This window comes from Adiantum capillus-veneris, chromosome 4 (assembly GCF_014529385.1).
Source record: "Adiantum capillus-veneris isolate H3 chromosome 4, ASM1452938v2, whole genome shotgun sequence".
Taxonomy (NCBI): domain Eukaryota; kingdom Viridiplantae; phylum Streptophyta; class Polypodiopsida; order Polypodiales; family Pteridaceae; genus Adiantum; species Adiantum capillus-veneris.
In genome coordinates, this window is record NC_140934.1 from 98,073,505 (window position 1) to 98,145,593 (window position 72,089).

Genomic DNA, 72,089 nt, shown 5'->3' on the forward strand with positions numbered 1-72,089 from the left:
AAATGCTTTAAATGATTTCAAAGATAAAAACAACGGCAAAGCTTCATCTAAGCTTCCTTTGTCTGCAAAAGGTCCTCCTTGCTTGCTTCCTTTCTTGCTTCATTTGTCCTTAAGCTTTCCAAATCTCTTCTGTTCTTTGCTTTTGAGAACTTTCTAAGCTCTTTTCTTCGTCTCGTCCTTCCCCTTGATGGTGTTAAAGATGGCGGCAAAGTTTCTATGTCACACTTCACCACCACATTGGCTTCAAGATCTCATGTGTAGCCTTTGAATTTTGCCCCGAAAATCCGAGTTTGAGAGAGAGAGTTTGAGCTTCCGAGAGAGAGAGAGAGAGAGAGAGAGAGAGAGAGAGAGAGAGAGAGAGAGGAGGGGGGGGGGGGGGGGGGGGGGGGGGGGGGGGGGGGGGGGGGGAGAGACTTCTCCTCTGCTATCCCTTGTTAACCTACGGGCTTCAATTCCTCCCTTCCTTTGAGCCTCCTTTTTCTTCATGCCCTTGAGCCTCCTCTCCTTCATGCCCTCAAGCCTCCTCGCGTTGGTGCCCTTCCCTTCTTGCTCACAGAGAGAGAGAGAGAGAGAGAGAGAGAGAGAGAGAGAGAGAGAGAGAGAGAGAGAGAGAGAGAGAGAGAGAGAGAGCCCTTCGTTTACCTTCTTCTTCCTTTCATTTTTTCACTATGCTCCTCTCTTTTCTTTTCTATTCACACTATTTCCCCCATGTTTGACTCTATGGACAGCCATTGCTATGCATAGTGGGTGGCCACACCCCCTTTTCCCTTGGGCGGCTAGAATGTCAAACAGCCTTTGATTAGTGCTCAAGCCCTTATGGGCACACCATATTTGGCATATATATCAACCAAAGCTTTGCTCCGCACGATATTTGGCATGCACACTGACCAAAGCATTGCCAACCACATCGTTTTAGTCGGCTTCCACCTGCCATGTTGGACATTCTCTGCAATCAATGCTCTCCAAGTGATGAATTTTTAATTAATAAAACAAATTTTCAATAACTTAATCCGCTTTCATAAGGGCACCACATTTGACATACATATCAACCAAATTAATGTTGAGGCACCGTATAGGTCCGGACCTACTCCCAAGCCATCCAAAATTATCCTGCCATTGTCCTATGTAGGATTTGTGTCGACTAATCCAATGCCGAGCTCAATTATTGCCTACTGAGCATATCCAACTACCAATGCACTGCAAGTGATGACATTTTGGACAATATTCTCCTCGAGCACTTATTCTAATGCATTCCATGTTGGAATTAGGGTTGTAGAGAAACACACACAACTTGGAGAAGATGAAGGAAGCTCAAGGCACACAATAGAGAGTGTGTTACTTAGTGTGCAATGGAAAGATAGATAGCCCTAGAGTGATGGGCGTTGTCATGCTGTGACACGTACATAGTGGAAACGCATGCTACAAGAGTTATCTTGTAATTTTTTAGATACATAATTATCTTTCCTATAATGTACATATGCATATTTAAGTATAATAATAAGCCTTCTATCTCATCCTATTATTTTTCTCAAGGATAACATATCCTTACTTTACCATCAGAAAATACTATGGGAAAAGCATCAATAGCTCCGCCTCTTTAACTTGGGGCAAAAAGCATTGATTCTTTATTTCTACTATTTCATTATCATCTCACACCCTAGCTAGATCCTATATCTAGGGTAAACTCCAATATATATATATTCTATATATTTTTTATACTTTTCTTATATTTCTTTATAAATAGCTACTAGGAGAGAATCAAATCCTAGTGGGACACTAGGTGGCATGATTTCAAAGATACACTTATTTTAATGCATTATTGCAAGCATGATTACAAAACTTTGTCAAGGAGCAATGTCATGCTTTCATATGGCATGAGGTGTCCTTTGGAATTAAATGAAAGTCTAGGCTAAGGAGACCACATGAAGACTTTTGCTGCCATAAATGGACCCTATTTTGATGAATTTTTTACACAAGGTTCAAATCCGAATTGGAAAACGATTTTAGAATGAAAATCGTAGCTAATGAGCTGAAGTTTTTGCCCATATTTTTACTTTTTTATTTGGAGCCACGGTTGAGGAGATATGATCAAAATATTGGATCCCAGTCTGCCCACATCATGCAGGGGCAGCTCATTTCCAACTTTTCCAATTCCTGTTCACACTGGCTCCTCTCTTCTTGTGTAAACCCTTGGGGGTTCCCTTCACCTATAAAAGGGGACCTCTTCTTCCTTGGAAGGAACTCAAGCATTCAAGCCATTGATGAGAGGAATTCTTGAGGGAGTGAGTAGTAATGCCTAATTGTACTTAGCCATTAACATAAGCCCAAGCCTACACTTTCTCCTAGAGGGAGACTAGCCATTCTTGCAACAAGCTAACCTTGGAAGATCAACTCTAATCAAAGAAGGTCTTGCACTTGGTGTATCAATCACAGTGGAATTATCCACTCTTCTTCTCTCTCCCATCAATAATGGTGCCGAAGGGTTTCAAGTAAGATGTGTTCTACATTGATGTTTTCTTGATTTCTTGTTGTTTTCATTTTCATCTCTAATCCAACATATATATATATATATATATATATATATATATATATATATATATATATATATATGTATGTATCTAATCTCATCTCCTTAACCAAACCTATCTCTCTCATTCTTAGTAATTCATCCTCTCTAGGTTCTCTTGCTACAGGTACATCTCTCCCCGCAGTATCCTTATTGCCTACGGGCAAGAATAGGGCTTGGGAGGGAAACTTCTCATCTCTTCACTTCTCTCATATCTACATTTCTCACATACTATCCTAGATGAATAACCCACATGATGATCATTTCTATCGCTTTCACTCTGTACGATCTATTAGAATTAACGTATGGATTAGCCGTAAAATACACTTTCAACAACGTATAGTGTTTCTCTTCGGCCCTGAAAGGCTCAATGAAATACTTCTATCACCGGATCCCATCATACTACCTCTCATAGGATATAATTTTTCTTTTGATGTAAGCGTAGTTATCTTGCTATGAGCCAAGAGGATTTGTACACACAATTAATCCCAATCACTAAACAAAATATATATATTATGGTAAGCACAAAACTACAATTCCAAAGAACAATTCGTAGCCTATTTGGTCAGCCAAGATTGAATGCCATTAACTCATCCATTAACCCTTTCATATTACCCATGATACGATATGACCATAGCCTTGATGTTTTCATCTTCGTATTGTTTTGACATTCTCTTTTGCGTTCTTTCTTTGTGTGTGTGAATGCAAGAGAGAAAGAGTGAGTCTTCTTTGATTGCACTTCTTTCCAAACCCTAGTCTTCATGGCATCTATGGTTTAACTGCTTCATATAGTTTTTGTTGAGTTCTCTCACAAACTCTCATAGCCATAAGCCCGGTGCTTTCCTGGCAAGACCGCAAATTTCTCGACATATTTTTGGTGAACCCGACGCGAATCTGCTAGGGTGAGAGTTTGTGGGTAACCATGGGTGATCATGTTGAGCAACAGGGTATGCATTTTGACCCAGCAACAATGCAAATGTTTCAAGCATTTGCAATGTTCATGCAACAACAACATGCTACTGAAAGAAGGGAGATTTCAGCAACGAAGGCCATACAAGCGGTCGTCAACAGAATGGATCAGTTCAATGGCAAAGATGTCACCAAGTACTTACGCGAGTATATGAAAGAGATGGAGCTGCATCGCGTGTCAGAAGGTGAGATGATTCAAAGATTTGAGCTAGTTGTTGCTCCAGAAATTAGGGAGCATGTTAGGGCAATTAAAGATGGGCATGGGAGAAATTGGGAAGAACTCAAAGTAGCTTTAAAGGAGGAATATTTCATGGAGGACTCGGAGAGAGTGACCAAAAGGACATTCTTAAAATGGGTAGTCAAGCCAAAGCAAGGACTATCAATAACAGAGCTACTTAGGGAATTTGAGCGGCGCTATGCACAACTCACTAGGACAGAAAGGGCCACACTAGATGCAGAGAAGACAGATCTTTTCTTACAAGCTGCAGGTAAAGAGTTTCAAGAAAATTTGGAGCTTCTTCTTGAAGATAAAGATGTTGAGCAAGGACTAAAGACCGACTGGAATGAGTTTGAAGGTGCTGTCTCACTGCTTGCCAAACGACAAAGAAGAAGGGACAAGATGGTAGTAAACACTACAAGTCCTTCCACCTCAACTTCTGACAAAATGGTAAAGCTTACTTTTATCGCTCCTAAGTTTGATGAGTCCATGCTAGATGAGCTTGTGAAGGGAATGCGTGACTTGAAGGTGAATTTTGCAAAGCTTGAAGAAAAAGGCCAACCATTAGGGCCACTTCCTATGCAAAGACAACAGCCCAAAGAAGGGTTTGTTAATAGATGTATTTGGTGTGATAGTACAGACCATGTAAGAAGGGATTGTGATGATTTTAGTGATGCTTTGTCAAAAGATGTTGTCTTTTTTAAGGATGGTAAAATCCACTTAAGAGAGACAGGTCTACCCTTGAGAACTAACTTTGGGAAGGGGGGAATGCAAACCTTAGTTGAAGATATGGCAACCAAGCATGCCACCTCTTAAGTTGAGGCAGCTACTTATGGAGTAAAAATTGAACATTTTTGTGATGAAAAGGTGAGTGACCATCATGGTCAAATTTGGCCAAATGTCATGCAATTAGCTAAAAAGGGAAAGCTTACAAAAGAGATTCTACATGAAGCAGTTGATTGCATACGTCTAGAAACAGGATGGAATGATCCTGTGGACTCATTGTCAGTGCATGCCTACATTACAAAATGCCAACAAAATGAGGCAATTGTAGAAGAGAAGCGCAGACGTGAGAATGCTGATGAAGGACCATAAAAAAGAGCTTCTAGAAGTGGGGGAAGAAGCGACTCAATGCCTTCTCAAACACCCTCAACACAAGGAGCATCTCCACCTGAAGTACTCATGGAGGAGTCTACAACAGGAAAGAAGAAAGAGCCAACGAAAGGTAAGACAAAAGGCCCAACTTATAAACTACAATCTGATATTGAGGTTGCTACAGATTTAAAGAAAGTCTTGGAGGAAAGGATCTTGAATAGCAAGATTGAGTTTACTCTGGGAGAAGTTCTTGGCATTGCAAAGCGTGAATTCCATGAGGAGATCATTGACATCATCAAGAGAAAGAGGCAAACCCTTGTTGAAGTTTCTCGTCCACAGGTTGAAGGGGAAACCTCAAAGACACAAGGGATGCAACTGCAAAATAAGGAGAATGATGGAGCTGTGGTAGGATGCTACCAATCTAGTGGGAGAGTGAAGCAAGTGTATTTCTCAAATGATGATGAAGAAGTTGAAGATATTCCTAGGAGTTACTATTCACGAAGTCATTGGGCAAGGGCTACTACAGAAACTTTGGTCAAGGTAGGTGATCTTGAAGAGCCATTTGTTGCCTTGATTGACCATGGTTCAGAAATAAACATAATGTCAAAGAGTCTCTACAACAAGTGCAAATGGCCTATGGACACAAATCATGGTTGGATGGTAAAAGTGGCAAACAATTCATCCGGTGAATTGTATGCAGCATGTCCAGGTGTGAAGGTAACAATAGGTGATGTAAAGATTGACCAAAACTTCTTTGTACAGGATACATCTTCATATCATCTCATCCTTGGACAACCCTACATTGTGAGAGTTCGAATGGAAACAAAGGTAATGGACGATGGTTCAGCATATGCTAGAATACGTAGCAAAGATGGTAAACGAACTGTCCAATTTCTCACAGTCTGTGTAAACCATGAAAGAAATCGTGACAACCTCAGAGAACATCCTCTACCAAAGGCAAGCAAAGAGTTTCATGATCATAGAGAAATGATGGGTTTTGGCCAAGTACCATTGTAAAGCGGGATTGCAGTGGTACAGAAAGAACAAGGGTCTCGCTTGATCCAAAAATAGGTGAAACTTTCTCGATGAGCTCCTTGGTAACAAGGAATGGATCAATATGTTTTACAAAACTTGAATATTTGAAGAGATATGAGAGGCAATATGTGCATAATGTACAAATAGGCATGAAAAAGAGTGGGTTGCTAAAGCCTACTGAAAATGTTTTGGGTTTGTGTGAACAAGTTTCTTTTGTAGATACTATGGGTGAGCTTGATGCTATAATGAGGTCTAGTTTGCATCTTGAAAATGAAGTTGTGGAAGTTTGCTCTATGGAAATGTATCAAGTAATAGAAGCCTTTAAAGAAAGCCAAACAGTTGGCCCAGAAGTCCATGTTGAAACTAAATACAAGAGTGTAGCAAAGAAGGTGAAACCAGTAGCTTCACCCTTACCACCCAACAACAAGGAAAAGATTGAACAGGCTTCTTTACAACCAAGTTTGCGGAATCCTAAAAAGATCGGGCATACCTTCACAAAGGAGTCTTTCAAGAGTTGCAGATTGGTTGCGAGGAGTTTCTAACACAGGAGGAGACAAAGTGCTTCAAAGAAATGCTTTCAAAGCATGGTAAGGCTTTTGCATTTGAGCCACATGAGATAGGATGTGTTGATCCTTATATTGTAGCTCCTATGGTAATTTTCACAATACCTCATGTGCCTTGGAATCTGCGGCCTATTCCGGTTCCAAAGGCTCATTTGCCAAAGTTAGTAGAGCTACTGAATGAGAAAATCAAAATGGGAATCTTGGAGCCTTCTTGTGCTCCATACTCAAACAGGTGGTTCACAGTTCCAAAGAAGAATGGTTCTCTACGCTTCATCCAAGATATGCAACCAGTGAACAAGGTGACAATTAGAAATGTAGGAACAGGTCCAATTGTGGATGAATTTGCAGAGGCGTTTGCAGGGAGGGCAATCTACTCAATGGGGGATCTCTACTTAGGGTATGATCAATTTCAGCTTGCAATCGAAAGCAGAGACTTGACAACCATGAGGACACCTTTGGGTTTGGTAAGGATGTGTACCTTGCCACAGGGAGCAACCAATTCAGTTGCACATATGATGAATGGGATGAATAAGGTCTTACGTGACTTTATTCCTCAAATCACAATGCCTTTCATTGATGATTTGCCTATCAAAGGATGTGAAGAAAGTGACAAAGATGAAGCTTTGGATCTCAAGGGATGTCGCAGGTTTGTGGTAAATTACATAAATGATTGTGATAAAATTTTGTCTAGGTTGGAAGAAGTGAATCTTACATTGTCAAGGAAAAAGTCTATGTTTGGTGTCAAAGAAGTGCTCATTGTGGGGCACATGTGCGGGCCATATGGTAGGAAACCTTGTCCATCAAAGGTAGATGCCATCCAAAGAATGAAAGAAACATGCACTAGCATCACTGAGGTTAGAAGGTTTCTAGGAGCATGTGTCTTCTATGTTATTTGGATTCCACATTATGCACATGTAGCTGATCCTCTTTATCAGCTGCTTAGAAAGAATCAAAAGTTTAAATGGACAGAAGCACATGTAAAATCCATGAAAAAGCTAAAGGAGTTACTCCAGTCAGCAACGACTTTGAGAAAGGTAGACTATGAGTGTCAAAGGCCAGTGATTGTGACAGTAGATACCAGTCCTACAGGGATTGGATGGGCAATAGGGCAAGATGACAAAGAAGGACACAGGTATGTGGTAAGATTTGGAGCAAAGGTACTAAGTGCTCGCCAAAGAAACTATCCACAGATAAAGAGAGAGTTATGGGGTATGGTTACAGCCTTGAAAAGTGGGAAAGAGTACCTAATTGGTGCATGTGTGGTTGTAGAAACAGATTGTCTACCACTTCTTGGGATGATTACAAGCTGCTCAACACCAACATTGCTATGTTGCGGTGGATTGCCTACATTAAGTCCTTAAATCCCGAGTTTAAGCACATTGCAGGTAAAGACAATACAGTGGCAGATATGCTATCAAGGGCAAGGTATGAAGATGAGTCACAAATGATTGATGAGGGAGATGATGTAGGCACAAAATTCTATTCTATCTCTCATGTCAAAGGTAACAATGTCTGCATGACTAATTCACTTGAATTGTTCTTGAAAGATCTTTATGAAGGTGATTGGCTTTCTATTGGAAGGTACTTGAGTACTCTAACAAAACAGGATGATTGGTCTGAACAAGAATTCAAGAGGATACGCAGGAAAGCATATGGGTACTTTTTAAGGGATGGTTACTTGTGGAAGTATCCTAAACAAAAGGGTGCTACACCACAACGGGTTATATGTAAAAAAGAGACTCAAGTAAAGCTCATGCAAGAGTTTCATGAGAGTCTATGGGCTGGACACAGGGGTGTGTGGGCAACCTTTTCCAAGTTGAAAGAAAAATACTGGTGGAAGGGTATGTATAAAGATGTATCTCAGTTTGTAGAGTCATGTGTAACTTGTCAAATGTATTCAAATGTTCGACATCGTGATGGATTGCACCCTACATATCCACTAGCCATGCACTATAAATGGGTTGTGGATCTAGTCACGATGCCTTTAGGACTCTGGCAGATGAGATACTTGGTTCTTGCACGAGAGGACCTAACTAACCAGGTTGAAGGAAGAGCATTAAGAGCTAAGACCACAGAAGCTGTGTGCAAATTCCTTCTTGATGAGGTGATTTGCCATTATGGTTGTGTGGGAAAAATCACTGCAGATCGAGGTGAACTGGATGTCGAAGAAGCAAGGGAGTTCTTTTCTAGATTAGGGATCAAGCTTTCTCTTACTACAGCTTACAACCTTGAAGGCAATGGAAAGAGTGAAAGAGGGCATCCTCCTATCATCAAAGCTTTGGCCAAGGCTTGTGAAGGAAGAGTTGATGAGTGGCCAAAATTGTTACCATATGCTTTATGGGCTGATCGTACAACACATAGCTCAGTAACTGGCTACATGCCTGCGGAGCTAATGCATGGTCAAAAGCCAGTGATGCCGATTGAGGATACAATTCCCACATGGAATGTACTACCTTGGCAAGAGGGGCTTAGTAGGGAAGATCTCCTTGCACTGCGTATAAGGCAGCTAGAGAGACGACCTGGAGACATTGAAGCTGCAAAAGAACGACTCAAAAATGCAAGGTTGAAAAACAAGGACTATTTTGATAAGCGACATCGACTCAGGAGCAAAGCAATTGACAAAGGTGACTGGGTTTTAGTGTATGATAGTAGCCTTGATAACCAGCACACAGTCATGCGTAAGTTCTCAAAAAGATGGTTTGGACCGTATGTTGTAAAGCATGTGCATGAAAATGCTACTTACAGCTTGTCTGAACTAGATGGTACAGAAGTAAAGATTCCCATTGCAGAAAAAATGATTAAAATGTTTAAGACAAGAGGAGACAATGATCTAGAAGATATGGATGAGGAGGAAGAGAAAAACACAGGTGAAGATCAAAGTGAACATGAAGCTCTGGAATCATCCAGTGAAGAAGAAGACAAGGAAGATGTACAAGAGGTCTAATCTTACAAAGAGACAATGTGGCAAATACCGGAGGATGTGCAGGTTTAGAGGGGGTGGATGTCGTGCTGTGACACGTACATAGTGGGAACGCATGCTACAAGAGTTATCTTGTAATTTTTTAGATACATAATTATCTTTCCTATAATGTACATATGCATATTTAAGTATAATAATAAGCCTTCTATCTCATCCTATTATTTTTCTCAAGGATAACATATCCTTACTTTACCATCAGAAAATACTATGGGAAAAGCATCAATAGCTCCGCCTCTTTAACTTGGGGCAAAAAGCATTGATTCTTTATTTCTACTATTTCATTATCATCTCACACCCTAGCTAGATCCTATATCTAGGGTAAACTCCAATATATATATATTCTATATATTTTTTATACTTTTCTTATATTTCTTTATAAATAGCTACTAGGAGAGAATCAAATCCTAGTGGGACACTAGGTGGCATGATTTCAAAGATACACTTATTTTAATGCATTATTGCAAGCATGATTACAAAAATTTGTCAAGGAGCAATGTCATGCTTTCATATGGCATGAGGTGTCCTTTGGAATTAAATGAAAGTCTAGGCTAAGGAGACCACATGAAGACTTTTGCTGCCATAAATGGACCCTATTTTGATGAATTTTTTACACAAGGTTCCAATCCGAATTGGAAAACGATCTTAGAATGAAAATCGTAGCTAATGAGCTGAAGTTTTTGCTCATATTTTTACTTTTTATTTGGAGCCATGGTTGAGGAGATATGATCAAAATATTGGACCCCAGTCTGCCCACATCATGCAGGGGCAGCTCATTTCCAACTTTTCCAATTCCTGTTCACACTGACTCCTCTCTTCTTGTGTAAACCCTTGGGGGTTCCCTTCACCTATAAAAGGGGACCTCTTCTTCCTTGGAAGGAACTCAAGCATTCAAGCCATTGATGAGAGGAATTCTTGAGGGAGTGAGTAGTAATACCTAATTGTACTTAGCATTAACATAAGCCCAAGCCTACACTTTCTCCTAAAGGGAGACTAGCCATTCTTGCAACAAGCTAACCTTGGAAGATCAACTCTAATCAAAGAAGGTCTTGCACTTGGTGTATCAATCACAGTGGAATTATCCACTCTTCTTCTCTCTCCCATCAATAATGGTGCCGAAGGGTTTCAAGTAAGATGTGTTCTACATTGATGTTTTCTTGATTTCTTGTTGTTTTCATTTTCATCTCTAATCCAACATATATATATATATATATATATATATATATATATATATATATATATATATATATATATATATATATATATATATATATATATATATATGTATCTAATCTCATCTCCTTAACCAAACCTATCTCTCTCATTCTTAGTAATTCATCCTCTCTAGGTTCTCTTGCTACAGGTACATCTCTCCCCGCAGTATCCTTATTGCCTACGGGCAAGAATAGGGCTTGGGAGGGAAACTTCTCATCTCTTCACTTCTCTCATATCTACATTTCTCACATACTATCCTAGATGAATAACCCACATGATGATCATTTCTATCGCTTTCACTCTGTACGATCTATTAGAATTAACGTATGGATTAGCCGTAAAATACACTTTCAACAACGTATAGTGTTTCTCTTCGGCCCTGAAAGGCTCAATGAAATAATTCTATCACCGGATCCCATCATACTACCTCTCATAGACTATAATTTTTCTTTTGATGTAAGCGTAGTTATCTTGCTATGAGCCAAGAGGATTTGTACACACAATTAATCCCAATCACTAAACAAAATATATATATTATGGTAAGCACAAAACTACAATTCCAAAGAACAATTCGTAGCCTATTTGGTCAGCCAAGATTGAATGCCATTAACTCATCCATTAACCCTTTCATATTACCCATGATACGATATGACCATAGCCTTGATGTTTTCATCTTCGTATTGTTTTGACATTCTCTTTTGCGTTCTTTCTTTGTGTGTGTGAATGCAAGAGAGAAAGAGTGAGTCTTCTTTGATTGAACTTCTTTCCAAACCCTAGTCTTCATGGCATCTATGGTTTAACTCCTTCATATAGTTTTTGTTGAGTTCTCTCACAAACTCTCACAGCCATAAGCCCGGTGCTTTCCTGGCAAGACCGCAAATTTCTCGACAGCGTATATACAATGCACGGGGGAAAAAACCTCCTAAAGAGGGAAAAAATGCCCCGGCGGTCCTAGTGTGTTCACACACATCACTACCACACGTATATGGTAACAAATCCCCCCTGGAGTGATGCGGTGAACGAGAGCTGGCACATGAGTAAAGGGAAGTGCCATGCTCTAAGGACATGATCAGTCCACAAAGGGGAGTAAGCCCAAAGCTTTGCGGAAAGCTTCAAGCTTCTCATGAGACAATGCCTTTGTGAAAAGATCTACAAGGTTGTCCTGTGTTGGCACATAAGCCAAGCTGATCTCTCCTGCCGAGAGCCTCTCCCTGACATAGTGGTAATGCACCTCAATGTGCTTTGTGCGATCATGAAAAACTGGGTTCCTCACAACTACCAATGCGCTCAGACTGTCAGTGTAGATAGTGTTGGCAGTGTCCTGTCCAACACCCAAATCAGCCATAAGGCGTCTGAGCCATACACACTCAACTGTAGCTGTGAAGACTGCCCTGTACTCAGCCTCACAACTCGAAGTGGCCACAGTAGGTTGCTTCTTGCTCAACCATGATATACATGAACTGCCAAGCATGAAACAAAAACCACTTGTGGACACTCGCGTGTCAAAACAACCAGCCCAATCTGAGTCCGAAAAAGCATGTAAGTCTTGTGGCAATGATCCCCCCTTGGGATAAAACAAGCCAAGATGTAAAGTGCCACTAAGGTAGCGGAAAATCCTCTTGACAGCCTGCCAATGCTTAGACCCTGGGCTATGCATAAGTCTGTTGACTTGTGAGACTGCGAACTGAATATATGGCCTCGTGTTGCATACATAAATGAGGCAGCCAACAACAATTTGGTAAAGAGTGACATGAGCAGCATCGCCAGCATCATGTAGACTCAACTTCAAACCTGTTTCCACGGGAGTGGCAATAGGTTTGCAATCCTCAAGTCCAAACTTACATAGCAATGTCTCTATGTAACTTTTCTGACACAAGGCAATACCACCATCACACTGCTTAAACTGTATACCCAAGTAATGATGTAACAGCCCCAAATATTTCATCTTGAAAGTAGCATTCAAATCAGCCTTAAATTTAGCAATATGTCTCTCATTTGGTCCAGTGATAAGCAAATCATCGACATAAAGAACCACAATGAGAAGTACATCACCCTCACACTTTACATACAATGTGATTTCTGTTGGACTGTTACGAAAGCCTCGTTTAACCAAATGACTGTGAGCTTTCTCATACCAAGCGCGAGGAGATTGCTTCAACCCATACAAAGCCTTCTTACATCTGCACACTTTGTCCTCTTGTCCTTTTATGACAAAACTGCGAGGCTGCGTTACATAAACTTCCTCAAATATGTGCCCATTAAAGAAAGCAGTAACAATGTCTTATTGATGTACATCCCAACCAAAATGAGATGCCAATGCACATAGTGTTAAGTATGGAGCTTGATTTACCCTTGTAATTTTCTGTGGTAAAAGCGCACATTTGTAAGGCCCCCATTATGAGGAGAAGCCATCGTGCATGAAGGAAAATCACTCACCGGAAACCAAATTTTCACGGACAAGAATCAGGGCCAACTTTAAAGGCCTCGGGGACGGAGGCCCCCGAGACTTTTTTCCCGCCGGAATATTCTTTTTTGCCGGAATATTATGGCCGGACGGCGGCCGAAAAGTGGTCGGAAAATAACCGGTCGGTTGGCCGGTGGCCGGTAGTCAATGGCCGATGGCCGATGGTCGGAAGTCAATGGCCGGTGGCCGGTGGCCGAATTCAAAAGCGGACTTGTCTTCTCAAGGGCGGCCACACATGGGCGGATTGGAGGGTCCGATTTGGACTTATTCGCACAAGGGCGGCTACACATGGCTGTCTCTCATAAGAGAGGGCAGCCCTTTTGGCCTATAAAAGGAGGCCATTTCTACACACATTTCGTAGTGTGAAGTTGATGCAACAAGGTGAGTGTGAGGTGGTGAGAGTGAAGCAAGGCGGGAGCTCCATTAAGGGTATAATCCCTTTGTAAACTACTTCTTGTTTTGAAGTACTAAAGCCATTGAGTGGCTGCTTTCCCGTGGACGTAGCCCACATTGGGTGAACCACGTATATCGTGTGTATTCTCTCTCTCTCTCTCTACTCTATAATCTCGTGTATATAAATCTGTCTCTCTCCATTAAGTAATCTACTCAATTGTCTATTTAGCTACGTCTTATTTCCTAACAACTGGTATCAGAGCAAGGTTTGCTCGTAGCTAAATTATCTCAAGGAAAGGATTCCTTGAATTGAGTGGGAGTTATGGCGGAGGAAGGGAAGCTCAAGATTGAGAAGTTCAACGAAAAACTACCAACATTGGAAGATGCAGATTGAAGACTATCTCTACCAGAAGGACCTCTATTTGCCACTAGGCGGTCTTGCGAAGAAGCCCGCAACAATGGCAAATGAAGCATGGATTGTCCTTGATCGAAAGGCACTGGGAACAATCCGGTTAAGCTTGGCGTCAACGGTGGCCTTCAATGTTTCGGAGATGAAGACCACGGAGGACTTGATGAAGTCACTTGATGACTTCTACGAGAAACCATCGGCATCCAATAAGGTATTTCTTATGAAGCGCTTGTTCAATCTAAAGATGGCAGAGAATGGTTCAGTTGCAGAACACCTAAATGACTTTAACACAAATATAAGTCAACTTCGATCAGTGAAAATCAATTTCGATGACGAAGTGCGAGCTCTCCTTATACTATCATCTCTACCGGATAGTTAGGACAGCCTTGTGATGGCTGTAAGTAATTTTATCTCTGGCACGAATACTCTTAAGTTTGATGATGTTGTGGGTGTTCTCCTAAGCGAGGAAATGCGAAGGAGAAGCACAGGAGAATCATCAAGTGCTGCACTATCAGTGGAAAAAAGAGGATGGCCTAAGGAGAGGTTCAAAAACCAAAAGGGTCGTGATCGCTCAAGGCGGAGCAAGTCACGCACAAAGTCAGTTCTTGAATGTTGGAACTGCGGCAAGAAGGGCCACGTCAAGAAGGATTGCTGGTCCAAGAAGAAGAAGGAGACAGAGTCTCAAGACAACAAGCCAACATTGGAGGCCAATGTGGCAGGTAAAGTAGAGCAAGATGCTCTAATTCTCTCATTAGACAATGTGTCTAATTCCTGGATAGTAGATTCCAGGGCTTCATTCCATGCAACACCACACAAGCAACATTTCCAAGACTACACCAAAGGTAATTTTGGGTATGTATACTTGGGAGATGATGAAGCTTGTGAGATTGTCGGCAAAGGTACAGTTTCTGTCAAAACTGCTAATGGAAATGAATGGAATCTTAAAGATGTTAGGCATGTTCCTTCTCTTCGCAAAAATTTGATCTCTACAGGACAATTGGACGATGAAGGTCACAACATTGCATTCGGAAACAAACGGTGGAAGATCTCAAAGGGATCTTTGGTGGTTGCCAAGGGTGAAAAAGTCGGTACACTTTACTTGTGTACTGTTCGCACGCAACCTTCAGCTTGTGCAACAACTACAGAAGTTGACAATGCGGTGTGGCACTACCGACTTGGGCATATGAGTGCCAAAGGAATGCAAATCCTTCAAACAAAGAAGCTTCTACCAGGTTTGAAAGAAGTGGACTTAGAGTTCTGTGAAGATTGTGTTTATGGTAAACAAAAGAGGGTAAAATTTCAAAAATCAGGAAATGAAAGAAAAAATAAAAAACTTGAGTTGGTTCATTCTGACGTTTGGGGTCCTGCAAGTACACCATCACTTGGTGGCTCATTGTACTATGTAACATTCATAGACGATGCGACTAGAAAAACATGGGTTTATGTCATGAAGAATAAATCCGATGTATTTTCCATATTTCAAAGGTGGAAATCCTTTGTGGAGAATGAAACAGGTACCAAGGTTAAATGCCTCAGATCCGACAATGGAGGCGTATATTGCAGCCAAGCTTTTGAAAGCTTTTGTGCTAGCAATGGCATTCGGAGGCAAAGGACAACCCCAAGGACACCTCAACAAAATGGGATTTCGGAAAGGATGAACAGGACAATCATGGAACGAGCACGAAGCATGCGGCTACATGCAGGCGTACCGCTTGAGCTTTGGGCAGAAGCTGTAAGTACGTCTGTGTACTTAATCAATCAGTCACCCTCAACGGCATTGGATGGGGGAGTTCTAGAAGAGGCATGGACAGGTAAACCGGTGAATTATGCATTTCTCAAAGTGTTTGGGTGTGAGGCTTTCATGCACATGGATAGAAGCCTAAGATCAAAGTTAGATGCAAAGTCCAAAAAGTGTTTCTTCATTGGCTATGGAGAAGGAGACTTTGGGTATCGCCTATGGAATCCTGAAGATGGTAAAATATTAAGGAGTAGGGATGTAATTTTTAACGAACAAAATATGTACAAAGATTACTTGGAAAGAAAACAAACAAAAGAAACAGGTGATGAGTACATGGAGCTTGAGGACGGTGAAGACTCAAGGACTGCAAACGGTGACAATGTGCAACACGTCAACCAAATGAGGAGCCTCAACCTATTCCCCGAAGATCTACAAGAGCAAGTAGACCTCCAGAAAGGTTTGTTCCTTCCTTCAACCATCTCTTGATCTCAGATTCTGGAGAGCCGGAATCATATGAAGAAGCTATGCAACATGAATCCAAAGAAGAATGGATGAAGAGCATGCAAGTGGAGATGGACTCACTACATCGCAACCAAACATGGGAGTTGGTTGAGTTGCCTAAAGGTAAGCGGGCACTTCAAAACAAATGGGTGTACAAGCTAAAGGAAGAAGAAGGTGGGAAGAAAAGGTACAAGTCTAGGCTTGTGGTAAAAGGTTTTTCTCAAAAGAAAGGTATTGACTTCAATGAAATATTTTCTCCTGTTGTAAAAATGAATTCAATTAGGCTTGTCTTAAGCCTTGTGGCTGCTCATGATCTAAATCTCGAGCAAATGGATGTAAATACGGCATTCCCTCACGGTGACTTAGAGGAGGAAATCTACATGCTTCAACCAAAGGGGTATGAAGTAAAAGGTAAGGAGAAAATGGTTTCCAGATTAAAGAAGAGCTTGTATGGTTTAAAGCAAGCATCAAGACAATGGTACTTGAAGTTTGATCGATGGATGTTGGATCATGGATTCAGAAGATGCAACTCGGATCACTACGTCTACACGAAGAATTTGGGAGATGGGAAATTCATCATCCTAATGTTGTATGTTGATGACATGTTGATTGCAAGTGCTAACATGCAGGACATCAAAGACCTAAAAGAGGAGCTGTCCAAATCTTTTTCAATGAAAGATTTAGGTGTTGCAAAGAGGATACTTGGTATGAAAATATCAAGGGACAGGACGAAGAAGACAATAAAGCTATCTCAAGAAGATTACATCAAGAAGGTACTAGAAAGGTTTGCAATGCAAAATGCAAAACGAGTTTCTACACCTTTGGCTGGTCATTTTAAACTAACGAAGGATATGTGTCCAAAGACACAAGAGGAGATAGCCTATATGTCTAAAGTTCCATATGTTGCAGCGGTAGGTTCTCTAATGTATGCTATGGTCTGGACAAGGCCAAACATTGCACATGCAGTGGGAGTTGTGAGTAGGTTCATGAACAACCCAGGTAAAGAGCATTGGCAAGCTGTGAAGTGGATACTTAGGTATCTAAAAGGGACAACAACAAATGCTTTGTATTTTGGAGGAACTGATATTTTTCTAGAAGGGTATGCTGATGCAGATATGGCAGGTGACAAAGATACTCGAAGGAGCACTACTGGCTATGTGTTCACGGTTGGAGGCACAGCAGTAAGCTGGGCTTCAAAGCTGCAGAAAGTGGTTTCACTTTCTACCATGGAAGCAGAGTATGTAGCAATGACGGAGGCAAGCAAAGAAATTCTGTGGCTTCACAGATTCTTAGAAGAGCTTGGATTCAAACAAGACAATTGTGTCTTGTACAGTGATAGCCAAAGCGCTATCCATCTTGCGAAGAACTCAGCCTTTCATTCAAGGACAAAGCACATTGAGGTGAGATATCACTTCATACGCATTCTTTTGGAAGAGGGACAACTAAAGCTAGGAAAGGTGCATACAAGTGAAAATCCTGCAGACATGTTTACAAAGGTGGTCAACAAGGAGAAGTTGAGCTTTTGCTCATCTTCAATCGGCATTCAAGGATAAGAAGCCAGAATGGAAAGCAGTCACAGGTTTGGTTTGGAGATCAGTCTCCAAGTGGGAGATTGTTAAGTATGGAGCCTGATTTACCCTTGTAATTTTCTGTGGTAAAAGCGCACATTTGTAAGGCCCCCATTATGAGGAGAAGCCATCGTGCGTGAAGGAAAATCACTCACCGGAAACCAAAATTTTCACGGACAAGAATCAGGGCCAACTTTAAAGGCCTCGGGGGCGGAGGCCCCCGAGACCTTTTTTTCGCCGGAATATTATGGTCGTACGACGGCCGGAAAGTGGTCGGAGAATAACCGGTCGGTTAGCCGGTGGCCGGTAGTCAATGGCCGGTGGTCGGTGGTCGGAAGTCAATGGCCGGTGGCCGGTGGTCGGAAGTCAATGGCCGGTGGCCGGTGGCCGAATTCAAAAGCGGACTTGTCTTCTCAAGGGCGGCCACACATGGGCGGATTGGAGGGTCCGATTTGGACTTATTCGCACAAGGGCGGCTACACATGGCTATCTCTCATAAGAGAGGGCAGCCCTTTTGGCCTATAAAAGGAGGCCATTTCTACACACATTTCGTAGTGTGACGTTGATGCAACAAGGTGAGTGTGAGGTGGTGAGAGTGAAGCAAGGCGGGAGCTCCATTAAGGGTATAATCCCTTTGTAAACTACTTCTTGTTTTGAAGTACTAAATCCATTGAGTGGCTGCTTTCCCGTGGACGTAGCCCACATTGGGTGAACCACGTATATCGTGTGTACTCTCTCTCTCTCTCTCTACTCTATAATCTCGTGTCTATAAATCTGTCTCTCTCCATTAAGTAATCTACTCAATTGTCTATTTAGCTACGTCTTATTTCCTAACACATAGAAAACGCACAGTAGTCATACGACAAGTGGGAGCAAAAGTCTCTTCATAATCTATGCCTTTTTGCTGTGCATAACCTTTTGCAACAAGTCGAGCCTTATGGCGATCAATCTCACCACCCGGTTTGCGTTTCAACTTGTAAAACCACTTCGTACCAATGGACTTTTTGCCAGGAGGCAAATCACATAAAGTCCATGTGTCATTTTCTATAAGTGTATCATATTCTGATTGCATGGCAGCCATCCAATTTTCTGAATTCTGTGCTTCATTAAAAGACAGAGGCTCCTCAACATCACGTAAGCTAGACACAGCCAAAGCATAACAATCTGATGCATAAGATGCATGGCGAGAGCCTGAACGAGTACGACTAGACAAAGGTGCATCCAATTTACTGTCACGCAAAGTGTGCACCAGCCATTTTGGCATACCTCTAGCCTGCTCATTTTCAACCCTTTCCTCATCAAGTACATCATGTACATCTGCATCAGTAATAGGCTGATCTGTAACATTTTCAGAAACCCCCATAGGCTGTACATTTTCCTCATTGGAACTTATATTCGTATTTCCACCACTGAAAAGAGGCAACAAAGTGTCATAAATGTCATGTGAGCTTACATTAATGTCTCTAGGACATGACAGCAAGGGCTGAACAGAATCTTCCACAAACACTACATCCCGTGAAACCAGAATACGTTTTGTTTTCGGATGATACAACCTGTAACCTTTTCTTTCAACATTATAACCAACAAAAATACATTTGACATCCTTATCATCCAATTTTCTACGCTGTGTTTGTGGCACCAAAGCATATGCCAAACAGCCAAAAACACGCATGTGCTCAATAGAAGGCTTTTTATGATGCCATGCTTCATATGGAGTAATAGATTGCAAAGCTTTCGTAGGACACCTGTTAAGTACATAAGTGGCACACATGATGGCCTCAAGCCAAAAAGAATGCTGCAAAGCTTGACTTTTGACCATACATCGTGCCATTTCCGTAAGTGACGTGTTTTTCCTCTCAACAACACCATTTTGCTGAGGTGTATAAGGCACTGTACATTGGTGTTTTATCCCACGACTAGCCAGAAATGCATTAAATTCATAAGACATATACTCCCCCCCTCGATCAGAACGGAGGTTGCCCATAGTACATTTCGATACATTTTCAGCCATAGCCAGAAATTGTTTGAAGCACATAAAAACTTCGGACTTCGCTTTAAGCGGAAATACCCATGCATGGAGTAATCATCAATGAAAGTCACGAAGTACAGGTAATTGCCCAAGGACGGAGTTTGCATGGGCCCACAAACATCACTATGCACAAGCTGCAACCTGCATGTGGCCCGAACGGAACCATCCTTTGGAAACCTAGAACGCTGCATCTTACCCAACAGGCTTGGGATATTTTGGCTGGTCTTTATGCAAGTCGCAATGAGTCTAAAATTGCTTTCCTGCGTAAAGAGCTGGAGTCGAAGATTATGCATGAGGAAGATGATATGGACACTTTCCTTGCTAGTGTCAAGGATATCACTGAGCAGCTTATTTCTGCAGGTGAAGTCATTTCAGACAGTTCCCTTGTGCAGAATGTTCTTGATGCCTTACCAAATTCTTACCAGACTTTTGCTAGTACTTGGAGACTTATGACCCAAGGAAATCCAGAAGTTGTCAAGTTTGATGCATTATGCACATTGATGTTGCAAGAGTCACTTTCCAGAAAAAACAGGACTAGAAAGTGTGTAGTTGAACAGGCTTTTATTGCTTCTCAGAGAAAGGGTGGTAACAGTAATGCAACCACTTCTTATGGTTCTGCTGCGAGTGGCAAAACTTTTGTTCCTAATGCTTCTGCTAGCAGCACTTCGTCTAGCAATTCTGGTGATAAGGGAAAAAAGAAGATGCACTGCCATTATTGTAAAGCTAATGATCACTTGATCAAGTCGTGTCCTAAGTTGAAGCAAATAGGCTAAGAAGAAAGATTGTGGTTCCACTGCAAATGCTGGTTCCACTACAAATGCAGCCATTGTTGAGTCTTCTGTGAAAGGAGACTGTAATGCTGATGTTGATGCAGAATGGGCTTTTAGCGCAGAGTGCACTTACAATCCTACTGTCCATGACGCATGCTTGTCAGTTGCTGTAGATTCACATGTGTGGTATTTTGACAGTGGTGCTACAAAGCACATTACCTCACATTGTGAATTGTTTACCTCTCTCGAGTTTGTCCCTCATGAGAATTCATTCACTTGTGCCGACAATGCCTCTTATCCGGTTTAGGGAGTTGGAAAGATTGTGCTTACTGCTGCTAATGGCAGTTCTTTCACACTTGTTGATGCACTTTATGTACCTGCGATCAAGAAGAATCTCTTGTCTGTATCTGCACTTGCTAGACTTGGACTTGAGGTCAAATTTGTGGATGACAGATGTACAGTTCATGATCTCAGTTTTGGTGATGAAATTGTTGCATCTGGCCTTTTGTGCCATGGGCTGTATAAGCTCACTTTGTATGACAAGTGTGGACAAAATTTTGCAAATGCTGTTGCAAATTCAAGGGCTATTTCATATGCAAAACTTTGGCATGCACGTTTTGGTCATCTGAATTTTGCCAGTTTGCTGCGTTTGCAGAAATCTGATATGGTTGCTTCTTTGCCGCCTCTTGAAGCACCTGTCAAACATGTTTGTGAAGGTGACGGATGTGAGGAACAATGGTGCACTTCACACACAATGCTCAATGCATGAGCCTGCGCATCCTTTACATCCCAACGAGCTTGTTCTGCCGCCGCAGGCAAAACAATTGTAACAGTAGCAATCCTTGCAGCAAGACCTGCAACATCCTCAACATCGCCTACATCCTCAGAACAAGGACGTAAATCAATGCCCTGCACAATGTTCCAGATGCCCTTTGACACAAGAACATGTTGCATCATATAAGCCCACATAGGGTAGTTGTCCCCATCCAACCTGTCCTCGGCAGCAAACATCTTGAACACATCTGTGTTGTTGTTGTCAGCCATGGTAAATGCTGCACCTGATGTGAAAACTGCCCAAAAATAGGAGAAACGGAGCAGGAACAACACGCGCTATATAGCACAAACTGTAGAAGACATAAGGCACATGTTATGCAGAAAACGGCACTGACAGAAATTCTGCACAAAATGACGAAATAGCCTGTGCAGTATTGCCTATAGTGGAAACGGAGGCCAAAATGAGCCCAAATAAAAAATATGAGCAGACCAAGCTCTACGAGGAATCCCAAAATATTTGTCGACCTACGAACGCTCGCCAAAGCTCACTGAAATCGGAGAAGTGAGCAGGCGTGTACTGGAGCAGCTGGCGACTAAGCTCGGGAGGACGCAACCTGCTTTGATACCAATTGTTGGAATTAGGGTTGCAAAGAAACACACACAGCTTGGAGAAGACAAAGGAAGCTCAAGGCACACAATAGAGAGTGTGTTACTTAGTGTGCAATGGAAAGATAGATGGCGACTAAGCTCGGGAGGACGCAACCTGCAAAGAAACACACACAGCTTGGAGAAGACAAAGGAAGCTCAAGGCACACAATAGAGAGTGTGTTACTTAGTGTGCAATGGAAAGATAGATAGCCCTAGAGTGATGGGCGTATATACAATGCACGGGGGAAAAAACCTCCTAAAGAGGGAAAAAATGCCCCGGCGGTCCTAGTGTGTTCACACATATCACTACCACATGTATATGGTAACATTCCAAAACCTTGTTGAAGCTCAAAACTCCCAGATGGAACAATGACCGAGGCGACCAAAGGGGTATGGAACTGGTCCTCGGTGGAACTTAAACTGATAATATCTCGACAATCGAAACTCCGATTGCCTATCTAAAAAGACCGACACTCTCCACAAGATGAGCACTTCAAGTCCATGCACTTACTTCACCCCTGACCCTTCATTTGCAGCACCTGCCCAATCCGATACAAATCTGCAAACTGCTCAAACTTCAAATTGTCATAACTTCCTCTCCGTAACTCCAATCAATGAGCCATAAAGACAGGCCTAGTTTGTAAACTCCCATCTGTGATCACTTCAAGCATACTCTCTTTTTAGCATTAATCAAGAAAATTTTTGGTCATGTAAGGCCGCATCTGTCATACATTTAGCATAAAATTAGCTTGTTATCAAGCCCTAACCATTGGTCAACAATCATGTAGACTTCAATCAAGCACAATGGGCATCCTTTTGATCTTTTTCCCATCATGGAAGTGGAGCTGCACGACACTGGTAAACTTCTTCCAATCGATGCACCGTAAATTAAATGGGAATGCATATCCATGGATTTCATCATAAGACTTCCTACATATCTGGGATATGATTCTATTTTTGTGGTCACTAATATGCTTACAAAAATGACTCATTTGTCAAAGATATACTGGGTCTTTTAAGGTTGGATTTTTGGTAATGTACCTTTTAGGTTTGAATGGTGCTCTTCACTCTGGGTGAGTGGACACTACTTTCAACCTCCAGGTAAGCATATGATTTGGTTTCATTTCATTTTTTAATATGTTTTGATTGAATTTTCCAAGTAGGACGCAGATGTTAGAATGCTTTCATACATCCTTTTTTCTCTTCACACATATGACAAGGTCGTATAGTAGGAGCAAAGAACTTTGGGACAGTATTGTGCCATATACATTTTTGCACCCTATAGGTATAGACCTACATGGTAGGGTTTTTCTTGGCACATGTTGTTAGTCACAAGGGGTGCAACATGGTCTAGGAACTCATTGAGTTTGGTTTAGGCAGTGTGGAGCAAGAGTTATGAGGGTCCCTCTCAATCATGTCTTTGAGTGTTTACAATTACCTCCACACACAAGTACATCTCATACTTGATGGATGTCATTATTCTAGACATCCTTATATGAGACATATTCCACATGTGGATAATATGAATCTCTGGGACTAACACTGGTGCGTGTTATAGCAATTATGTGTTACGACAAAGTTGTTGAAATTAGGGTTGCAAGAAAACACACACAACTTGGAGAAGATGAAGGAAGCTCAAGGCACACAACAGAGAGCGTCTTACCTAGTGTGCAATGGAAAGATAAGATAGCCCTAGAGTGATGGGCCTATATATAATGTACGGGGGCAAAACCACCTAGTGAGGGAAAAAATGCCCGAGCAGTCCTAAGTGTATTCACACACATCACTACCACATGTATGGTAACAAATCCCCCTAGGAGTCATGCTGTGAACGAGAGATGGCACATAGAGTATAGGGAAGTGCCATGCCCTGAGGACATGATCATTCCACAAAGGGGAGTAAGCCTAAAGCTTTGTGGAAAGCTTCAAAATTCTCACGAGGCAATGCTTTTGTGAAAAGATCTGTAAGGTTGTCCTATGTTGGCACATAAGCCAAGCTGATCTCCCTTGCAGAGAGCCTCTCCTTGACATAGTGGTAATGCACCTTGATGTGCTTTGTGTGAGCATTAAAAAATGGGTCCCTCGCAACTGCCAATGCACTCTAACTATCAATGTATATAGTGTTGGTAATGTCTTGTTCAACCCAAATAAGCCATAAGGCGTCTGATCCACACACACTCAACCGTAGCTGTGAAGACTGCCATGTACTCAGCCTCACAACTAGAAGTGGCCACAATAGGTTACTTCTTGCTCAACCATGATATGCATGAATTGTTGAGCATGAAACAAAAACCACTTGTGGACACTCGTGTGTCAAAACAACTAGTCCAACGTGAGTCCGAAATAGTTTGTAAATCTGGCGGCAATGATACCCCTTGGGATAAAACAAGCCAAGATGGAAAGTGCTACTCAAGTAACGAAAAATCCTCTTGACAACGTGCCAATGCTTAGAACTTGGGCTACGCTGAATCTGCTGACCTGTGAGATTGGAAACTGAATATCCGGCCTCATACTGCATACATAAATAAGGTAGCCAACAACAGTTTGGTAAAGAGTGACATTGGCAAGATCACCAGCATCATGAAGACTCAATTTCAAACATGTTTCCATGGGAGTGCAATAGGTTTGCAATCCTCAAGTCATAGCAATGTCTCTATGTAACTTGTCCGATACAAGGCAATACCACCCATCACATTGCTTAAATTGTATGCCCAAGTAATGATGCAGCAGCACCAAATCTTTCATCTTTAAAGTAGCATTCAAATTAGCCTTAAATTCAGCAATATGTCTCTCATTTGGTCCAGTGATCAACAAATCATCCACATAGAGAACGACTGAGAAGTACATCACCCTCACACTTTACATACAATCTGCTTTTTGTTGGAATTTTACAAGCTTTGAAACCTCTCTCTCCTCCCAGCCTCTTGCCCCTTTTATACGCAACTCCTAAGCTTGATTTCAAACTAGACCCTTGGCCTTACATATATCCCCTTGGAGAAGTGTTTTCATCCTCACAAACAAAAGTGAAAAATTTCTTCTTAAGTACACTAATGTTTTCCCAAGTGGCCAATGAAATCAACCAAAATCTATTGGTCAATGACATTGTCGTCCCTATGCAAGCATTTATGTAAACGAATTACACGAAAAACCGGATAAATACGAGAATGCGTAGGTAAAGAGAGTTTGTAAGCCATATCTTCTACCTGCTTGAGTAGCTTAAAGGGCCCACAATATCTCAGAGATAATTTAGGTGTTGGCCTAGTTTTCAAACAATGTTCTGACACACATAAAAATACCATTCCCCTTCCACGAAGTTTACTTGCCAATGTTTCTCACATCAACATACTTTTTGTATCTATCATGTGCTTGTCTAAAACATATCGATATGATTTTGGAGAAAAACCTTGACCTACTAAAGTCTCTCAATTGTCAACCCCACCTAACTGGTGATCTAGGTTGAAAATTATATATAAACATGAAAGGACTAAAATCACTCATCATATGCTTTGCACTACTATAAGCAAACTCTAGAATAAGGAGTTAATCTTCTCAATCGGACTGCTTTTTGCTAACATATGCTCTTAGCATATCGTCTAGCACCCAATTAACACGTTCAGTCTAACCATCCGTTTTTGGATGATCTGCGATACTGATGTTGAGTTGTGTACCCAATTGTTTAAACACAACTCTCCGAAAATAATTGTTAAACTTGGGATCACAATCACTTCTTTGTTGGGCAATCCATATAGTCTATATAGATTGTCAACAAATAACTTTGCTAACTCAAGAGTTTTAATGGTGGACTTGGTTGGAAATTTGCAAAGTTTAGTCAATTGATCGAGTACCACCCATACCGAGCCATGATCGCTTACAATGGTTAGTAAACCCACAATAAAATCCATAGAAATACTTTCCCATTTACCATTGGGAATATCCAAAGGATGTAAGAGACCTTCTGCTTTTAGGCACTCTGCTTTATTAACTTGACATTTTTGGCAATGCAAGATATAGTCTTGAGCATACCAATATAAACCTGGCTAGTAAAGCTGTCATCGTACGAGTGCATAAGTTTTCTTTATGTGTGGGTGCCTTGCGCTAGGATTGTCATAACATTCATAAAGAATTTGACGTCAAATGTCTATGTCTGTCGGTACACAAACTCTCCCCTTGCAGAGTAAGCACCCATTATCTATGGAGTGATTCTTCAATCTCTACATCTCATCACTCAAAAGAGGAGAAGTGGGTGTGGAGGAAAAAGACACAATTCTAGCATTGGAGTGAGAAGGATTCCTCATTTTCACATGGATCCACACTTTAAAGTATGTTTCATCATGCTCATATTTTCCCTTTAAAGACTACAAAAACTCACTTTGAACATTTGTAAAGAGAAGAGAGTTGATCTCAAGCATATGGCTAAGAGCATCAGCTACCACAGTGTATCGTCCTTTATGATGCCAGAGATTTGTATCATACTCCTAAAGAATCTCAGCCCACCTTGCCTTTTGACCCTTCAAATCAATTTTGTGGATGACAACTGCCTCTATTTGTCGCAAGATGGCTAGAGCAAGGTTGGCCAAGGGCAAGAAAACTTTGTATGATCAAGATACAAAGCAGTGGCACCAACTCACACCGTATGAAGTCGAGATGCTAACTAAAAGAAAGGAGCAACTAGAGCAGGAGGCCATCTACATGTTAATCATGAAGTAGAATGCAGTTGCCCAGATACCTCAGAATCAGATGTTTACTACACAATCTAGAGCCGGTTAGCACAGTTGTGGGCCATCAACTCTATTTGCTCAGAAGCCACTTGATGCAATTCAGAGAGTTGCAGTGAAGAAGACACTAAATAAGAGGAAAGGAAAACGAAAAATATGAAGCCCTCACATCTGAAAATTTTGTTAGGAAAAAAATGAAAGGGGAGAAGGATGAATATTTAGAATAGGGGGGATGGTGCAATTAGACCCTTGTCTATAGGTTGAGTTTTTTCGGAGTTACCACCATCTACAAATGCCATGTGAAGTTACAAGGCAACCGTCTCATACTGTAGGATTGTGCAAACTAGTCAGAATCCACTGCCACTACCTATAAATAGGACCCATCCATCTCATTTTGGGTTTACTATTCAACTCTTGAGACCTTACCTTTGTAACTCTTACAGTTCTCAATCTAAATCAGTTGTACTTTGAACTATAACGAATACAATATTTTGAGAGTCGTTTATCTAAAGTCTGATGTCAATTCATTTGAAGTCTAAGTTTGCCATCTGGTCATCTGAAGATATTTGAAGTCCAAGTCTCTCATTTGGTCATCTGAACCTAACTCTGGAATAGCAGTCAAGTGATCCAGCTTATTCCAGTGAGCTTTTATATTATATAAATAAAAACAAAAAAAAAACACCCATGCAGACACCCTTCCATGGGCAACCACTATCATCAAGTCAAGGTCTCGAGGCTTTTATAAGGAGCCCCAAACCCAAAATACACACTAGAACAACCCTAGGAAAAGAAATTAGAAACTATACAAAATCATATAAGACACATATAAAAGCCAAGTGCTAAGCAAGGGTGCCACCAAAACTAGCGAGGCACTGCTACTGCTTCAACAACTGCTCTTGCCCCTTCAGGGTGAGCCCAACCACTTCCAAACATTAGAAAACACTTGCCACAATCTGACCATCATACAAGATCCCATCCTCCGCACCACCAACTGAGCCTCCACAACATACGGGGCCGCCATGCATTGAGAGGCAAACATGGGAGCATTTCCCACTAGAAACCATGACTGATGCATGAGAGTGACCCATGAGATGTGTTCCTGGAGAGCACCCAACATAAATAGAGTCACCTATCACACCATTGCCAGAGCTGACCACCACCCTAAGAGGCCCTTATGCCAAATCTTATGGGCCCTACATTTCGAGGCATCACATCGCATCGACGACGAGGGCCTGTTGAGCCGCAATGGCCCACGAACTAAATAGGCATTGCCTGCTCCCCACATTCTAGTAGCAACCCTCGATTGGGGCTTCGTCCGAAGCCTTAGATCTACACCCCTACCAACAAGGATTTAATAATCACTTGATTACACGAATTTTTTGTGATACCATGTGTTATTATCATATTCACATAATTACACATTACGTAATCACATTTAAGTCGATGAATGGTGACGTGATAACCCACCAAAATCTTGTTGGGCTATTAATTTTCATGGCAGGCCCATTGAAAAATGGAAAAAAACCACCAATAGGCCTACCAGGATATGGAAAAACCCGATGGGACTACCAGTTTGAGTGGTTTTTGTAGGTTAATAGGAAAGTCACGCGAACATTTAACGTGATCACATGTTTTAAAAGTGATCACTCAATGTTATTAACATGTTCACGTGTTTGTGATCGCGTTAATCAAATTCCTGCCTACCGAAGATGCAACATGTTTTTTCGCAAAACTGCGAGCGGCCCCCAAGGTGCCTTGGTTCCAAGAAGGGAACATATACAAAGATCTTAACAAAGCCTAAGCGATTTTGTGTTGTGCATTTATCCCTATTCCGACTCGTTATTTATTCAAGAAACCTACTTATACTTTATTGGCTCTATATGCTTATTTTATTAGCTGGAATCTTTGTAGATCCAGTCTCGTCCATAGCCCACCCCTTTGCATGTCTATCCAAAAAGCCAAAGTAAGTCATGAACTCAGGTGGGATACACTTTATCCTTGCCCAAGCTGAACTAATCGGCTCGCCCACTTCATGAAGTTGTTCTGAGAGCTGTGCAACTTTTTAAAAACAAATCAGTTTTCGCACGTACTCTTTTCGATTTTTCCCTTTTTCTCTACAATCTCCAGAGCTGTATCTTGCTAGATTCTGCTTACCTTTTACAAAATGTGTAAGACATACTTGCTTATTGGTGTGACAAAAGTAGATTTGTGTTTTTTTGTTCATCTGAGGTGGCAAGCTTCGCAGAATTATCCATGAAAGCAGAGTGCTAATATGGACGCTCGGGCGCAAGCAAAACTTGGATGATTGGTCTAGGGTTACTTGTGCCTTGTTGTCAGCGGAATGCTTAGATAAGGGAAAAATCATGAAACCAGAAAATTAGTGAAGAACATGATAATGAACCTTGTGTATCAAGGGCATGGGGGCAGGTCGTTAGGGGTGGCTCCACAGATAGCTGATGTAAGCCTGGAAGGTGTCATGGCTCGACACGAGCATGGCAAGTTCTTGTAATTTTTTTGAGATGATCAATATAATTCACTCACAATTGTGAGTTTTGCAAAAAAAAAAAAAAAAAAAAAAAGTAGATTTGTGGGTGGTAGTTATTTGCATGAGCTTTGGTTGGTTCAAAGCACACTTCAAAATTTAGAGCCAAGCTCCCGTTCGTGTGAAAGAGAGCTCCCACTCTAAAACTATTGCGCCAAACTGTACAGTGACTTGGTGAGTGGTGAGCTGCCTGCTTTCATCCTAAACCTAATTCCCTGTGGGGTCTTCTTCGTCTGCTCTGCAGCTTCCTTGATGGCGGATAAAGGCAAGAAAGCCAAGGTCGAGGATGAGGATGGGTCTGAGCCGAGGGATTCGGAGCTCTTTCTCACCATTCAGAAGCTGCAGGAGGTCCAAGATGAGCTCGAAAAGGTAGGCTTTCATTTGCTTTTTGTACTTGGTTGGAAAATTATTGGAACGGAGGCGCGTTTTTTTCCGCTTTTTTCTGTGGGATGGAAGCTAGACAGTTTCCTCGCTCATGCGAAGCGTGGTTATGGTGGGTTGTATGAACAGACTGGTGAACTGCAGGGAATCTTTGAATTATCAGAGTTTCTTTCTGCGGACAGCTCAATGCAGTAGATGTAGCTCAATCAAGAAACTGAGACTCTTGGGGACAAGAGTGCAGATCGGAAGCTTTATGGCACCGTCATGTTTCACTCTCACGTGAATGTATGATGTGTACTGGTTGCGCATCTCTATTGATGTCTGGTAGTTGGACAAACTTTACTTTGTTAGAACTTTACAATTTGGAGTTAGTTTAGGTTTAAATTTTTAAATTTTAAGACTTTAGGAATTTAGATTATAGTATTTGTTTAAGGTTCTGTCAAAGTATGGGATTTAATGTTATGGGACTTAAGATATAAGCTTAGTAAGTGTCTTTTTGTTCATGCTACATTGAGCTGTTTTGCCCTCTTCACAAATTCCCATCCTTTAGTGGCCCATCTTATGTTTACGGGATAGGTTTATTTGTGATGGCTGTAGTAGGGGTCGATTGTGTTCATGTGTCCACATGTCTTTTTGCTTAGTGAGACTTTGGGTTCTTCTGGCCTGCTCTTGCTTTTGTTCATTCTGGTATTCAAGTTTAAGCAATTGGCGTATTTTTAAATGGGGGCTCAAATGCAACAAACTGATTACGGAGTCTGTCGGTACCAGTTGCATAGAGTCTGGTGGTTCTGGATGATTACTGTTCTTTCTTTCAAAGGTGAAACTTGGCTTATTGCTTTGTTTATCTTGGTATATGTTTGGTGGATGACTACCGTTATAAGTTGTGCTTTCTTTCAAAGGCGAATTTTGGGTTGATCCTTGGTTCATCTTGTTACGTGTTTAGTGATATAGCAGACATCAGATTTTTATCGTTACTTTTTGAGTAAGGATACTCATTCAAAAGAATCATGACAAACATTTGTTCATTTTTGCATCGTAGTAAGTTTATTGTCAACGTTTCCTCTTTTGGAATGTTTAAGACAATCAGTAGTAAATTCAAGAAAAGTGGGAAGCTTAAAAGGCCACTTATTGTTTAACTTAGTAACACACTAATATGTTTGTGAATGTCATACACCATGTTTTCCATGTGAAGAATGTCTCAAACCTTTCTGTGCTTTTCTCTATCTGTGTTTACAGAGGAGCAGTTGTGGGCCTGTATTGACTAGCTTGTGTAGTGTGCAACATCAGGTGGTCTTCTAGAGAAGCTAAGATTTTAGCAGTCTTGGTCCCTTTAGTTATGCTAGTCAAGCACTTAGTATAGCAGGAACTTCCTCCTGTAGATTTTTGTCAAATTAATGGTTGTAATCCTTGAGGCTTTTTGGACTGATGTTCTTGTTAAAACCCTGCACTATTGTATTATGCTTATGCCATCTTGTTTAGCATTTGAGCATCTGGAGTGTACCTGCTTTTGCAACGCAGCATTCCAAGTCATAAGTTTTTTAAGTGAACATTTTATTCCTATGAGTTGATATTTTGCGATCGCAAGGTAGACACCAAGAGAAGGATGATATTATACTCGTGCATCTACTTGCAAGGCAGCACTCGATCTTTTTTTACTTGCGCCTTGTTGGGCTGTAGTGTCTGAAGTATAATGTAAGGGGTCTTTGTGTCAGTTGTAAGAAGTTAGTTTTGGTTGCTTGAATTAACAGGTGAATGAGGAAGCTAGCGACAAGGTTTTGGAGGTTGAGCAGAAGTATAATAAAATTCGAAAGCCGGTTTACCAAAAAAGATCGGAAATCATACAACGGATTCCTGACTTTTGGCTAACTGCAGTATGTGCAAATCTGTGTAAACACTTTTTTTCTTCTCTCTGAAGCTTTCGGCATTGGCTAGGAGTTTTGTTACTTGGAAATTTGAAAGGATTTCACTGTCTTTGCTCACAGTTTCTCAGCCACCCTGCCCTCAGCGAGATCCTGACGGACAATGATCAAAAGGTCATCTTTCTTTTGTTACAGTCCCCTATTTTCTGTGTGTTAGAGCTTGTCCATTGGCTATATCACTCTTCATGCAGGTTTTTAAGTTTTTACAATCCTTGGAAGTGGATGAATTCCCAGATATCAAGTCTGGATACAGCATAACTTTTGTAAGGGCTCTCTCATTACTAAGAACACGTGTATTGTTATTATCTGTAAATCTGAATGGCGTATTCACAGTGTAGCTTGAGGGACCGCTTTCTATCTCGTGATTAAGATGTATGGAAAGATCAGCAGCTTGACGGTTTTTTTACAGACATTCAATTCCAATCCCTATTTTGAGAATAGCAGCCTGGCCAAGTCGTTTCATATTTCCGAGGAGGGAACAACGACAGTGAAGTGCTCTGAGATTAAGTGGCAACATGGCATGGTGAGCCGACCTGGTCAAGCTTGATTGCAGTTAGTATGCGTAAGAGATTGCTGGGTTGTGACAGACATGCAATTTTTTGGTTTCAATTGGACATGTGTAGGACTTTACTAATGGAGTAAAGCATGCCGTTGGGACAAAGCGGTCTCTGCCTGAGGAGAGGTTTGTTGAATTAACCATACTTACAGGCTTTAGCCTGTAATTGAACGGAGTTGTTGTGGGGTGAACGCTGTGTTCATTAACAGTTGTTGCGGCTGAGTGTACCGGCATGGTGTCCGTTTCCCCTGTTTTGCATTGATGGATTGATGTTTGTCCTTTGGTTTGCTTGCTGTTTCAAGCCAAGTTCTTTTTAGAGCTTGAGTACTGAGCCATGTTTCTTTGATGGTTTTATCTTTTAGTTGATTGCTGTAATTTTTTCCATGCTCTACTAGAATTTTTAAGTTGCCTTGTGTTTTCTAGACTTTGATTTACCTACTCCTGCCAGATAATGTCGGATTTACCCTTGTGAAAGACCTCTCTTGATCTATTTTGCCGTTTTTATCGGGTTTTTTTTTGGTTTGTGAAGGATAAATTGGTTGAAAGAATATTGTGCATTCTGAGTATGCTTTCTTGCATTTACTGATTAACCAGGTGCCTTGATCAATTTTTACATTTGCTTTTTCTGTGCAAGTGGTAGCTTTTATCACAGTATTTGGCCGTTGTCTTTGGAGGATGATAGAAGCTCAGTTTGCTGAAAGTAGTTGAAAACAACTTACTAATGTGTGGAGACCTACATGGTATCTTTGGCACTGGAGGTGTGAGTAAAGATGCTAAGCTTTCAGGCACGATAAAGTTGGTGATCTTTCACTATCTGTTTTGACAAACAGGAAAGTAATCTTTGACTCTAATACATTAGGAATTAAGATGCGTTATTGTTTCCCTTGTAATGCAATCAGGTTTATGGGTTTCATTTAAGAGTTTGCTTTTCAAGTTTTGGAATCAAGATTTTACACTGCTGCCTTCTTGGTGTGTATGGTATGAAGGTGAGTGTACACATAAAATTAGCTGTATCCTCACTGAAGCTCTTCTCACTTGCCTTGCCTTTTTGAGAAGAAGTTTTTTTCTCCTTATAGTCATAGAACCTGCTTTCTTGTACAAGTTCATGTGTGTCTTTGATTGTAGTAACTTGTACAAATTCATGTGAAATTTGAAATTTCTGCATTTTTAATTATTCGGGCAAAGTGTTTCAGTTTAGTCTTTGTCTGAGAAAGCAAAGTTAAGTTTTTGTGACAGTAAATGTTCTCTGGCAGTTTTTTCAAATGGTTCGTAGAGACGGGCTGGACTCAAGATGAGGTACTCGAAACATTACTATTAGTCTAGATAATAAACAGTGCATAGCAGCTGCTTAGTCTATTGGTTAGGATCCTTGAGAATCATTATCTACAGTTTGAATGGAGCTGTGCAAATTGGTCCACTTTTAAGCATGCCCTTGCCTATGCAGATTGCCGATATTATACGCGAGGATTTATGGCCAAATCCATTGAAGTATTTCCATAATGTAAGGGTTTTAGTTTTCAAGATTGTTGCAGTAAAAGTCAGGACAAACTCTTGTGTTTTTGGGATTGGCCTGTATTTTGCTATTTGTGGTTGGCAAAACAGGATCAAGATGATGAAGACGACGAAGATGACGACGACGAAGATGATGACGATGACGAGGAATTTGATGATGAGGGTGGTGAAAATGAGGTTGGATATGCTGTTTAATTATTGTGGACCAGCAAGTGGGGAAATTAAAAAATAATCATGCCTGTCTCTTGATCTTGTTTGTTTGAGCAAACGGTTTCTTTCTGTTTTACCTTCTCAAGTTTTGAAGCGTTGGAGCGCATAAAATTGTAAAAACTTCTTTTGACATGTATGTAGTTATTTCTCACTTCGATTTTGGTTGTGTGAAGAGCGGGTGTTGGTAGTGATACTCATTTGTTCTGCCACAGGGTCAAGGGGAGGGCGAGGAGGATGGTGACGAGGATGAGGATGAAGAGGAGGATGAGTAGTTATCAGCATTACACCCGGGCTTGTTCAGAGCTGCCCTCAAGTGCTATGTACGGCTCTTCTGCTAGTTGGAAAACCTCACCATAACTTATTAGTAACTTCATGTAGCTCCCTTGCATTGCCATCAATATATGCAATGGCTGCCAACGGGTTTGCTTAGGCTGTATATCAGGAAGACAAGTTTAACAGGTTTTGGAAGCATACGTCCAGATGTATCGCTGTTTCATCGTCGCAATACTATAATAGTCTGAACAAGAGATACCCAACTTCCCAGTTTGCTCTGTGTTTGGTTGGACAAGTACATTCATTAGGACCCTCAGCTCTAGATCCAGCATTTGGGTGGTAACAATTGGTTTCAAGTAACTGGTATTCCATACCAGCCTATTAAAGATTACAATTTTCTAGTGCACGTTTTGTAAAGGAGGTTTCACCAATTCTGTAAAGGGGGTTAACCCAGTGACTATATAGCTTACTTTTCTTGGCAATTCTTTGTTTTTGACATGGGCTGTTGAGATGTTTCAAGGTCTTTCTAAGCAGCAATTCTGAATTCGAGGAAAGTGATAATTTTCTGTTCAAAACAGCTGTGTCATCGATGCTAGTATCAAAGTGGACCTCTTCTCTTTGAGGTCTCTTGGAATTGATCCTATGATGCTAAAATCTCTCCTCTCATGGATGGATGTGTGTGTGTGTGTGTGTGTGGTAGAATGGATATCCTAGTTCCCCCTTGAGGATCAGGCCTTGAGTTCAAGGCTAGTCAGAATAGATCTTCGAGGTCTCTTGGGATTTCTTCTCCTCTTCAGTGGTTGCATATAAAAGAAATGTTTTTATGTAACAGTTCTATGACTTAGGGAGTCTTTTGTTTACTTGTGTTTTGTGTTGCCCTTACATCGCATCTCTCTCTCTCTCTCTCTCTCATAGGTCACTTTGGCCTTTTGAAGATTTCAATATATCATTTCATTTCTAAGCACCCATGAAATCTCTCTCTCTCTCTCTCTCTCTCTCTCTCTCTCTCTCGTGCAGAGCACCCATGAAATTGCAATGTCACACTAGTTGCATGCTCTCCCTTTGAGTGCCATGGGGTGGGATTAATGGCTCATTGGGGCGGTTGGTGAATCTCTACCGTCTAATTGAAAAACTAAAGAAGGATCCCGAGATAAGTGTGTGACTATTCTTGGGATGCGGGGCTTAATCTTCACTTGCCCCCCCCCCCCCCCCCCCCCCCCCCCCCCCCCCCCCCCCCCCCCCCCCCCCCCCCCGCACCCATGAATTGAAGTGGGGTGAGAGCTCAAACCCTTAACCATCATGCCCACGAGTGTACCTTGCTTTAGATGTAGGATTGATTGTGTGGTTGTAATTCCAAAAACATTAATCCCGAGATTAGTTTTCACAGATCAATGGCCAAGATATAGAGGTGGCCCCGATTTGAATATAGGCCATTGATACAATGGCACATAAAGCTGAGGTGTAGCTTGGCTTCGTCGTCAAGGTAGGGTAAAACCCCCATCTTAAAGCCACCTAAGCTGCAAGGCAGTTTTGTGAGCTCTGCACTTCACCAAATTAGAAGCTGAGGGGTGCATTCGAAAGCTGAACAGTGTTGCTATCTCCAAACGAAATACAGTGACTAACCAATTTCGACAGAGGACATACGACGCTCGGGACAAACCTCAATGAGGCATGAATGAGAAGCATGTCAAGGGGGAGTAGAGACTCGAACACAAATCCAACGGCTGCACCTACTCAAAGAATCTCCAAATGCAAGGGATGCCACTGCTATGGTATAGCCAATAAAACTGATGTGCGCTCTTGAATTTCCCACCACAACCATCCGAACAAAGATAGCATGAAGAGTATGTAATGTGGCACTCATGGAGGAAAAGATCATGCTATTAAAAACAATGCTACAAAAATTGCACACCATTAGAGCAATCATCACAAATGTAAAAAATGGTACTCGCATATGATCAGACGCGACTCCTCGGAGCTCTCTACCCTGTCAATTGCGGCCTCTGTATGACAACACAATGTCGGGGGATCATGGGTTTGGGAGGTGATCCGAGAAGGCATCGGGCCTCAGGAAAGAGAAAGATGAGATACACAACATAAGAACTTTGCACAAATGAGAACAAAAATTGTATTGCTTAATAAATTCAAAAACTAATTACAAAGTTAGCCTCAAATGGGCACTGTAAGCTCCTTTCCTTCTTCTTGAATGAGAGTGAAAAGAGAGAGAAGCAATGTTGCAAAGAAGAGTGCGAGACAGGGTGTAATCTTCCTCTTCCCAGTCCTTCCACTTTCCCCTTGCTTCTGCACTCGCCTTAGCTTCTCCGACTTCCCTTGGTCCTCTAGTCCTTCAAAAACACACACACGCCCCAAGAGAGCGATATTGTGTGAGCTCTTCCCATCCTTTGAGCTTGCCTTCGCCTTCCTTGGAACTGCACAAGAGACAGAGAGATGGAGGATCACTGAGAGAGAACACCTTCAAGCTTTCTCACTGCCAAAGATCTCCTCTTCCTCCTCACTTTGTTCTCCAAAGCCACACGCAAAAAGCTCTTCCAAAACTCCACTAAAGCTCGTTTTTGTTGTCCTCCACAAAATAGGAAACATTTTACCCCTACTTTTGTCCACCTCCATATCTTTAGCATCCCTTGCACACGACATGACACATCCCTAGCCCATGCCGCCTTGGGGTCATCACGGTGGCATGACAACCCCTTATGGGACCTTATCTTTGCTTACATAGGAGGGGGTGGGGGGGCGGGGGTGTTTCAAAGGCTCCTACATGTGAACATGGCCAAGATGCTGTCATTGCGGCCACCGTTCCACCTAGCCCACTTACGTGCATGGGCGCCCACTATGCATAGTGTGCAACCTATGCCGTAGCCACTAGAGGGGGGACCTCCCCAAGGGAGCTTCATCGCATTATGATGCTAAGGAGAGACCCAAGGTTTTCTATTTATACCACACACCTTGGCCCTCACATGGCGCATGTGGGCTACACACACACACACACACACACACACACACACACACACACACACACACACTAATCTAGAACACATGTGAAGCAAGAATGCTCAAACAAGAGGGAAAACTTAAGAGAGAAGAGAATATTAACACTAATCATACACCATTAATACACATAAGCTTGAAAAACAAGAGCAAGTAGAGAGAACTTAGCTTCCATTAACCTCAATGACGACTACATATGCATGTGGAAGATCCAAGCTCCATAGCCACTCCTCTTCTTCTTCTCCACACTCACCTCACACTCCTCTTCTTCTTCTTCTCCACACTCACCTCACACTCCCTTCTAAGAATGCCCTTTCACATCTTGTGAATTGACTTATATACAAAGGGCTTCTAAAAATGGGCGGCCGGCCAAAAAATGTATGACATGCTGCAGGTACCTAGGCTCATCTAATCATCAATGTACAACTTGGAACCCACTGTGGAGCCCATAGATACAAGAAATATATGCATACACATATGTGTACACACCAATGGAAGCATAATGAGTGAATCCACAACAAAGAAGCATGCTTACATGCACAAGGAGCTTCACCTCCATCCTATATTTGTAAATTTATACATAGCCACATCTTGATTGACACTATCCATATTGTAGTCATCCATATCAATCATGTTATCTCTTGCACACATCTTGGGCTCCAAAGTAAGAGAACAAAGCAATAAAAAGTCATTTCTTTCTACTTGGGGCAAGACAAAATCATCTTCATGGTGCTTTCTATATCTTGAGAAACCTTCGCATTTTCTTCATCAACACATGTGTTTTTAGAAAAAGTATTAGGCTCAAAGTGGACTCAAAATGGGCCTTTAACTTCTATAGAGAGAGTGGTGCACGCCCAATCAATAAAGGGCAAACTTCACTGAGAATTTTGGTAATTTTGATAAGAATGTGCAATAGAAAAAGAATATAGATTTTAGAGAAGTAAGGATAAAAAGGGAAAAGCACTTCCATTCTCGGCTGACTCTCCATGGGTACAAGCTGTGGTATGCTCACTCGAAGCAAAAAAAAAATCTGCATTCACTACCCTGGCTTTCCTCCCAAAACACATTGCAATTCTAAACCTTCCCCCCAAACTCCCAAGCTCTATCCTCTCTCTTTTTCATTGCGTTGTTTCCTTCTTCCTCATTGTGCAATTTCCTATGCTCTACTTGCACCATATCCTATGATTTGCTTCCTTTTGACAAGATTTTTGGTATGAAAAATGACTACTTCTAGAAGTTTGAGCACCATTATAGATTCCGTTATCACATTCAACAAGTATGCCATGGAGGACATGGCTTGTTTATCGTCCAAAGTAAACATGAGGAGATGATTTAATTCTCATGCAAACAAGGAAGAGGAAGCAAAAATGTAGTCCATTGCTTCTTGGAGAGCTTCAAAGGCCAAGACATCGCTCAAAGTGTAAATAGTCTCGTGATATACGTGTGTGTGGCCTTTGGAAGGCATGTAAGTTTAAACATTGCTAGAGAATCTAGTATTTTCTTTCAATCACCACGGAAATATATTATGAAAGGTGAGTTTTCCCTTAAGAGGATTCTTTAGATGAGAATTAGAAATTGTGCTAGGCTAATTTCATTGCACCATTTACACACCTTTAAAACATCAAATCATGCACGTACCTTGAAGAGAATAACACAATTAAGATTGCCAACGTATTGAGGACCGGATTTTCTTGGAGCTGGTCCCCTCCAAAAGGACTTTGTATCATAATTCTCTCAATGAGAGCTTTGATTACAATAAAATCTTGTGCTCTTGCAAAGATTTCTTGAACCAAGAAGATGATGAAATTCATGATTCCATGGTGTAACCGTCCTTACCAAGCCCTAAACACCCTAGCGGGGAGAAAGAGCTACGGGGAAAGAGGTAGATGAGGGTGAAAAGAAGTATTTTTCAAGCAAAGAAGTAGTAATTTTATATGCTTACTCCATAAACAAGCTCTTAGAATAGCTAGCATAATAGAGAAGGAGATGATAAGCAAGCTTACTCCATAAGCAAGGTCTTAGCATAGCTAGCATAATAGAGAAGGAGATGAAGAAGATGATAAGCTCACTTGCTTGGATTTGCATCCATAACCAAGTGCTTGAGCATAGAGACCATCTCTTGAGCACCCATGTGTGTGTGTGTGTGTGTGTGTGTGTGTGCGCGCGCGAGAGAGAGAGAGAGAGAGAGAGAGAGAGAGAGAGAGAGAGAGAGAGAGAGAGAGAGAGAGAGAGAGAGAGAGAGTCCCCATTTTCCCATGAGCCCCCCTCTTTCCCCCTTTCTTCACTTGATAAAATTCTCCAAGTAAAATGTCTACTACATGGACCACTCACTTAGTGAAGAGTTAAAGTGCAAGTGATGCATATGCCTAACACATGTACTCTCCCTTCCTTTCTTTTCTTGGACAATTCAACCCCTCTTCTCTTTTGACTTATCTTTGGCAAGTGTACACACACACACACATGTGCATATCCATTTGGCCTCTGCATAAGTGGCCTTTCTAGTAAACTACGTTAGGTATGAATTGGAGTCTTAAACACATCATGGAATGGAGTCCAATGGAGACACACATGTGTGTGTATTCGTTTGGCCTCTGCATAACTAGACTTTCCAATAAACTACATTAAGTATGCATTAGAGTCTTAAACACATCATGGAATGGAGTCCAATACAATGGTAGGCCGTCTAATTAATTATGGGTAGACGCAATTTCCTTTTCCTTTGTTTTACGAGTGCATACACTCACCTGAGTGGTTGACATAATTTCTTGACACATGGTTGGACTTGGTAGTTGTGGATATGCGTGCTAAACATGCAAAGGAAGAGAAGGTGTCCAAGCTATAAGCCACAATGCTCACTCATTTACTCTTTAATCAAAGTATTAGTCTCACTTTTCTCTAATATTTTTGGGAATGCATGTAGACTGATCCTTGCTCTTTGCAAACACGCATCAGATCATCTTCTTACTCCATTTGACTTAAAACATCATATTGGGGAATATGGGAATTTCCCACCAGTTTGGGACACATGGTCAAACATTGTACTATCCATAATTTGAACACCATTACTCCAAGGATGCTTCCATAAGTACCCATCTTTAAAATAATATCCATATTCTTTTTTGTGCATTCTTTTGAACTCTTGATCAAACCACCCTTCTTACCTTGTCAGAGTGCTCACAGAGCGTCCAATGAGAAACCAATCACCTTCATATAGATCCTTCAATGAGAAACCAATCACCTTCATATAGATCCTTCAATGAGAAACCAATCACCTTCATATAGATCCTTTGACTCAAGTGCATTTGACTCGCAAACATGATCACCCTTGGTATGAGAGCTACTATAAAACCTTGTACCTTTATCATCAACCTCGACGACCATTTCTTCTTCATTTTCATTTCTTGCCTTAGAAAGAATATGCACAACTAGATTACCTTTCCCCACAATATGCTTAAATTTTCGATTCAAGGACTTTTTGTAGGTAATCCATCTCAGCATAGCAATGTCAGGAGTTGAACAACTTGTGATCATTCCAAGAAGGGGTAGAAAATCAATCTCCACTATATTATTTGCTCATATCAAATACTCTTTATCACACTTCAGTGATGTGACTACTCCCCGTAATTCTCGTTTTACCTGTGGATAATTGCATTGATGAGAATTTAAGCCCTTTGATCCAAGTCTCACCACATATCACTTGCCATATTCATCGTCTTGCCCAATCACTCATCCAATTCCTATGGGGCTAGTATCCACTGTCACAATCACACGTCTTCCACATTCATACTTTACTTTCCTCAAAGTTGGAGACATAAACAACAATTTCTTCAATTTCCTCATGGCATGTGTATGCATTTCTTCCCATTGATTTTTTTGATTCTTTCTCAAGAGTGATACAAGAGTTCTACTACATGCACATAATATGGAATCCAAATAACATAAAACACACATGCACCCAAGAACCTGCGAACCTCGGTCACATGTATATATGTCTCTTTCATTCTTTGAATTACATCAATCTTAATTGGACAAGGTCTTCTACCATATGGCCCACACATATGTCCCACAATAAGAACTTCATTTACTTCAAACATTGGATTTTATCCAAACAAGGTAAGGTTCAATTCTTCAACCTTGAAGGTCTTATCACAATCATTGATATGAATTTCCACATTATTGTGGCACCCTCTCCAGCCCATAGCCATATCTTATCACAATCATTTATATGATGTTCCACATATTTGTGGCACACCCTCAAATCTAGAGCCATATCTATATCACTTAAATCACATCCTTTGATTGGGAAATCCTCAAGAAAGAGCATTGTAATTTGAGGTATGAAGTCACATAAGACTTTGTTCTTAACAAAGTCTTAACAAACCCAAAGGTGTCCTCATGGTAGTCAAGTCCCTACTTTCCATAGCTAGTTGGAACTGATCATACCCTGAGTAGAAATCCCCCATATAATGTATTGCCCTTTCTACAAATGTATCTGTACACTCATCTACAATCGGCCTTGTACCCACATCCCTAATTGTAAGCTTGTTCATAGGTTGCATATCCTAGATAAAGCATAAAGAACCATTTTTGTTTGTAATTGTGAACCACCTGAGCCTTTGGAACTGCAATAGGCCGCAAGTTCCAAGGTACATGAGGGATAGTGAAGATTATTGTAGGAGAAACAACTAAATGATCAACACCCTATCTCATGCGGCTCAAATGCAACAGTATCTCCATGTTTGGTAAGCATTTCTTCACCTAGGAAATTGAAGCAGAGGTTCTTACCCTTTGCTCTCTATCTGAGGAGAACTTGCAGTAGTCAAAGAATGCTATCGCCATGATTGATCTTGGAGCAGAGCGATTGGTTGCTACTCATTAACAACACTCAGCCACATTCATGGTCATGGAGGGTTGCATGCGTGTCACCGAGCGCAATAGCGGACAGAGATGCTACAATTTTTGCTTTGTGTTAGGCCTTGAGAGTGAAATCCCAAATCATTGACAACCAAAAAGCTCAAGTACAAGGATTTGAGGAGATGCTAGTATAGGGAGATGTGGGGGCTCAATAGCCTCATGCTGCTATGGGGTATGAGTAAACTTGTCCTGTGAGACAGGTAAAGACTCCTATGGGTTATGTGGAGCCAGGTCATCCTACACAATTTATGGGAGGTACTGAGTCGTAGCAGATCTTTCTCGGGTCATGAAGAATAGGTTGCAAAGAAACTTGCTCTATCTTATCTTGCAATCTTTCGGTAGAGGTAATGCCACTATTTTAACTTTCTTTGCCATAGCCCAATCTTTCTTGGGTAATGAAGAATAGGTTGCAAAGAAACTTGCTCCATCTCATCCTTGCAATCTTTTGGTAGAGGTAATGCCACCAGTTTCACTTTCTTTGCCATAGAGTTATACTTAGTCTCCTCTCGTACATCAACACCTTGAGCATTTCCAAAATCCTCATCGACTTTGTACATGTCTATGGAGCGTACTTTCACAACCTCATTTCCAACACAAAATTTGGAATCCACTAAAGACTTCAAGTCTTGCATGGTATTCACAAATGAAAACTCAACAAACACACCTATAATGCATTTGTCATCTCCTAACAAACCATTGTTCTTAAGAAGAAATTTCATGCCTTGTTGTTGAGGACAAAAACTTTTCTCGAAGGGAGGGGTAATGTGAGAGCACAGGTAGTCCTAAAACAGATGGCACGGAGCCCCCTCTTTACCTTTAAATTGGGATTGAATGGGAGGAGTGCATGTCATTGATATCCCTAGTCTCACAACAATTAAAAAAATAGTCACTCTTGATCATCATCTTTGGAGTGACAGCCATTAAAATCACTAGTGGGTGACCCATTGCCTCCAGTGACAAAACAAAATATGGATGAACACAAAATACTCCCGGCCTTCTATCACAAGCTCTAATAAGGGAGGGTTCATACTATTCACCCAAGGCAAATGAGAAATGCTCTTAGGTTGTTGTGGTAAGCTTTCATTCATCCAAAAATGTTGAATTCTTTTCTAGACCCGCCACCTTCATGTGCGACCTTAGTGTTAAGTATGGAGCCTGATTTACCCTTGTAATTTTTGTGGTAAAAGCGCACATTTGTAAGGCCCCATTATGAGGAGAAGCCATCGTGCGTGAAGGAAAATCACTCGCCGGAAACCAAAAATTTAACGGCCAAAAATCAGGGGCAACTTTAGGGGCCTCGGGGGCGGAACCCCTTGAGACTTTTCCCCCCCATCGCCGGAATATTCCTTTTCACCGGAATATTATGGCCGGACGGCGACCGGAAAGTGGTCGGAAAACAACCGTCGGTTGGCCGGTGGTCGGTAGTCAATGGCCGGTGGCCGGTGGTCGGAAGTCAATGACCGGTGGCCGAATTCAATGGCTGGTGGCCGAATTCAAAAGAGGACTTGTCTTCTCAAGGGCGGCCACACATGGGCGGATTGGAGGGTCCGATTTGGACTTATCTACACAAGGGCGGCTACACATGGCTGCCTCTCATGAGAGAGGGCAGCCCTTTTGGCCTATAAAAGGAGGCCATTTCTACACACATGAGCAACATTTGAATGCTCATCCCCATGCACATAAAATCTTTAGGAGATTGATATTGCTTATTGATGCCATGGATGCAAGCACAAGTTTGCTTACTATGTGAATGTTGGAGTACTTTCAAGGTGAGTATGGGTTGGCTACCTTTGTGCAGTCTAAACTCACCCTAAGAAACCCTTCACTAGATGTTGAGTGCTTCATGGTCCTGGCCATGCTAAGCATATGTTTTGGCCAATGCAGTTGATGGGGGGCCTCTTAGTCGACCACACCTTGTCCAAGCTATATTTTTTATGTAATCTATCTTATTTGTTTAGGAAGCCTTGTAAATGAGCCAATGTATTTTTTGATCCGAAAGCTGTGAACTCTGAGTTATAATATTTGAGGATGTACCAAGAGCCCAAGTAGCCGATTGGTGGCCATTGTAAAAAGCCCTAGGTATAAAGGTCAAAACCTTTAGTTTGAACATCACATTATTGTGGGAAATAGAGAGTTCTATTGTACAACTATCAAGCGGTTACTCAGCTACGACTTGTAATCCATTTTTCTCTTGATTCGGTAATCCAAATTCAAATATGAGAAGTGCATTGTGTTCCTTGTCTCTTGCTCTTTCGATTAAGTGTATGAATTGCAAGTTTTGTCTTGGTTTGCAACTACGCATTGATGAGTTTAATCTTGAGTTTTGAGTGCTTAAATCATGTTTTTATGCCATTTTGACCATAGGAGAATGTTATTAAACCTTAGGGCGACCTGCTAATGCTATTTTGTTGTAATTTTTATGGCTTGGTACATGATGGATCATGATTTTGGTACCTTATCAGATGGCCTCCAAACTGTGTAGAAATTTTCTTAGACCTAATATAGCTTCCCTTGAAATTTCGTGGCAATCTAAATTTGTTTAGTCATCGAAATGATGTGATTACCCTGGCAAGATAAGACATAGGCAGATTTTCCGATCGGGGAGTGGTGGTTTGCTTGTTGAAGTTGATGTGTTTGTCCGTTAGGTTCACTTCTTGAGAACCGACAACCTCAAAGAGCCTATGTGCCCCATCCAAGTCACTTCCATGAGTATTGACATATTACGTTAGTGCCAGATAGCTATGCTATAGACGTCCGTCGTGGTGACCCCCTAATATTGGCATCATTGCTGGAGAATGATCCTTAGGTGGTGAGTGATCTAGTTCATATCCAGAGCGTTCTTTTCCAAAGATTTGTCATCCATTTCATTTACACCTTAGCAGTAAAGCACCTAAACGTGGGAATAGTGCTTGATAGAGTCTAGAGTTGAGGGATCGGCTAGACCTATCCTTGAGAGGCAAAGAGAATTGTGAGTGGGATATCAAAAGCATTTCATTTTGTAAATCTTTTTGATGCTTTGAAATTACTGTTCCATTTACGGTTTTGACTTCAAATTGCATTGTTTTGTTCCTTTTTGTTTCTTGTTTCTTTCCAGCACATAGGAGTAGGCTAAGTAGAAATTATTACCATCAAATTGGGCTGAAAAGATTAGGGCAAAAAAGAGCTGAAGCCCATATGTTGGCAAAAAAGACCATAACTCTGAAATTTAGGAAATTTGATGCTAGAGACCTAAAAACTGATCAAAACTCAGAAAATTGGTGCCAAAGGATCTCACAAAACTCATAGGAAGCAACCTGAGAAGTTTCATAAAAAATTATGGTGGAACATGGATCTTGATCCATGTTTCCTAGACAGACTAAGCTAGAACTAAGACCATCTGATTGACAGTGACTCCAATCAAGTGAAACCAAATTTTCGGGTGAAATTGAAGTCAAAATCACACTCAAATCAAAGAAATTGTGAAAAAACACCAAAAGCTAGTCCAATTGACAAAATTTTTGGGGTTTTCAACTTTTTGTGATCCAAATTCAAAAAGTTTTGCGGAATAACATCAAAATGGCATAGACTACAAGCTGACCAAGTTTCATGTCAAAAAGAGGTCAAACATGGAGTGTGATCCATGTACCTCATCATGGATTTGGGCTGAAATTTGACCACTGAAAAGCTGAGACTTATTGACACACATTTCCCAGAAGAAACACTTGCAAAAAAGTTGAAAAAAGAGATCAAAAGGGCTAAAAACAGTAGATAGTCAAAAGTCGCCAAAGCAGACTCAAGATTTTACTTGGAGCTGACAAAAACTGATCCAAATTCAAAAAGATTTTGGGGATAGGCTACAAATATCATACTTGATCAGTTGACCAATCTCAAGTGATGGAACATGGATCACAATCCATGTCCCCTTTCTGAGAAATTGGATAGAGACTTCACTAGTCTATAGCAAAGACCAATAAAAACAATACTTTCCAAAGCAAGACTACAAAAAGAATCCAAAAAGCTCATCACAAGGGCCCAAAACATTTCCAGGTTAAAAAATGCAAAGTCGGGCCTAGGGTTTGACTTTCAGCTGACCTAATCAAGTCCAAATCACACAAAAATTCAGATAGCTAATATCAGGGTACCAAGGACAAGTTGTGTGTCAAATTTCATTACATTATGCCACCAAGGTGCATGGATCACTACCCATATTCCTCTGTTACAATTTGAGACCAGAATCATATCATAGCTAGATCTAGTCACAAGAAGCCTTGTAGTCTTTTCAAAATGAATTTGGACATCTGTGGAGGATTCTGCAAGCTAAAATATGATTTGTATGACAAGTACGATTGTTTGTCAATTCAAGAAATTTTGACTAAAGAGCGATTGTAAGCTCATAGCCAGCAAGTGTTTGTTGTGCAGATTACAAGGTTAGGGCATTGCGCCTTGAAGTGATCCCGAGTTGAAGACTTGGAAGCAACCAAAGAGGTAATAGGTCAAGGTTCTACAAGAGAGCTTGTTTCTTAATGTATTTGAGATCAGGTAGATTTTACCCGATCAAAAATCGTGTCGTAGGAGACCAAGTGAGAAATATCTCAACAAAAGAGAGCATGAATCAGTTTTTTTCGCCTCCTTTAGAAACTATCATCGAAGAAAGTTTATCTGATACATCATCAGAGAGATCATACACCATCATGGCTGAGTGAATCAACAAAGTGAGCTTTAATGAGGGACCAAATGAGAGCGAGACCATCCCAACAAGCTTCCAACATAAAATTGTTGCACTTAAAGTATCAATTTGAAAATGAGTAGAAAGCAAAGATCTACAAGGATGGTATGGATTGCTACTGCGTAAAGTTGGAGGATAGGTCTAATGAGTTTAAGGACCTAGTGGATGTTGACTATAGCGGTGATCGATATTTTGATGAAGACAGAATGATGTATACGGTAGTACACAATCCCTATATTGTAGACAAATGGGAATGACACGTACGAAAGATAAAGTTGACATAGAGCCAGAGGATGTGACGCCCAAGATAGACAAGTTGAATGCTAAACTGAGGCATGTGAACAAGACAGAGTGAGTGAACACAGGCAATACACATGTAGGGCTATATAAGTACGATAATGGTGAGCAAATGCTCTATTATAGATTGGACAAACCCTACTTAACAAAATTATCGAACCGCAAAAAATTATATATATTCACATACACGGAAGAAAGAGACATCCATATAATCATGCTTGATAAGTATGGATGTAGGTACTCACCAATAGATCCAATAGAGCTTGAGAGATATACATATTTTAGAGGACCACTCCATCAATATTATATCACTTCCAAACCGATCAGACCTACTATGTCACATACCATACCAGAGACAACAAGAGTGAGTTCAAAAAGATCTATGGTTGCTGACTCAATGAGTCAACAAAACTTTTCAACAGTTAGACCAATGGGATCCTTGAGTTCTAGGTTTCCAATGCATGAGCAGTGAAGTTCTTGATAGAATATACACCATGAGAGATCCTTTGAGAGACCAAGAAGTGCATCATGAAGGAAGAATTGCAGAGAGAACTCCAGCTATAGTACCTAGTAGGGGTTATGAGGCCAAGGAAATCTTAGCAAGAGGACCAGGAGTTGTGAGAATGGTTGCAGAAATATGATGTATGAAACCATTTCAAGTGGCTAAATGTGTTCAGACCCATATGCTCATGTTTCAATCTTCAAACAAGTTTTGAGAGTTGAGTAGGTGGTGGATTTCCACATCCAATACGAAGGATTTGGGCTGGCCCAGGAAGGAACAACATTGACATGGTTCCAACCTTGGAATAGTAAGAGACTTTCCTAGCATAGAGTAACTTCTACGTGAATTTGCTGAGGAATTCTATAAAAGAGGAATCAAGCATAACGTTGTGTCCCAAATCTACGCTTTCAAGAACAAGGAGAACAAAAAGGTGAAGGAAGCTTTGCTTTGTTTCAAACAATACATAGAGATATCGTGCACAAGAGTTATTGCAAGATGAGAGGCCGTCAATTCTATTTATAGAGGACTTGAGGAACGAAACTCTCAAGGACTTGCACTTGAAAGTCTATACTACATTTGAGCAAGTCACAAGAGAAGCTTTGTACCTATTGGACAATTGTAAGGCTTACAAAGAGGTAGCCAAAGATGCTGATAATGCGACAAACAATGCCTCTTCTACGACGAGAAAATCCACAACAAAGTAAGGTGTTCAAACTCCATCTGTGCCAAATGTTGATCAAATGGTCGAAGAAGTGATCAGGAGAATGAACCGAGTCAATAGGCCGACCCCGAATGTACAACAACAACCCACGAGGAGATGTGACACATGTGGAGGGGATCATCCCACCCAATGGTGTAACACTCAGTCAAGACCAGTAGTAGTAAATGTGCAATGAGTGTTGAAGTGGTGTGCAATTGAACAAAAATGGACCGACCATGAGACACATGAGTGTTTTTACAACAAGAATTACGTAAGGGAAAGGCCATACAAACCTCCAAGGGTGTAACCATTGCCACCACCGCTTAGATTTGGACAATGCAGCCCAAGGGGGAGACAAACCTTAACCAGTGTTAGGCCAACAACCTCCTTTACCCCAAGATAATCGAGAAATTGTTAGATACACATAGCTGATAGAAACACTCACAAATCAGAGATTGCTGCCACCAGCTTCATAATATGAAGAACCAGTTGAGACTTATGAGAGAGAACCTGAAAGTATTGCATATGCTGACAAAGGTCATCTCTCTTGGATAAGTACACTGGATGATGCTGCAGAGTCATCGTATGTAACAACCAACAAAAAACCATTACATGATAGAAGAAAACACACTCATGTTCATAGCAAACTATAGTTGTTAACCTAGAGGTTAACCGGCGGGCCTAGGTCAACATAGCCAATGGGGGCTGCACAAGCATCCCAACTGGCAGTGCTATGAATGTGGAGGTGATCACTGGGCAAGAAGTTGTCCACACAAGGGTGAGCATAATAAGATTTTTGGATTTTGTGATGGTTGTGCAATAGATCATGTACTTCCAAACTATCCTGATAACAAGGAAAAAGCGACGATGAACATTATTGGGATTAGGCCATGCTCAAGTGGATTGAAAACTGATTCGACAATTCCAATAAATGCAATGACTAGAGCTCAAGGTCAAGAAGCTGCCAGAAATGCACATGCAGAGGATGAGAACAAACTTCCAGTTCAAATGAAATTTGAAAGTTTATCAGCAAGGACTCAACAAAAATAGTGGAAAGCAAAAAGAGACAATATAAAAAAGAGAGGAGGCTAAAAGAGAAAACGGCCTTAGAAACTGAGCTGCAACAAACCAGAGAGCAGCTGAAACATGAAAAGGAAAACAATAACAAACAAAAGGAGCAATGCAATAGAAAAATATCATAAGGAGGATTAGTCCTTGTGGACAAAGTTCTAAAACCTTTAGAGGTTCTATTGCAAGCTTATGAGGCTTGATTGAAAACCAACCAAACACAAGAACAGAGATGGTTGACATATCCGTACCTTGAAGTTGAGAAGCAAAGACTAGAAATGTGCAAGAGTCTCATAGAGACAGCTCAAGCTATAATGGAGCCAGAAAAACCAAACATCCCTAGAACAAAAGTGTTAATCCATAAAAGGGAGGATAAAATTGAGCACAAGGACACTAAAACGACTAATCAATTGATACCAAAGCCAAAAACACCATTGGATACAAGGGTAGTGGCTAATACCACAGATGCCGTCAAGTCACAAGTAATGATGCCAATCCCAGAAGTGGATGAACCATGGCCACAAGCCTTGTGGAAAACAATACGGAACAGAAAGGATGGTAGTGCTACCTTTAAGTATGTACCTATCACTGAGATCAATATGGATCATGAGTTTTACCTTGGGGACATACAATCTCTATACGGTGATGCAAGGACAAAAGGATCCAAGAAATTAAACCAAAAACATTAAAGATTTTGTCGTCCTTCATAGGGGAGCATGAAAGAAAACAAAAAATCAAAGTGCCTTCTCAATGGAAGCCAACTCCAAAGATGATGGACACTAAAAAAATTACACTATTTGATGTCGTCTCCTATATTTTGCACTAAAAACTTACACTAATTGATGTCGTCTCCTATATTTTGCACTATAATTCTCTCTGAATTGCTACAAATTATACCACATCTATGGGGAGAAGTGGGCAAGAACTTAGTACATATGGGGTTGAAAATTCTCACCAAGCCATCCCCTTAGATGAGCAAATGGGTAGAACAATGCAAAAAAAACCCAAGGTAGAACCACTACATGTGAACAAGTTGGGTGATTACTATAAATGTGAAGAAGGGAATACCACCCTACCCATGGAACACAAAGGAGTAAAAATGATTGTTATACTAAATAGTGGGGCTGGAGTGGCCATTGCCACAAAAGAGATATAGGAGAGATGGGGGAGACCAGCTCTCCAAAAAACAAGAATGAAGCTACAACTTACAGATGGATATGGAGAGGGATTAGTAGGTATGTTGGAACAAACTATAGTATCCTTGTGTGGAATTGAATATGAGCATACCTTTGCAATAGTGGATTTTGGCAAGAGAAACAATTTTGATGTCATTTTAGGGAGACCATTTATGCGTCAAATTTATAGATGGTACAAGATTGGGGCTATGACCATATCTACTTAAGGCACAAAGAGGTTACAACAAGAATCAACATCAAGGAACATAGCTACAGAGATGTTCGTCAAAATCCTGTAGAGGACTTTGACTCAACAACGGTCAATGAGAAAGAAATACCTGCATGGTTACAAAGCAAAGCGCATCTGTGGATGTGTAGAGCTTATGAGTGTGGGAGCCTGTTGAAAGAAAACTGTATCTTAGAGAGACTTAGTGGAACATAAGGATTATATCCCAGAGCCATTTCCAGAACACTTGTTTGAGCCTTTTGTCTAGATGTGTGCGTGAACGGAGTCACTCCAACCATATTTTGTGACGAAGAGGACTTTAACATGGCACCCTTCGAGATAGTGACTGTTATCTTGGAATCAAGATCCAAGACAAAGGATCTAGATACACAAAAAATGATTGAATGCAAACGCATAGTTGATGAAGTTTCCATCAGAGATCTGAGTGATGAATGCAAGGATAAATTCCAAGATTCACAAAATGAACTTTTAGAGATAGACATAGAAGACGAGCTATCGAGTCGCTCTAAAAATGAAACAAAACCCCGAAACAAAGAGGCAATCGTCTATGATTTCCCTAACCAAAAATCCAAAAGACAGAAAAAGTATCAAGCAAAATGCGTGAGGAAATAAAAGCAAACAACGGAACCAAGAAAAAAAAAGACCAAAGACACAACTGAAATGTCATCAAGAATGACATGAATCAAGTGCAAATGGGTATATAAAAAACTAAGGCAAACCTTGAAAAGAGGTTTGGAAGACTGAAATGGACAGTGCAGAGGGTTTTGACACAGAAAAATTTAATGTACCCTCTCACTACAAAAAAGACACGATCCAAGACCGAAAGATCATAGTTTAGAAGCCAACGCGGGAACTTAAGGAAGTAGGGACATCTTACGATGGACCTGAGAAAGCCATTAGGAAGAGGATGGGGTGTAGGAGGGCCTCTTTATTTGCCATGAGCTTATGGAGGTGATTAACATTTTGACGAATAGGTGTACGCCATGTGTGCAAGAATGGTGGGTGTGTAAGAGATGTGTAAGAGTGGTCAAATGATGCACTTCCCCCCCAAAAAGGAGGTGGAAAGTTTTATGATTTTCGACCTTCCATAACTCCCACATATGATCTCAGATTTGAGCGGAGATCATAGATCTGCAATCTATGGGTTGAGCTCTTTTCATAGATATGCTACATGATATGGTTTTACCCGCTAGATTTTAAATTCCATTTTGGGGGGAAACTTTGAATTCAAATAAAGTAGCCATTTTGCCTGCTTTAATTCAAAAACTGTCCTTTGATTACTTTCTTAATACTAAAGGTTTGACTTCCTTAAACTGCCAAATAAAGAGGCCCTCCTAGACCCCATTCTCTTCCTAATGGCCAAGCGCATTCACTTAGCTGACCCACGAGAGGAACCAAAGTCCGCATACATTGCCACTGACCTCATAGAGGAAGAAGAGCAGCTATTGATAGCCATGCTCAAAGAGTATAGAGATGTGTTTGCATGGTCATACAATGACCTTAAGGGGGTAGACCCAAAAATTTGTCAACACATGATACCCCTTAAGAGTGTTGCAAAGCCTCATACACAACATCCCTATACCTATAATGAGACATTTGCTAAAAAGATCAAGGAGGAGATATACAAGCTTAAGAAAGCAGAGTTTATCTACGATATTGAACACACAAATTAGGTTTCACCGATTATGGTCGTACCTAAGAAAAATGAGAAATTACGCGTATGTGTGAATCTCAAAACAGGTAAACACAGCTACTATCTGAGACAACTATCCCCTACCAATAACTAATCATGTGATTGAGCGAGTCACAGATAAAGAAGCTTACAACTTTTTTGATGGCTTTTCAGGCTACAACCAGCTTGCTATAAAGCTCAAAGATCAGCATAAGGTAGCCTTTGCTACAGGATGGGGCATATTCACTTACCGAGTGATGCCACTTGGTTTAACCAATGTACCTGCCACATTCCAAAGGCTGATAAGTCATGCTTTTAAGGAGTATCTAAAACAATTCTTAGAAATTTACATGCACGACTTATGCGTGCATTCTCTCTTGCGAAAGAGCACATAGAACACTTGAAGAAGATCTTTGAGAAGTGCAAAACCTATCGTATTTGTTTAAACCAAGAAAAGTATGTCTTACCAAAGGGGTTGAGTAAAGCGAGAAAGAAATACATTCAGACTAAAGCAGAGAGTTACTTGTTGATTGCGGATCACCTCTACAAAAAGTGAATACATTCCAATTCTTGAGCAAACTCATGTTGGACAGGCAAGTGATTTTCTGCTGATAAAACTGCCAAAACAATTCTTGTTGCAGAAATTTGGTGGCCGACCTTGTTCATGGATGTTGAAGCATATGTGAAGAGATGCGACGAATGTCAAAGAACAAAAGTACCTATGCGGAGAGACAAAATGCCTTTAAGACCTAATGATGGAGGCAAGGGCTTTTGCCAAATGGGGCATAAACTTTGTAGGGCCCATAGCGCCTCTCACATATCGTATACATGCGCAGTACATAATAGTGGCCACATATTATCTGGCAAAATGGGTCAAATCAAAAGTGACACAGAAAAATGATGTGAAAATGACAGTGCAATTCTTGTATGATAATATCTTTACGAGATACGGGCTACCGATCGAAATAGTTAGTGACAGAGGGACTCACTTCATCAAACGAAGTGATTGAATTCTTGCTGGATGAATCATGCTAATTCATCGCAAATCAGCACCTTAACACCCTCAAGCTAATGGACAAGTTGAGAGCACGAAAAAAATCTTATGCATGGTGCTCACAAAGATAGTAAGTGAGTCAAGAATAGATTGGGCACAAGCTACATTCAACTTTATAGGCATAATGAGTAGCTTATAAAACAACAATTGGGACAACACCTTTTAACGTGGTGTTTGGATTAAATGCTCTATTACCCATATAATTTTTTATCCTGACACTTCGAGTAGCCAAGGAATTAGCGTGGATAGGGCACTAGCTATCAGAGAGGCTAGATGTTCTTGAAAATCTAGATGAAACACGCTTACAAGCTATCGTTGGCATTTATGCACAAAAACGATGTATAAAAGAATTTCATGATCAACATGTAATAAAAAAGGAGTTCAAACAAGGTGATCATGTGTTAGTCTACAAACAATCCAAGAAACTAAAAAGGTGAGGAAATGGCCCATTTGTGATTCATGATATATCATCAAGTGGAGCCATAAATCTTGCAACATTAGAGGGAGAAGAGATGCCCAACTGTATTACTGGCTGCAAGTTGAACAAATATCATCTTTCACTAACCGATGAAATATTGAAAAGGATCCACGATGCAGTGGAAAGGAAGAAGATTGCGAGGAAGCTAAGTTGCGGATTTTAAAGCGCAAGGAACGGCAAAATAACTTGCAAATTCCAACACAAACTGTAATAGCACCTCCTCCCATTGAAGCAATTCAGACAGAGAAAACTTGGCTTGGAGGTATGGATGTACGCATCACAATATAGCTTCTTGATGGATCGACATAGCGAGAACTAGTGGATATAGGAGCTCAAGCCAATGCCATAAAATATTCTACGTTTATAAAGATGAAAAAAGTACCATTAACGACAAATTAGATAGAGCTCAAAGTGGCAAACAAGGGAAAGATGGTCAGCTTAGGCCAAGCAAATCTATCAATCAATATCAATGGCCATAACTGCCTCCATCAATTCCATTTCATGGCAGATATAGATCTTAACGAGCAGTCATCTTAGGTGTGTAGCATGGATGCGAACTTACAAAGCAGTTCCGGATTGGTATGATGAGGACACTTTATAGTTCAAACCTAACGACACCTTTTATTGACAAAAACAGAGCATCTGTGGGAAGTTCATCCCATGCTTATGGAACTGCAACTAGTGATTCCGCAAACGCATGTGCGACACTCCAAAGAATAATCAACCAAACAACTATGGGTGAAGAAATCAATCATGAAAAACAAGCTTAGGCAAATATGGATCCCTAAAATCACAACTCCACAAGGGCCAACCAAGGAGACAAGCCAACATCCTCCAACAAAATTTCCACACCCTCGACACAGTTATACTTTGCAATCGCAACCTAAAACACAATAGGTATCTAAACCAAGTCCACCCAAGTGTCACCCTCCAAAGACAACATGGCACTAGAGACGAAACAACCAACTCCACAGCTAATTCCATAGTTTCCACCAACCACAAATATATAGTATGACTGGGTATCAAAGACGTCATCGACTGCGGACATCGAGCTACGGGTACCCCAACAACCAACAATCCAAGAAAGAGCACGCTATCTTCAAAATCTTTTGTTCAGACCACGTAATATAAATGGAGCCTCGTCAATAAAAACCACTGAACAATATATTCAGTGCCACATCTTGCACAACATATTGTTACCCCATGCATCTCTTCCATTGGCATAATAGGGCCACATTACACGGCCTTGCATAGACATGTTGTTCTCGCCCATGCACAAACCTTCGTCCGAGATGAGTCATATTGGGAAGGGGGAAGGTGCAGTAACTATAGTAGCCTATTGCAAGACCATGAGCTGCAAGATGATGAAAATTCATATGTATAGTGGATAATGTGTGTTCTTTTGGCTTATATTTTGCTTTTATATAGGTTTCTTAACCTCTTATCAGGCATAGTAATGAGCCGTGGTGATAGATTTTTGACAATCATAATGCCTAAATTGAGAGTATATATGTATGAGTGTGCAAAATAATTTTGGCTATTTTTTGGCTAAATAATAAAAATTTTCAATAATTTTCTTTGATTTTTAAGCTAAAAAGGATTAAAAAATAATAAAATAACACAAGAAAGCCAAAAACAAGTTTTGAAAGAAAACATTAGACCAACAAAGTAAGAGCTTCAAGCATATCAAGTTTGGAAAGATTTGGTACAAGTCAAATTTTGGGCCAACTTACGACAGGTCAAATTCGGCAAATCGAGAACAAACAATGATTGGATGTCCAAATGACGAGCCATTTGAGCCATAAGTGATATACCATGAGCAATCAAGGCAAGGAAGGTAAGAATGCACTTGAGATTTTAGGTAAGTCGAGAAAATCAGACCTCATTTGCACTTGCTATATTTGGGGGAGAGAGAATTAGTCTTTTTTGACCTAGAGCATACAAGCACGTTTTGGCCTACTACAAGCACTCAAAGCCACCACAGGGAACCGCAAGGCACCAAATTTGACAAGTATGTTCCTCTAACCTTCCTCGACAAATGTATGAAGGCTACACAACACAAAAAACACCAGATTAGCCACATTGATCAAATCAAAGTCGCAAAATTTGCAAACTCTCAGAGGCTAGCAAAGGGGGCATCACAAGTCCAAATTCAAAAATATTTGGCTAGAAGACTTCCCATGCCAAGAGCTATCAAGCCATGCAATCACTGTGTGATTTGGTGGTGGAACATGGATCGCGATCCATGTTCCCCAACCTCAGAATCCATGTTCCCCAACCTCAGAATCCCAAAAGTTTTCACCTGTAGCGTGCCTCACACAACGTCTATCCACTTGTGCAAAAATAGTTCAAAAATCTTGTCAGACATGGATCACGATCCATGTCCCCCAGCATGCCAAAACAAAACCAAAAGTCACCCACAGCTAGATCAGGTCTTGGGGAAGTCAACCCTCAAGTTTGGTTAAAGATGGACATCATTAGACCCAACACCACTAAATTCTTAAAATTTCATTCTGCAGATGGTCAGTTTGACCCATGTACATGAAAAAATGATCCAAACCCCAAGAGTTGATGACCAAAGGCTTAGGAACATCTTTAGATGCTTCACCACAAGTTTGGTAAAAATTGGGCTCCAAACATGGATCGCGATCCATGTACGCCAAGTGCAAAGTTTGCAAATTATGGGTCCAAAGTGTATGCAAGTGTCAAAGTCATAAAGTGGTGAAGGAAATTGTGCAATATTGGTTAACTTTAAAGAGGTTGGTAACTTCAGAGAGTCAAGGGGACAAAGTTAGAATTTGGGAAAATAAAACCATTAAGTGATGAACTTGGGAAAGTGTATGTTCCGAATGTCAAAGAGTAACTAAAAAATTCCTGAAAAAAGAGTGAATTTTGGCAGCAAGGCTTGAAAGGTCAATCAAAGTTAGATGGCTGTGAAAATTGATGAACATATAGACATCAAGGTATTAATCAATGGCCAAGCATCAAAATCACAAAAACCAACAGCTATTAGCCAGAAGAGTCAATCAAAGTGGGATCCAAAAAATGGATATGGTCAAAGTTGGGAAAACAGGGCCATAAACTTGAAAACTAGGTAAACTAAGAGAAATTAGGTCTAAATTTGAAAAGATTCCACCAGTGTGCTAAGATAGGCTATAGGAACATGCCCACCAAGTCTTAGCTCAAACTATGACCCACATGGATCGCGATCCATGTACCTTTTCCAACTTTCAGGACTAGGACCAAGCCCTCATGACTCACGTGCAAAAGAAAGTCTAACCTGGAAGTTTCAAGCCATTTGAACATCAAAACCCTTGTAAGAACGCCAAAATTCTCTAAGTCTGCGAAAAAATTACAAAATTTGGCTTAGAATCCAAACCAATGTTCCAAATCACAAAAGGTTTTACCCATAGCATCCTTTGATCATGCTAAACCAGATGGTGTAAAGGTCACTGCAAATGTTTTTCATTTTATGGTCAAGTTTGCGTTATATCAACTTTTTTGACAACTTTTTGATCAACTTCTAGGCACTAAACAACTAAAATTTTGGTTGCAGCATGCCATCCCGGGGCGGTCACTTTTTAGAATGTGTATGATATGACGTGAGTTAACCGGAGAGGATTATTAAAAGACCAAAATGTATACTTTTATGTATACATTAGAGGGGGGTGGGGTTTTTTTAAATAGGCTCACAGTGTAAGTATAGTATGATGGGGTATTATTAATTACCTCTTGAATGCACGTGATATAGGGATCTTTTGATAAGTGACTGCCCCGGGCATGCCATGAAGACATGCTCAAAAGGAATGGGAAGCAACCCCCTATGAGATCACTGACATCTCATCAAATGAAAAGGCTAATGCCACAAATGAGGAGCTAGAACAGATACCTACCAATATCTTCATTGACAGGTTCCAAACGGCTGATGGCACTAAAGTTAAAACTACCATCTTCCCAAAAGGGCTATGGGCACGCCACCAAAAGCCCGAAGTACTAGACAGTGCCAGGTGTCTACAATTGGACAATTTTTTTAGAGTGCTGCCATGGGGGACTGACTTCCAGAGAGCCCACGAGCTAATGAGCACCATACAGTAGAATGGGGAAGCAACCTTGAGGGACAAAGATGGAACCATTGTTCGGGTCAAAATCACAACTGACCTCGTCTACCAAGCACTCCATCTCTCAGCAAGCAGTCACAACCTATTACTAAAGATTAATGGATAACAAAGAGATTCGATATGTTCCAATGAACAAAGTTGGAGAATATTACAGAGAAATATAATGACATTGAAACCATGGCATACTGGATAGTGGGGCAGACATAGCCATAGCCACAAAAGCAGTATGGCAATCCTGGGGACAACCAGCCATTAGACAAACTTGAATGAAATTGCAATTGGCTGATGGACACATTAAAAGACCCTTAGGACTGCTTGAAAAAGTGATAGTTAATTCCTGTGGGATTGAATATCAACACACTTTTGCCATAGTAGACATTGGGAAGAAACTCAATTACGAAATCATATTGGGAAGACTCACAATGTGGGAATTATTGTGAGAATTTGTCCAAAACTTCTTGTGATCACTTTTGTTGCTCATAAGAAATCATCATGAACAAATATAGGACCCACAACCTCAATGTGTTCATTATACATTTAGCTTGTAGCTTTGCAGTCTACTCATTAACCTTAAGATCGGCGTTATCAACTTGATTGATGTAACTCGGTTGGTGCCGGATGATGGCCAGCTGTCAAGTTTACAACCCGACACAAGGAGCTTTGGACGTGTTTCTAGATAGCAAGTTAGAGTACATGCTCAATAATTCCTAGTTACAAGTAGGAGTTTTCACAATCTAGCAACGAAGCTAGCAATTTTCTAATTCATCTAGCAAATCACAAACTCCTATATAGCAACTTGCTCTTGGACATGTTGATCTAGTAAGTTCATATAGTAAGTCATAAACTCCTATATAGAAACCTATTCTTGGACGTCCTTATCTAGTAAGTTCATCTAGTAAGTTATGAACTCCTATATAGTAGCCAGCTCTTTGGCATCCTCATCTGGTAGTTTATAAACTCCTATATAGAAAAGGGTGTTTCATCTAGTTATTTATCACTTACAATGGATCAAGTAATTGTAGTAAGTTTGTCTGTCCCTAATTTCATTTTAGTAAAAATTCATTAAGCATAGTTAAACAACTAATTATTGAGAAATATCATGGTTACTCGTTCGATATCAATAAGTTTCTTAATTGATATATTTGTTACTAATACAAATAAGAAAACAAAATAAAGTCTTATAGTTGTAGACGAAGCTATAAAAGGAAAGGGATCAAAACATTTTACATCTCACACACTCTATCATTGATATGCAAGTACCACAACTGCACACATTGTCCTTAGAGACGAAAAGATATTACAGAATGATGGAGATTATTGTAAATTTTTTGAATAATTTATGTTATATTCATCCAAATAATATTAATGATACAATTCTTAACACAAACTAGATCACAATCTATACGAAAAAAACATCCAATTCAAATGTAAGTTGGATACCCTACAAGTACAGTCCACGTTGTGTTGATTATTCAAAAGTCTCATTAACTTCTTCACAAGCTTGGGCCACTAGCATCAAGTTATAAATTTATTAAATCAAAATATTTACATCTTCCAGATTATGCTAGAATACAAGGTCAAAATATCAATGTGGAGGTATATTTAAAACCTAGATTTCTTCAAAGTTTTCAACAAGCTTAGTTGATAACACCAATTTAGGAATTTTGGGACTTATTCAAGTCCCATTTTTAAAAATGAGAGTTGAGCTGTAACATTTAATGGCCTAATAACTTATGTGTAGCGGAAATTAGCATGAACATAGTGGGCATTTCATAAGAATAGATTCCTAATGAAAATTACAAGAGTGCTGGGTGGAGAGAGCAACAAAAAGCATAACACCTAGTTAGATAGCATCGACAATACTTTCAAAAGAGAGAGAAATTAAGCTATTGACAATAGTTGAGGACCGGATTTTCATGGAGCCGGTCCCCCCTCCAAAAGGCTTTGTATTATGGTTTCTCCCATCAAGAGAGACATTGTACAATACAATTCTTTGTGTTCCTTCAAGACTAGCTAGTGCAATGAAGATGGAAACTTCATGAACTAAGCAAAACACTTAACAAACACAACTTGAATTATCCCCGTTTCAGACCCAAGACCTCACACACCTTCAAAGATGGTGAGAGCTAGCAGGGTATGAGAGTAGATTGAGAGGAAGAAGAAGTATCTTACGAGAAAGATGTACGTCTCCTCACATAATCACTCATATGTAGCATAGCTTAGCTTAGTAATTAGCTTGGTAGAGGAGATGAGCATGCATTGAAGCTTGGATCTTGGTTGGATTTGCATCCTCATGCCAAGAGAGTGTTGATGTAGGCTTCTATCTCACAAGCTTGGAGTAGGTGATGAGTTCTCCATTAAAGCTTGGGAAGAGATAGTCTTCTCTTTCTTCACACATGAGCTTGTGTGAGTGTGTGTGTGATAATGCCTTGCAAAAATCAGCCCCCTCTCTCTCTCTTGGGTGAGCCCTCTTGCTAATTGCTCTTGCTGAAGCCTCATTGGCTCTCCCCAAGTCAAGCCAATTACAATTAAGCAGCATAAGTGATAGCCTTCTGACATGTATCCCCCTTTCCCCTTTTGTGAGAGCTTTAGGTAATTAAATAATTAAACTAAACTCTCATTGGACCCCTTTGCCTCCTGGCCAATAGGAATCAGGCAAGCCATGGGGCTCCTGAATGCTCATTGGACCCCTTGGGAGACTGCCTAATAGTCTTCTAGGAGACTTAATTCTCATTTGTTTCTTTTATTAAATGTTTTTAAATTAATTAAACTAGATTTACTCTAGCTTAATTCTCATTGGTCCACTTCAAGGGTCATCCAATAGAAATTGGGCACACCTTGTGGGCATCTGGCCTAGGGAGCTTACATGTGTCCCTCATTCCCTTTGTGTAAAGGGAGCCTGTGTGTGTGTGTGTGTGTGTGTGTGTGGCTTTCTCTCTCATCCCCTACCTTTAGGGCTCGCCCCCTCCCATGTAGGGATGTGCAAAGACTTTTAGGGCACACACAAAGCATCCAATTTTCCCTAGGGTTGACCTTTGGACACAACCTTTGAATTTTGGAACCTTAGCATTTTGGAAGTCTTAATGGGCTGAACCTTAGGGTCTTTTCAGCCCATTGTTGCACATGGCTCTTTTGCAGATGGCCCCCCCTTTGGATCCCTATTTTCCCTCCTTTGGATCCCTACTGTGGCCGGTCTGCTAGCTTAACCAATATTCTAGCTTTTTCTCCCCTGGCCTTCCCCACATTAAATGATTAGTTTAATATGAGAAAATCATTTAGGAGAATTAGATATTGATTATTATGACATGAGCTTTGAGCTTTTATTGGCTTACTTTGAATACTCATACCCTTTGAATAACACCAAATTGTTACTAGAACACCGATTTAGGTTTCATTTTCAAAAGGGTCCCTGCAAGGTAACTCTTATTTGACACGTTAAACTATCTAAACACACAAAAAAACCACCATTAATCATAAAGAAAACATCAAGATAATTTGCACCTTTTCAATTACATATCTTAAATAATTCATGCAAAAAAACAGTGGATTATTTTAATGCTATGACTCTAGAAGATCTTATCAAGTGCTGATTTTTTCTATTACAAAAACATGAACTGCCATGTTTTCTATTCGAATGTCATTGCTAGTTATTTGAACCCTTTGTTAGGGATTCACAAAAGCATTTTATTCATTTACTAAATGCAAGATACCAGACATCCTTACTAATATTTGGACTTACACTTTGCAAACTTTATCCCTTCTTTTATCACAAGAAGTACATAGGCTTCAACACATTAGTATGGTAAGCGTAACAAGCTCTGTTCTATATCAAACTGAGGGTGAAAGAGAGAGTACATAAACGATCACAAGGACGCTGATGAATTTAACTAAATATTTTCTACAATGAGAAAGAGGTTTCTCCATATGGGTATGATTTGTTCCATCTTGCTAGCTTGTGATGATACTCTCTATTGACCAAATAGACACTTCGATAGCATGTGGTCAACTTCACCTTTTTATTGGGTCTAGAAACCTTAGTGTTGTGTTTGTGGCTCCTTAATAAGCTGTTTGTGATGTTATTGTGGCTCATGAGGTTTCTCTTGCTCATTGAAAAATCCTTTCACTTTTCGACATGCTATTCCACACATCCACATTATATTTTAGAGGTTCTTTCCATCAATGTGATGCACAAGTAGATCTACCTCAAGTCTCCATTGTACATGCAAACTTCAAGCTACTCATCTAGACCTCGTCTACAAATGTGGGGACTAAACCATTAGTTCATTTTTGTGTCACGCTCAAATTAAGATCTAGAGCATTATTCAAAAGATTCATTACTTTGTTAGCGTACAAGGTAAAATCACAGCACTGCGCTCTCATTAACCCACGTGGCTACTCTTTAAAAATGTGGGGACTAAACCATTAGTTCTTTTTTGTGTCACGCTCAAATTAAGATCTAAGCATTATTCAAAAGCTTCATTACTTTGTCAGCTCGGAGCTTTGTTTGCAGGTTTGTCTCTGGCCACTGTTTGAGAGAGAGAGAGAGAGAGAGAGAGAGAGAGAGAGAGAGAGAGAGAGAGAGAGAGAGAGAGAGAGAGAGAGAGAGAGAGAGAGAGAGAGAGAGAGAGAGAGAGAGAGAGAGAGAGAGAGAGAAGGCTATAAAGCGAGTAACATCTTTTTGACGCTCCTCCTTTCAACCAAAGCCATCATCATAGCACGTTATAATTTCCACACACATATTCATAGGAGTAATTGCTACAAGAGGCTGTGACTTTTTTCTAGCTAGTACTAGCTAAAGGAAGTAACAAGCATTGCTGGATGTGGGTCTACAGATTACCCTTCTCTTTCTATGCTTTTCTTCTGTGCTCCAAAATAGTGTGCATTTACCCTACGCTTAAGCAACTTATTAGGAGATTAATTAGCTGCTATGGCCTGGAAGTCAAAATCCAGATGCAAAGTGAGGGCCTCTCTCCAGCTGCAATCACCTACGCACAGGCATCTAGAAGGCATGTGGCTCTGTCGCGCTTTTCTAATCGTTGCAGTCAAAATTTAGATGCAAGGTGAGGGCCTCTCTCATGTTGCAATCACCTATGCATGCATAGATGCAATCACCTACACAAGCATCACATGTTGCAAGATTTTTTCATCACACATCGATCACAGGCGTTGACGACTTTCAAATCTATCATGCTCCCTATCAGGTGTTCTGTTCACAATGTCAGCAAATGCGAAGCGAGGGCCTATGTTTCGATGCAATCACCTACGCATGCATCTTGAAGGCATGTGGCTCTTTGCAAGATAAAAGATGTCGTGCCTTGCACCGTCTTGGTCTACATGTATGCTTAATGTGGTGCGCTTGAGAAAGCACAAAAAGTGCTTGGAGTGTCACCTCTTGGAATGCATTAATTGTTGCATGTGCCCAACTAGCTATTGTACTGGCACCTTATACCTGTTCACATGAAAGCAAAGAGCCATGAAGAAAAGACTACCTCGTTGACATGGTGAGCGCATTCTTCAGTAGCATAGAGTCTCTAGGCCAAAGCTCCTCCCTATTCATTCTAGCAATAGAAGGTCGACAATGTCACTGTTTGCCTCATCGACATATTGGCATCGACTTTCTCTTGCAGTGAAGCCTCTGTGCCTTCCTCGTGTAGCAATCATAGCAGCTTTGTGTGCAACAAGACCCAGTGGCTAGATGAATAGTATGTCCAACTTCAACTACCTTACTCAGCTTGTTTCTGCAAGTGCAACTAGTTATGACCAGCATTATGCCGCTCCAAGTATAGCACATGGAGATTCAACAACCCTGTGCCCTCGACCATCCTTCAATGTTCATGGAAATGATATACAACAGGTCCCATGCCTAATTCTCAAGATTCACACCATTTTCATTCCGCGTAGTATGCCCGCGTAGCAGCAAGCCGGACAGACCCAGAAAGGAGTATCAAAGATCTTTCAAACCGTGGTAATATTTCATAGATCATCAAGCTGGACAGTACTTCAGATGCTTGCCGACATGATAGCACTCCCAAAGCTCAAATATTTCACTCAGATATCTCATCAACCTCCTCCATGGTCAATAGTATGATCGGGCGTCGTTCATGTCGAGCCATAGTGATCTTGATTCTTTGATGCGGCCTCCCTCGATGCTGTGTAGTCCTCTGCCAGTCGTGGGCATCTGGATCTTAATTCTAGCTCTGTCGCTTGGTTGATCAATGTGCCTCTGGTGTGAGGAGAATGTGGGATCTGCTGTGGTAGTAGCTGCTCCGATGGTTTAGTGCCCGCTCTAAAGAAGTCTGTGATCCGCCTTGACACTCACTAGCTTCTCCTCTTGTCAGGCTCTTTCTGTGCGTGCGCAGCTCGAGCAAAAAAAAATCCCAGGCATCGATTATTGTCTCTGGTCCTCATTCCCCATGACTCTAGAGAGTGGTCCAAATCCCTCTCTGAACAAGCAATGGAAGCGGCCTCATATCTTATAGTTAACGGGACGTGTCCTGGCCTCTGTTGGTACTCCGTTGTATCGAAGCTGGTGTCTTGTCACAACGTCGTCCTTCGCAAGCTGGAGAAGACGCGCTATATAGAAATCCATCTTCGTGCCTAGCTCATGTGTGGGTTGTATCCAAGATCACAATTGTGTACCATAGTTACCCAACTCTGACAAGCCCCAAAGTGTAAGATCACAGCTCGAAGAGGTGAATGCACCCATTCGTAGGAGAAGGCCCACGTTCACACCTGAATTGAGTGGTAGTTTACATCTTGAATAGAGGGAGATCACTGATTCCTTTAGAGCACTTCAGAGCCAACTTATACCAGAGGTATATTAGTTGATTGAGCCATTGAGCTTAGAGAGCTCGATGCCTATGTCTACGAGGGAGACCACAACATCAATGGAGGCTCCATAGAGGATCATGACAATTCTAGAACGACATATATGGGAGACGCTCAGTACGACTATTTGCATTGGTGGACATTGACCCGATGTCGGTGTCCTCGGGCATTGATGATGATGATTTTAGTCTCACTTTATGTCAGTTTTTTTTATACCAAGGCATTGGATTAGATCCATCAATATTAAAAACAGGACCTTTTGAAGAGGCCAACTGTATTAACATTTTATTTCATTTCATTCATTCTCTCTCTCTCTCTCTCTCTCTCTACCCTATCGCTATCGCCAGCACATCTTTCTGCACACGGGAAACCTCAGTACCGCTTTGCTAATTGCAACTTGCGAAGCTAGCTGCATCCATGGCGCCCTGCATTTAGCAGTCGAGCTGCACCGCGCCAATCGACAGCTAGCCGTGCGAGCTGCTGCTCAAGCTCCAGACTCATTCGCTGCCCTCCCAGCCGACGTCGAAGATGTTGGCACGTTGGAGAAACAGGTAGTATGTTAGTTACTTAGCACTGCACGCGCGCAGCCCTCCCACCAATTGATTATTGCTTTGATACAGAACCCAAGTTTACTATGTGCTGATAACATCTCTAATGAGAATGATATTGCAGGGAATGCGGATGCTGCTTGCAGAAAAGCCGGCGAAGGTACGCAACAGCTTGGAGGGAAGAGTAAAAGGGAGGTCAAGAGAAGGGATGCAGAAGGATACGTCCACGAGCTGCAAATTCGCAAGTTCTTCGCAAATACACCATCTTCGCAAGTTTTGACACACAGTGTATGTTGTTAAGCAATAACTACTTCCATTGTCCATGGAAACGTCACATGGCTGTGTTTCTGTAATTGCCTCGTTGCAGTCTCCAAGTGCATATCCAGAACGTCGGCAGGGCTGATCACTTGAACACCACACCTAGAAGCTTTGTGCTGCCAGGACCTATATATGGTCAGACCAGTTCGAGTTTGCAAAACTAGACTTGTCTGAGTTCTCAGGACGTGACCAAGTAAAACAGGCTAATGTTGTTTGCTTTGTGCAGCAATAACGAGTACATCCATTGGAAGCTGATTACGCCAACATAGGTTCACCACATAAAAGAATCCCAAAAGCGACGTTCTGCAAGCCCACGTCGTCCCCACTCGATCTGCAACAAATTTCCAGCAGTAAGTTTTTTGACGCATAGTCACTCTCACTCACTCACTCACTCCGAGAGAGAGAGAGAGAGAGAGAGAGAGAGAGAGAGAGAGAGAGAGAGAGAGAGAGAGAGAGAGAGAGAGAGAGAGAGAGAGAGAGAGAGAGAGAGAGAGAGAGAGAGAGAGAGAGAGAGAGAGAGAGAGTATTTTCTACAGAGTCTGTTTTTCAAGTCATTTTTTTCTTGCATTCATGCATGTCAATAGGTTCTACATTACTCTGAGCAAATGCTGCATCAGATCAGTATCCTTTTAATTGAAAAGCTTGTGTGCTTGTTGCAAAGCTACAATATGACACAATTGGCTAGAACATAAATCCAAAAACGTTAGCTTATCCATCCTAATAGAAAGCACGTGTTCTCCATGTGTCATGGACTCTGGCTCAGACAGGTTTAGACCACCGTCCACAAATAAAATGGTCCTATGGAATTGTGCGCAACTTGCCAAATATTTTTGTGTCAAAGTGTGGAGTGCAATAAGAAAATATGACACCAAGAGGAGGGCAACAAAGAGAGAAAAACGCAAAAGAAGAGAAGTGGCTACTAAAATAGGACGGACTCATGAGAGAGACACTATGTGAAGGCAGGCATATTTGTTCAGCTTTATACAAGCTGCTCAACCTGTTGCTACCCCATCCTGGCCAGCTAGCATTGTCCGACACAGCCTTGACTGCTCCTGCCCTGCCTTCCCTTTGTTGCTCGTAGCACCTGCCGTCTGTTGTGTTGGCTGTCACTCCTTTCTTGTAAGCCTTTACATCACCCTCGCTTGTGTCAAGTAAACAAGAACACCCTGTTGGCTCCAAATGTTGGCACCTCTTGTGGTATTTCTTTACTCTTACTGCACTTGAGAAAACCTGTAAACAATGACACCATATTGGCCCCAAAGGTTGGCACCCCTTGCCGCTCTTGGAAGCCCACGTGCACTCTCCACACCATCTCCGAGGACCCCCATTTCGCAGCTCCTCCTACTGCCTTTGCTAAGATCGAGTGCTGCTTCTCGCACAATCAAACCGCTAGCTAGCGCTACAGTGCAGCCCGACTTGCGTGCCCACTACATGTTGTATTAATAAGCTGCCTTTTAATATTCACTTCCTAGCTATTTATCTATATTGAACTGCAATATATTATCTCCTCTCTACAAGGTTATTCCCGCAACGTCAAATCAAAGAAGATCGTAATCGTCAGGTGGTCCGTGCGAAGCTGCAAAGAGTATAGTGGTTCGCTTCTTTGAAACATCTGCTAAGAGCACCCTCTGCCAGCAGCAGCTGAGCGTCCAAAAGCCAGCTGCGCGCCGCTGCACAAGGCCCGACTCATGATCATATGAGCTACATAATATAAAGCTGCGTGCCCACCTGCTGTAAGCTCTTGCTAGCTAATTAGCTGGATACTGCATTCGACTGCAATATAAATCGTCTGTAGGAGGTTATTCCTGCGACATCAAATCAAAGAAGGCCGTACAGCTCGTCAGCTTGTCCGCGCGAAGTTGCAAAGAGTTATACGGTGGTTTGCCGCCCTAAAACATCAGCTATGACCGCCTTTTGCAGCAGCTAGCTGAACGAATTCCTCTTGCAAGCCTTCGGACGTGCGCGTCTTCGGTTAGTTGTGCGGCGCAATTGGTGGCGGACCAAATTGGAAGCTAAGCATCGTCTCTGGATCAGTGCCGCCTTAACAAGTTTCCATTACCAGCCAGGTATTTATTTCCAATTTTTTACCAGTGCTCGAAAAAAACATTTTTTCAAAAACTTGCCAAACCTACATATGTGAAACAACACAATTTGAAGGTTTTTATACCAAATTACAGTAAATTTTTCCAAATTTTGTAGGTTTTCTCACTTTCAAATATAAAATTTAGGGGTAAATCTCAAAATTGGTAGGTGGGATTACACTAAACCTAGGTTTTTTTCGAGCTTTGTAAATTTCCACCAAAGAAAATACATTTCTTAGCCAAACAGAGGAATGGCACAAATTGGTAATTTCAAGCATCGAATCATGTCGGTTTTTATGTCAAAAAAATGAAGCCTTTATCACAATATTCTACAAAGTGTGCACCTTTTATTTGCATTTACGATTGTATTGAGGGAATGTAAATGCTGCTGGTATTGAAATTAGAATTGGAATGTAAATGCTATTGGTATTGAAAGTTCATTTGGAAATGGTGGTTGGTGCCATAGTTGGGAATGGTATAAATTTATCAATTCAATTTAGCATTGCACTCTAGAGTCTTTGTTTGTACTCTTGTTTGTAGCGCGAGACCCTAAAGGGTCTTCCCTAACGACCCTAAAGAGTTGTATTTGCTACAAAAATATATTCATTTTACATTGTACTTCTTTGATTATTTTAAGCCTTTGCTTTGTAGGTTTGTAGTAGTATTCATGTCTAGCTGTATTTAGCTTACATTAGGTCTTGAGAATATAGCTTGATGTGAATTATTCAATGTGAATTGTAAATTGAGAGGGGTAAGATTAAGCTTTCAAGTTGAAAGGGGTGTCACTCTGACTAGCCAGTGTTGCTTGTGGTATCCACTACAGATGGCTGGTCAAAGTGAGCAAACACTATGTGATGACATTGATAGTGAAAGTATAAGTGAAGTGCGAGAATATCCTATAGAGAAACGCAGAGAATTTGTAGACTTGCAGTCACAAATCTTATTTCATGAGTTTGGGCAGGATAGTGCTTGGCCAGAAGACCAATATCTATTGTTTGGAAGGTCTGGGAGAAAATGGAATGTTTTAACCATTTTCATTGACGATGTAATGGCATGGGATGTAAATGTAAAGCTTTTGACTCTCAAGAGGAAGCTAGGACTTGTTGACCGCTACAAGGTAGTATACCGCTCAAACGAGGAGACCATGTCTATGGCCACCTTGATGGACAGAGCGAAAGTGATAGGACATATTATTCCTAGAAGAAAAATTATTTTGTATCGACTGCCTCCACCATATCCCACTGCACAACCACCTTATTAAGTTTACTATGTACTCTCCTTGCAAAATGGATGACTATTTCAGCATCTCTTAATAATATTTGATCACTAATGTACTCATTTAAAGGTGTTTATGTTGTACGTTCTTTGATTTGTACAAAAGTTCACACGTATATTTATATTTGGTTTGCAGTCATGGGCACAATAACTTCTTGGAAGTGCGCGTGTAATTATAAGTGTTCACACTCTATTAACGGTTGGGAGTTGGTGTCAAAACGGACCTTTTATTTTCATCAAAATCAAGACTCATTAGGAAAGCTACATCCTTCTGTGACCAAGCGTAGAAGGGTACAAAGTGACATTGATTTGGATGTCACACATAACATCACAGAACGAACAGAAGATCGACATGTAGAAAGAACTGAAGAGTCCAATAGTGATGGAAGGAAGGCTTTCTGCAACTGTTCTTTCTATTGCTATGGCGGGCGGTTTGTGCATACTTCAACCCTTTATCGACACCAAATTCTTTCAAAGAGATTTGGGAGCTTGAAGCTCCATTTTGGTTTAGATGTAGCCACATGTGCAGAGTATGCACAAAGCCAAGAAAGTCAATGCTTGCTTTTGATTATATTCCAATAGGACCTCAACTGAAGCTTCTTACAAGGAGTAGAACCTTTTGTCATGAGCTATTGAGTTTGTGGCGCCATAAAAATCAATGGTGTAAGGGAGATGCATTTTCTACGGGAAGGCATATAAAGGAATTTTGGGATGGAACAAAATTCCAAGGAGTGAAGAACTTTTGGGACCCATTGTCAACATATGAGCTGCCAGTTGTTTGCTCTACACCTGGATGTAAGAAGTCTTACACGACTTTTCCCTTTGACAAACGCTCTCAAAAACTTGAAGATGCATGGGATGCTGATCGAGCAGTGTACACTTTTATCTGCTCCGAATGCAAGGAAGAAATCGAATGTGAGAAAAGGTTGTGCAAGGTAATGATGTCTATCTTCCTCTTTTTCTTAGCAAAATATACAATAAATGTCCTTACTTACTCTGATTGTTGGTGTGCATAATCAGGGTGACCCTAGAAATATAGCTCTCTTGTTGCATTGGGACGGGTTTCAAACTTCAAGAACCACACAAAAAAGTTGTGGGGTTGTGGAGATTATGGTGCTCAATGCTGGAAAACAAAACTCTATGGATATCATGCCAGTCTTGTTTATTCCACAAAGCTGCAAAAAGATTATTAAGTCTTCCGGCGATGTCTTCGGATCATTTCTGAAACCATTAGTGGATGAGTTGGAATCACTGTATATTGATGGAGTGGATGTATTATATGAGTATCCACTAGAAAACATCTTTGATGATACGAGGGTGGAATCTAAATTCTGTAAGATACGAATTATGGTTATGATGGTTACCGGAGACCATCCGGCCCAATGCAAGATTGGCTTGTTCAAAAATGGGGGACAAGAGTTCTGCAGGAGAGATTGTGCCACATGCATCACTTTGCAAGAGATAGGCCTGGACTAGAAGGGAGGTATATTTACAATGAAAATCGCTTACAAGTCAGATACCCACCAGTTGCAAGAACAACAAACGAGATGGTTCATGCCATAGCTGAGGCAAAGAGGTGTTGTACTTTTGCTGAGAAGGATGAGATTTGGAAGAAAGCTGGTTTATCAGGGGAGTCAATACTTTGGAGACTCTTTGACTTATATGGATTTGACCCCTCTCTTGACTTGGTTTTTGATGTAATGCACACCTTGTCTCTAAATGTTTTCAAGAAGTATATTGCACACTTATTCCAGAATGCAGATTCTTCAGTGAAGAAAAATATTGATGAAGCCACTTTGACTGTTACAAAATTGGCACCAGCACCTATTCGCTATGGTCGGTGGCCAAACTCACCAAGTGTCTATTATGAATCCTTCAAGGCGGAAGAGAATCAAAAGTTTATGCAGTGGTGTCTACCATATATTCTAAGAGTCGTAGATGGTATTCCGCATGAGATGAAAACTTTAGGAATCTTGTTGGTGGACATAGCACATAGCTTTTATGGCTACATTCGAGAACATGGAATGTCGGCTACTGACATTCAGGTTATCAAATCCTTGATGCAATCTTGGAGAATCCGAAAGGAGGAATACTCAGGAGCAAACTCATCACCCTTGGAGCATGTAGCTGGAAGTGGGGAACTACTTGAGGATATTTTGCGGCATGGACTACATGACATATATTGGTGCTATATGTTCGAACGTTTAGTGAAAGCGTACAGTGCTATCAAAACAAATAGCATAAATGATGAAGCATCTTTTGTACAATTCTATCTGAGAATGTTTTTCACAAAAGTATTCCAAGCAATCCAACATGATAAAGATGCCCTGCTACCTTGTGATAGAGTCCTACAACAATTGCATAGTGTATTGGGTCAAACTACTGCAGCTGATTGTGCAATCGGGGCCTCCATTGAGTGCTGCACTTCACATCTTGATGGACTATTCAACGTTACTTCTATTGGAAAGGCAAGATCGTTGTGGAACGACATCTTAAAGTATGGCAAGAGAGCATCTTGTACTGATAACATTCTTATGAAGGGTATTGCAATATCAAAGAGGAGGGGTAATTATAGGGTTCCAACATCTGAGGAGGTTACCTACTTAAGGAGCTTTTGGAACATCGATGATGAAATCTCTTCATTTGGTGATGTACAAACATATGACAAAGTCTTCTATAAAGGAGAACTTTTCAAGATTGGCAATGATGTAGTTGTAAAGGTGGACACGTTAGACACCTTGTCTGAGGAGAGAGGTCATTGGAAAGCTCGCATAACCTCTTTCTTCTCCATGCAGCTTGATGGGAAAGCAATGATGTTTTTTGGTGCAACTTACTACAAACAATGTATTACAGGAGACAATTATTCAGAGGAACTAGTCATAGATACAATGACTGGAATGAGCATTCTTCAGAAAACACCGCTTCCATTTACTTGGGATAGTGTGCGGCCTATCTATTCTTTGCTTCATAAATTTATCCCATTGCCATTACCGAGGAGCCAAAGATTGATTGCATATGAAGTTAAGGACCTAAAGCAGAGGGCTAAGCTACTAATGGAAGGCAA

General features: G+C 40.9%; 1 protein-coding gene and 1 pseudogene across 2 annotated transcripts; both read left to right on the forward strand.

Moving 5' to 3' along the window:
• Positions 1-29,298: 29,298 nt before the first annotated feature.
• On the forward strand, positions 29,299-34,521 carry LOC147459667 (NAP1-related protein 2-like). Of its 2 annotated transcripts, XM_086510888.1 has the most exons (11): positions 29,299-29,557; positions 31,318-31,440; positions 31,552-31,602; positions 31,680-31,751; positions 31,898-32,011; positions 32,112-32,170; positions 33,298-33,340; positions 33,489-33,545; positions 33,647-33,733; positions 33,853-33,899; positions 33,979-34,521. In XM_086510888.1, exons 1-10 carry the CDS (start codon positions 29,441-29,443, stop codon positions 33,856-33,858), a joined length of 729 nt encoding a protein of 242 aa, XP_086367014.1. In that variant the 5' UTR covers positions 29,299-29,440; the 3' UTR covers positions 33,859-33,899; positions 33,979-34,521. The 2 variants fall into 2 exon arrangements, with proteins under 2 accessions (XP_086367014.1, XP_086367013.1); XM_086510887.1 differs by lacking the exon at positions 33,853-33,899 and having other exon boundaries at positions 29,300-29,557.
• A 35,614-nt stretch (positions 34,522-70,135) lies between these two features.
• The window catches only part of LOC147459668 (uncharacterized), a 4,405-nt pseudogene continuing 2,451 nt past the window's right edge, over positions 70,136-72,089 (forward strand).

Bases quoted from the DNA above. Each gene is read 5' to 3' on its own strand.
- LOC147459667 (XM_086510887.1), top strand. From the start codon at position 29,441: ATGGCGGATAAAGGCAAGAAAGCCAAGGTCGAGGATGAGGATGGGTCT. The intron at 31,752-31,897 runs GTAAGGGCTCTC...GTTTTTTTACAG, and splicing joins CTGGATACAGCATAACTTTT to ACATTCAATTCCAATCCCTA. The intron at 33,341-33,488 runs GTACTCGAAACA...TTGCCTATGCAG, and splicing joins CGGGCTGGACTCAAGATGAG to ATTGCCGATATTATACGCGA.